Source organism: Pinus tabuliformis, chromosome X (assembly GCF_031772625.1).
Source record: "Pinus tabuliformis cultivar Carrire ecotype Pingquan chromosome X, CPIR1, whole genome shotgun sequence".
Lineage (NCBI taxonomy): Eukaryota > Viridiplantae > Streptophyta > Pinopsida > Pinales > Pinaceae > Pinus > Pinus tabuliformis.
The window spans coordinates 1664271266-1664343354 of record NC_142308.1 but is presented as its reverse complement, the minus strand read 5'-3'; the positions used below and the strand labels follow the sequence as shown (position 1 = coordinate 1664343354).

The window sequence follows — 72089 nt, the reverse complement described above, 5'->3', positions numbered from 1 at the left end:
TAGATGTATGCAAAGAGGATGAGTCAGCTTATGATTTGACTTGTGGCTTCTCTCTGTCAGTTCTTGCTTCCACTTGGAGACTGAGAGCCTCTTACTCATCCTTGGTCGAACTCAGTGAGGCAAGTGTCATTGGGGAAGATTCTGGAAGCTTCCATTGTCTGTCCACCTCGCAGAATGACACTGCCATTTGTCATTTCCCGCTCAGCGCACCCTGGTAGTGCATTGCAACGCACCTAGCTAGTGTACTGGGGTGCTATGCAACGCAGATAGCTAGTGGAGCAGCTGAAATGATCCTGATTTGACTAATTCTGAGTAGTTTCTGGTGGAGAACTTCTGGGAGAAGCTGTAATTGGTTGACCTTGTTCCTTTAGGGGCAGGAACAACACTTTTAGGGACTTAGGATCCCTTGGTTTATGGAAATTTCATGCTTAGAGCTGTAAGGCACAAAAATTTCTATAACAGTTGCCCCCTAAAGTATGAGGCCGTTTATCAGGTGAAATGCTTTATTAGGAGGATCCGAAGTTCTTTCAATGCTGGGAGGAGACCTGTAATAAGATACAATACAATACATTATCTTCATACTGTTTTCATGATCTAGCTGAGGTGGGCATTCCCATGCTCAGCTTTATAAATTCATTTTTATGTACATAGGACAGACAATCGTCTGATGGTAGACTGATGATTCTGATGAAGTCATCATCCTTTTGGTAGGATGATTATCTGTGCTGCAAAGCTGTACATGTGAATGTTTTTATTTTTCCTGAATATATATCGCAGCCCGGATGGATGAAACTAGATCCGGGGTCTTCAATCTCGTCCGATCTTTACTCCAAGTACAAATCGATCCATGTGAGAAATGTTTTGAAGTCGAACATGGAAAGATATCGCTTGATTACCAGTCGATGATGTAAACTGTTAACAAGCGCGAGAGGAATCACCGATAAGGATGATGACCCTCAAGGTACTGCAGTACAATTCACGTGGTGTGAATAAAGGACTTGGCATCAAACACCACGCAAAATCTTTCGGTCGTAGGTCATTGATGTATACCTGTCGCCGAAAGTGAGAAACTTGCCATTGAGGCATGCAAGCTTCAAAGTACTGAATGGGGTGTTCCTAGATCAACTTCTCGGATAATGAGCTGATGTCGACAAGAAGTGATCCATCAAAGGAGGGCCTTGATGAATCCCACATCAATGACACAGAATGGAGGAAATGATTTTGATGGAGGTGAAAACGATATGATGATATATGGTTCAGGATGGCGGTCATGAAGGAATGAAGTATAATGTATGGTAGTGGATGGAACACGGGCGACTTCTCTGGATGACTTCTCTTGAACATGTCGGCGACACTTATGTGATGGATTGGTAGCATTTACCCCAAATGTGGATGGTATGGTGTGACCATGGTGATGTGACCGGTGAATGAAACAACCCAACCCGACTCAGGCATGGAGTGGAAGTGTCATGTTCAAGAGCGACTTGCTACCAATAAAGATTCTTTGAGTTTCTTCCCAATTTTTCCCCAGTCATTGCTGACCAGTACCTGTTTATTTTTGTCAAGCTTGAGGAGGATAACATATGCTTGTTCTATAATTTTCCCTTCCGGCAAACCCATCGCTATGTTTTAACGAGCCTAGCGATAGTGAAATTCGTTCTCGTCTAAAGAAAAGTTTGTCGCTATTAATGTTTTTAACGAGTTTAACGACAAAGATAACTCGGTCCTTTTCATTTTTAGATAGTCTGAAAAGGTACGTCAAGTTAACTCCGGAATTCCTTTTTCGTCATATAATCCCTTAAGTCCGAAAAAGTATAAAATAATACAAAAGGGATGAATTTTCGATAGTTTTAACGAGTCGAACAACACAAGCGCTCAATTTTTATGTGCAATAATCCCTCTAGTCCAAAAAGATTAAAATCTAGAGGAGGGATAGCACTTCGGGTCGCTTTAACGAGCTGGAAGGCCAAAACTCGGCAATCTTTTCATGTTTTACGAGTCAGATGAAAAGAGCTTAAAGAAGACTCTGTTGTTGGGAAAAGTGTCTACTCAGAACACCCCTATCCCACTAAGGTATGACAGTGCCTTAGCAACAAACAAGGAAAACTAATTTCGTATTCTTCTTTATGAAATGTAAACGAAGAGGAATATGATGAACTAACCCGTATCTTGCACTAGTCCGTTGATCAAATCGCTCTCCTCTTTGACGGCTTCCAGCTACCTGCTCCCTTACTTGCCCAGCTTCACCAAGTTCCTGCAAGATCACAGAAGAGGAAAACTACCAAAAGACATAGATTTACATTCATAAATAGCTTAGGATCAGATTTAAGCTAAACATGCAAATATAACAAAGCATCATTGATACACAAGCATGTAGGAGAAACTCAAATAGTTTTATTGATATAACAAGAAGATCCAGGAGGAGATACAACCAAGTGAGTCCCAATCCAGCATCTACCTCCCAGCAAAGGAATCCCTTCTTCACCTCCAACAAAGCATAAATCACCCAATGCACTAATCTCAATCTCAAAACCAACAACAATTCTCTGCAAAGTACAAAATTCCAGCCTCTGGATCTCTGGGATGAGGGATCCATATATATATGTATGCAAAGAGGATGAGTCGGCTTATGATTTGACTTGTGGCTTCTCTCTATCAGTTCTTACTTCCACTTGGAGACTGAGAGCCTCTTACTCATCCTTGGTCGAACTCAGTGAGGCAAGTGTCATTGGGGAAGATTCTGGAAGCTTCCATTGTCTGTCCACCTCGCGGAATGACACTGCCATTTGCCATTTCCCGCTCAGCGCACCATGGTAGTGCATTTAGGTGTGTTGCAACGCACCTAGCTAGTGTACTGGGGTGCTATGCAACGCAGGTAGCTAGTGGAGCAGCTGAAATGATCCTGATTTGACTGATTCTGAGTAGTTTCTGGTGGAGAACTTCTGGGAGAAGCTGTAATTGGTTGACCTTGTTCCTTTAGGGGCAGGAAAAACACATTTAGGGACTTAGGATCCCTTGGTTTATGGACATTTCATGCTTAGAGCTGTAAGGCACAAAAATGTCTATAACAGTTGCCCACTAAAGTATGAGGCCGTTTATCGGGTGAAATGCTTTACTAGGAGGATCCGAAGTTCTTTCAATGTTGGGAGGAGACCTGTAATAAGATACAATACAATACATTATCTTCATACTGTTTTCATGATCTAGCTGAGGCGGGCATTCCCATGCTCAGCTTTATAAATTCATTTTTATGTACATAGGACAGACAATCGTCTGATGGTAGACTGATGATTCTGATGTAGTCATCATCCTTTTGGTAGGATGATTATCTGTGCTGCAATGTTGTACATGTCAATGTTTTTATTTTTCCTAAATATATATCGCAGCCCAGATGGATGAAACTAGATCGGGGGTCTTCAATCTCGTCCGATATTCACTCGAAGTACAAGTCGATCCATGTGAGAAATGTTTTGAAGTCAAACATGGAAAGACATCGCTTGATTACCAGTCGATGATGTAAACTGTTAACAAGCACGAGAGGAATCATCGATAAGGATGATGACCCACAAGGTACTGCAGTACATTTCACGTGGTGTGAATAAAGGACTTGGCGTCGAACACCACGCAAAATCTTTCGGTCGAAGGTCATTGATGTATACCTGTCGTCGGAAGTGAGAAACTTGCCATTGAGGGATGCAAGCTTCAAAGTACTGAATGGGGTGTTCCTAGATCAACTTCTCGGATAATGAGCTGATGTCGACAAGAAGCGATCCGTCAAAGGAGGGCCTTGATGTATCCCACATCAATGACATGGAACGGAGCAAATGATTTTGATGGAGGTGAAAACGATCTGATGATATATGGTTCAGGATGGCGGTCATGAAGGAATGAAGTATAATGTATGGTAGTGGATGGAACACGGGTGACTTCTCTGGATGACTTCTCTTGAACATGTCGGCGACACTTGTGTGATGGATTGGTAGCATTTACCCCAAATGTGGATGGTATGGTGTGACCATGGTGATGTGACCGGTGAATGAAACAACCCAACCCGACTCAGGCATGGAGTGGAAGTGTCATGTTCAAGAGCGACTTGCTACTAATAAAGATTCTTTGAGTTTCTTCCCAATTTTTCCCCAGTCATTGCTGACCAGTACCTCTTTATTTTTGTCAAGCTTGAGGAGGATAACATATGCTTTTTCTATAATTTTCCCTTCGAGCAAACCCATCACTATGTTTTAACGAGCCTAGCGATAGTGAAACTCGTTCTCGTCTAAAGACATGTTTGTCGCTATTAATGTTTTTTAACGAGTTTAACGACAAAGATAACTCGGTCCTTTTCATTTTTAGAGAGTCTAAAAAGGTACGTAAAGTTAACTCCGGAATTCCTTTTTCGTCATCTAATCCCTTAAGTCCGAAAAAGTATAAAACAATACAAAAGGGATGGATTTTCGATAGTTTTAACAAGCCGAACAATACAAGCGCTCGATATTTTTGTGCAATAATCCCTCAGGTCCAAAAAGATTAAAATCTAGAGGAGGGATAGCACTTCCGGTCGCTTTAACGAGCTGGAAGGCCAAAACTCGGCAATCTTTTCATGTTTTACGAGTCAGATGAAAAGAGCTTAAAGAAGACTCGTCTTTTGAGGAACGAGTGATAAAATGGGTAGCAGCTGATTTCAGGTAAGGGTTGGAATTTTCCAAGCACGGTAGTGTCACAAGGATGGCTAGTGAAATCACTCTTCGCAGCTGTTCCTCAAAATGGGTAAACAATCAAATGGAGGTGAATGATCGGCCAATGAAAAGTGGAGGTGACGGTGCAAACACGACCAAGGCTTTAATGGCTGATAATGCTACATTCACGGTGGTTATTTACCAGAGGATAGTTCATTTTTTAACGAGCTTAAACGCGGATTGAAACACTTGCTCGGTCTTATGTTTATTTTTTAACGAGCTTGAACTATGTGCTAAAACTGCTCGATAATCCAGTCATATGATAAGAATGTCTCATATAAAACGGCAACATTTAGATTTTTGCCCCACATCCTTTCTTTATGCAAGTTAGGAAACGACTAATCCTACGAGTTTAAAGGGTTAGCCTACGGGTTTAAAGGGAGGACCTAAAAATTTAAAAAAATAAATAGCCGCCCCTTGCTTGCACTCCAAAAGGTTTGCATGCCCCCAGGTATAAAATACGATTTCAAGGTTACCCCTCAATTTGCAGACAAAACATTTGTTCTATCAGGAAAGGCCTACCTCTTTCAGGTTACCAAAGATTGTCTCATTCGCGTTACAAACGAAACACTTCCTCGGTGATGTCTACCGAGATAAACAAAGGTGAGTGACAACGAGCGCCACACACATAACTTTGACAAGAGAATCTTATTCTAGAATAACCCCTCTTCCACTGACGGACGGGGTACAGACTAGTCATATTCTCCCGCGGAAACCTACCCTATACCCAAAGTTTTCCTGCCGAAGCAAACCAGGACGGATGCCCCCTCGGTCCCAGTCATATCCCTCCGAGTTACTCGTGCTCATCGGGAGGACGGACCGTGGGTTGAGACATTTCTTGCGTGAAGAGACCATTTAGGGATGGTATATGACTATTTGCGATGCGTGATCCGAGAAATGAAAGCTGGTCCACGAGCTTGACCACTCTTCCTTCGTGCGGAAAACACATTACTCTAAAGAGTAAGGAGACGATGGCTCCCATGCAATAAATATAGTCTCATCCAAGGAGTAGGTTATAATCCAAGGGTCCTTGAACGACCATTACGTTCATTTGAACTATCTTCCCTTTCAATGTTATGGGCACATTGGGGAGGATCCCTAAAGGTCGACTGGTTCCTTTATCAAAGCCTGTCAGATTTCTCATCTCAGGCAAAAGCGATGGCGAACCAAGCGCTTTCCAAGCAGTAGAGGAAAGGATACTCACAGAAGCCCCCTCATCTATGATGGTACCAACCATGATCATTCTATATATTTGGACGATAATTCTGAATGGTATGCTTGCTGGTAAACGGGGTCTGCCTAGTTGATTCCAGTCGAAGAAGACAACTAGGTTGCTTGGAGGTGGGATCGAGTAGACGGCCGGGTACGGCTCTGACAAACTACCTTCCTACGGTAAAGGAATGGGTAGGTTGCCCCCGTGTTCGTCGGAGTCTGTGTTGATGAAGAGAATTTGGACGGTGTCATCCTTGTTCTCTCCAGTGACCGTGTCATTCGAAGATAAAACCTCTGAAGGCAAGACTGGGTCGACTGCCGCCTCGACCTTTTGACTTTCGTCGGGTATGGATTCAGCTGGTCCATCTTCAATGACAGAAGCTTCAGCTGACCACTTGAGCGAGCCAGCTAGATTCTCAACTAACGAAGGACTCGGCAAGAGTTTTTTTATATCCAGGAGGAAGTCGTAACGGTGAAACCGGACGATCATCCAAAACTCTTTTAGCTTCGTCTAATAAGGGACAACGGTGGATGGCGTGATCGCCTTCGCATAGTTTACAGGGAGATCTAGTTCTCCCTTTTTGTCCTGGGGCTTCACTTTCGCTAGTTGACGGTATGCTTTCAACATGGCCATCAGAGGTTGACGACACCAGATTGTGAAAACAGGGAGACCAGTCCCTTAGTATCCGAGGGATACAAGGACAATCTCTGTGAAAGTGGTTTCCCGTGCAAATGACACATGGCGATTTAGGCCTGGTCGGTGCAGTGTGTGGATTTTCATTAGACGACACTCGTTTGCCCCCATTCGCTTTTGGCTCCTTCTTCTTTTTCTCTTTCTTCTTCTTTTCTTTCTTCTCCTTAGGAACTTGACTTTTGGCTTTGCCAGCCCCATCAAGTGAAGAGGAAGGAGGAGAGGAAGAATTAGAGGAAGTATAAGGTTGGTGGGTAACTCTGGACTGGTCTAACTGCTGATTCGATTGTTCAGGAATAGTGGTGTTCTGAACGACATTGGTTGAGAAGAGCCAGACTGGCAAGCCAATTGTCAGTCCTGGAAGCGACAATGTGGCCATATGGGGTGCACCAACATCTCCCCAAGAGGAGAAGGGACTAGGATTCCCACCAAGGGGAATTCCTTGATTGGTAGACTCCATTTTCTCAACCTAAGATCAACGTAGGAAAAAGGGTATAAATGTTCCGTTTAAAATAAATTTTACGACGCTTGGACACAACTTGTTTTTTCAATTTTAAAGAGTCGAGAAAAAACAAAAGATGACTCTAGTCTCCTTCGATTTTTAATGAGCCTGAAGTGACAAGTGCTCAGATGGACCTTTTCCGTTAAGGAGTCTAAAAAGGAATGAAAGAGACTGCTCTGGAGATCTAGGTAGAGGGTGTGCCAAACCAATCACAAAACTGCAGAATACGTTTTACGGTACGGCAGTCAATCTTCCCGAATGCTGTGTTCGGTGCATTGCGATCAGTAGGGTGGCCGACACGGCTTCCTATGGATAAAAGGTTTTAAGCCTATAGGGGTCTCCCAATATATACTTGACGGTACGTGGGAGCACAATCCGTACTGGCACTTATCGTCTCACAGTGGAGGAATCACCCAACCATCAGTGAGGACAACAATTACCAGGTTTTACAACGCCGGAACACGTCTCTAGCCTAGACCTCTATGTTGTGCGTTAAGTTCCAAAGCGTTGTTAGATTCATTCAATTTATTTTAAGTTGATCTTTCTTAGAAGTTTGCCTTTTTGGATCACCACGAGATGTAGATATAATTCCTAAATGCAATCTAAAGATGATAAGCAAGCTTTTATCTCTTTTCAACAATGAAAATCCTAGCTACAAGGGGAAAAGAAAGACACAATCTTTTCTCAAAGAGCAAAGAGCACATTGTAAATGCACTTTTCCTAAATCAAGCCATACAAACTATCAATATGCAAATGCACATATGCATGTATTTGTTTTCACTTTCTTAATATTGATGCCTAAAAAGAAAGTTGATGTACAAATCTGAATTTGCTTTCAAGTGAAAAACATAAACAAGCTTCTTTTCGAAATCAAAAAGGTAGAGAAGATTACGACACTCTATGATTTTGAAATAAACACTTGTTTCGACACTAGAAAGTGACAAATTCAAACCAAAGGCAAAAGTAAAAAGTATAATCAACTGTCAACAGTAAACAAACTTTCTCCTAAGATCAAAATCGACACTTACGACAGATCTAAATCTAAGGACGACAGTATGACTATTTTACTTTTCAATGGAAAACTGTAAATGATGTAACAAACACACAAAGAACATCTACAGTATTTTTGTACAAAGGAGGCAGAATTAAGGCAAAGAAAAGGAGTTTTCAGACAGGTACACAGACTGATAACAGGCTGCAAAAATCAGAGATAAAACTGGACAAAATGAAGCAAAGAACCTCAGCTAAACAGGGCAAAGGATGATCAGCGCACCTGTTGCACAGAGAAACTGAATTGCAGCGCAGGTAGCCCTCTCGGGACCTGTGTTGAAATGCAGAACCTCTTCACAGAGCCTGCGCTGGGGCAGAAACGAGACTTCTATCCGGGTTCTGGGTCACGGTTTGCAGTTTAATCTATGGTTTTTGGCCGAGTAAAAGCAATTAGTAAGGTACAATCAGAGGGATGATTTAAAGGAGGACTAAGAGCTATCACAAAGGGTAATCAAATCATTTGTGGATTAGCTGTTCAAATCATAAACAAATCCTAGTGAGTGGATTGAAGTAGCAACTACTTTGCATTTGATAATGGCAAATGCGGTTCGATTGCTACTTCTGTGTTTATGAAACAAACAACAATCGAAACACAAATAAACTAACTAGACACGATCCCCAGTGGAGTCGCCATTTTGTTGTTGGGAAAAGTGTCTACTCAGAATGCCCCTATCCCACTAAGGTATGATAGTGCCTTAGCAACAAACAAGGAAAACTACTTTCGTATTCTTCTTTATGAAATGTAAACGAAGAGGAATATGATGAACTAACCCTTACCTTGCGCTAGTCCGTTGATCAAATCGCTCTCCTCTTTGACGGCTTCCAGCTACCTGCTCCCTTACTTGCCCAGCTTCACCAAGTTCCTGCAAGATCATAGAAGAGGAAAACTACCAAAAGACATAGATTTACATTCATAAATAGCTTAGGATCATATTTAAGCTAAACATGCAAATATAACAAAACATCATTGATACACAAGCATGTAGGAGAAACTCAAATAGTTTTATTGATATAACAAGAAGATCTAAGAGGAGATACAACCAAGTGAGTCCCGATCCAGCATCTACCTCCCAGCAAAGGAATCCCTTCTTCACCTCCAACAAAGCATAAATCACCCAATGCACTAATCTCAATCTCAAAACCAACAGCAATTCTCTGCAAAGTACAAAATTCCAGCCTCTGGATCTCTGGGATGAGGGATCCATATATAGATGTATGCAAAGAGGATGAGTCAGCTTATGATTTGACTTGTGGCTTCTCTCTGTCAGTTCTTGCTTCCACTTGGAGACTGAGAGCCTCTTACTCATCCTTGGTCGAACTCAGTGAGGCAAGTGTCATTGGGGAAGATTCTAGAAGCTTCCATTGTTTTTCCACCTCGCGGAATGACACTGCCATTTGTCATTTCCCGCTCAGCGCACCCTAGTAGTGCATTTAGGTGCGTTGCAACGCACCTAGCTAGTGTACTAGGGTGCTATGCAACGCAGGTAGCTAGTGGAGCAGCTAAAATGATCCTAATTTGACTGATTATGAGTAGTTTCTGGTGGAGAACTTCTGGGAGAAGCTGTAATTGGTTGACCTTGTTCCTTTAGGGGCAGGAACAACACTTTTAGGGACTTAGGATCCCTTGGTTTATGGACATTTCATGCTTAGAGCTTTAAGGCACAAAAATTTCTATAACAGACTCGTCTTTTGAGGAACGAATGATAAAATGGGTAGCAGCTGATTCCAGGTAAGGGTTGGAATTTTCCAAGCACGACAGTGTCACAAGGATGGCTAGTGAAATCACTCTTCGCAGTTGTTCTTCAAAATGGGTAAACAATCAAATGGAGGTGAATGATCGGCCAATGAAAAGTGGAGGTGACGGTGCAAACACGACCAAGGCTTTAATGGCTGATAATGCTACATTCACGGTGGTTATTTACCGAAGGATAGTTCATTTTTTAACGAGCTTAAACGCGGATTGAAACACTTGCTCGGTCTTATGTTTATTTTTTAACTAGCTTGAACTATGTGCTAAAACTGCTCGATAAGATGGTCTTACTTTGATTTTTACCATAAATAGCTTCGTCTTTTCAAAGATAGTACTGTATTTTCAATTGCTTCATCAAACTAGTTAGAAATGAATAACATTTGCTTGAAAATGAGATTAAAACGCTAATATTTTACTTTGAACTACGTAAAAAGCAATTAAAAAGTGTTTTTACCTCTCATTTTACCATTTCATTTGAACTTGGTTTGTTGGAGCTGTTATCACTTAGAACTATTTAAAAAAAAAAATTGATGCATATATTCCTCTGTCCTAAGTCCGATGACAAGGGTCTGTGTTAAGTTGATTTCATTTTGTTTTTCGTCACTTAGGATTTGGAGTTTTAAAGTTTTAAACTCAAACCATACTCGACTCCTATTGGTTCTCCTCCACCCATCATTGTTCCATAGCCATGTCTTGTCTCATCCAAGTCACCGTGTCTTTTAGTGATTTCGCAGCGTAATCCCATTGGCCAGTTTCGTAGCGCAATTATGGTTAAGCAATTTCGCAGCGCGTCATGATTAGGCCGTTTCGCAGCGCATCATTAGAATTTAAAACTAACAGCGCTGCGAAATCGTGGATTCGTGCATTTCGCAGCGAATCTTTCCCGAAATGTCAAGTCCGTAGGTGAGTCACCAATTGTGTCCACTCATGTCAGTTTATGTACCCCTCGTTTCACGTTTGAACGCTCATTTGCCACTACCCCACCAATAGATCTGTTAATATGCACAGAAATATCATTCCCAAGAGATTTTGCCGTGCATAGACCTTAATGATGGTCGTAAGTGTTGCATGAGTGACAAGTCTGCCTGATTATGTATTGAAGTGTTTCAATGAAACAATTTGAATTTCAAGCGAGGCTGATTTCAAGCGAGCCTGATTACAAGCGAGGCTGATTTAAAAAAAAAAAATGAATCACCATTTCATCCAGAGCTGTTAGACTTTGTGTGTGAAGATCTTAAAGGGAAAAATGGAGAGGAAAGAACACAGATCCGGTAAATGCCAGAGGACTGAACCTGAGGGCCTGGATATAGCGTTGAGGGATGAAGGCGTGAAGAAAGCGTTCAAAGATGCCGGGTGCTGGAACTTTTGCAAAAAGCTTCAAGGAGGACATGCGCAGGTAACCAAAGAATTTGCGCTAAACTTCACTGGTTTAAATTCAAAGATAGCTATGCTAGAAGTCCAAGTTTCTCCAGAAGCCATAGCTGTTGTGACAGAGATCCCAAGAGGACGGGAAGAATGGTTTAAAAATTTTAAGTTTGATATGAACCCTTGTAAAGAGTTTTTAAAGGAGGCATATGTAAACGAAGACTTAACAAAAGCAGTGCCCAGAAATTATGTCAAGGAACATTATGCTCTTCTTCTTACCTGCATACAGAAATACTTGACCTGTGAAGGAAGGTACAATAAGGTTTATTCTTATCATTTCAAACTACTTTTGCATTTCACTGGGAAAGTCTCCATAGACATTCCTTTTTATTTATTTCGCAGTTTGAGTAAGATGTGTGACAAGGTGCAGTTAAGGAAAGAGGAATGTGAAACCTCTTTGTTTCATCATGGTTTAATCAAGTTGCTAGTTTTGGATGGCCTCCAAAAGATAGGCAGAGACTGGAATTCGTTTATTTTCATCGCTGGATTCCAAAGCAAGACTGGCCTTACTCCACAACCAGCCAAAGAATTCACAATAACTGAGCTCCAAAAAGAAGCAAGAGCTAAAAAGCAAATCAAGTCACAGCAAAGGAAACCAGTGAAGCCACTGATCATTCAAGAACAACCTCAGCAATCAACAAAGGAAAAAACTCAGGATAAGAAGACTGCACCTAAAACAAGCAGATCTGAAACAGTCTCAAGGGTAAGGACAAGAAGCCAAATAAATAAGGAAAAAGGTAAGGCCATAGCTGTTGAAGAGAGCCCAGTGTCTAAGGCAAGCTTGAAAGATCTATTACAGGCCATTGAATTCGAGCAATCTGAACCAGTCCATATTGATTTAACACAGTCATCACCAGAAGGTGCCAAGAAGTCTAAAGCCTCAAAAAGGCTTAAATTCGATGAGCCAGGTGAAGAATTTATTTTTAAACCCAGAAGACCTATTACAAGGAAGCAAGTAAAGGAAGCGCTGCCCAGAACAGAGGAGACCGAGAAGGTTAGGCAAAAGGGTACAAGCAGAACAGTCATCACATCTCAAGGAGATAATATAGCAGTCATAAAGAGCCAATTAGAAGCAGCTAAATATGAGATTGCCAAATTGAAGCAAGCAGTTAGAAAACATGCAGATGTGTATACAAATTATCGTAAAGCTCTGTGGAAAGGGACTGAAACCTTTCAAAACCAGTTGAATTCAGTAGTTGATGGCCATGCACAATTTCACACATGGACAGTACCAGCCATCAAAGAGGCCCAGTTCATTAGAAAAATAAATATGCAATTAAGAGCTGAAAATAAAGCTCTGAAGAAGAAGATTGAAGACCTTAAGGTACAGCTGGGCCAGTTAGCTGCCAAATGAATTTTCTCTTCAAAGAAAGGTTTTGTTCCAAATTTTTGTCAAATTTGCTTAGTCTTATTGTTTTTGAAGACATGTAAATCCCTGCTATATATATGAAAAGTCGAAGGGAGTTTTTGGCAATCAAATGTTTCAGTGATAAAGGTCTCGGGTTAAAGGCAAGCTGTTTTAAATAATTAAGCAGTTTCGTAGCGCGCTGCGAAACTGCTGTAGGTGATGATTTTAACACAGACAGGCAGTTTGGTATTATGAGTGGGAATTTTGAAAAGAAGACACCTAAAGGATATGTAAGACATCAGATGGAGCTACAATAGCCATTCAGATCAAGACAGGTGTACGTTTAAAAGGTGGAATATTTTAACCCAAGTTCAAATTTCTGTTGTAAAGCCCCTTTATCACCGTTCAAAGGGTATTTAATGATTTGCATACAAGGAACTTTTGCCTGTACACCTGCTCATCGATGCAGCCTACAACACATCAAAAACGTGGCAGTGTTCCATATTTTGGGTCATTAAAGGCTAGAAGACATGCTGCTGTACATTCGAGCAATTTGAGGAAAACTGGGACCGAGAAGCAAGGGATATCTCCTAACACCACTGAGCAGTTAAAGATTCAGCGTTCAAGGTCGATATGGAGTATTAAACATCCAGCTCAGCCAAATTGAAAAAGAGACCAGGTGTCAAAGAACGAGGAGAAGTCATTATGCATAGAAAATAGAGTTAGAGTCATAGTTAATTTAGAACTCTTTAAAACTCCAGTCAGCACTTTATGGTATTTAATAGTTAGTTGCATAGCTGATAGGTGTCAGTAGAGGTAGTTATCGACTCCCCTCATGCTGGAGGAGGAAGCTCGAATTAGTTAGAATAAGGATTCTATATATAGCTGAAACAGCAATGTAACAAGGGTTGGAAATTTGATAAACAAAGCATTGTTTTGGCTTATGTAAAGACAGATTTCAGTAATATAATTTGGGCTTCTTTACTTCTCAGGATTCATGAGGGATTTCTATGTTCAGAATGTATGATGTTATCTTTTCCTTTATGTCTTTTTTACAGTTGCATAGGTGTACAATCACTTAGAATTCACTGATTGTGCTCTGACTTCCTGTGTGCACCTATGAGCTGTGGTTCCATATGTGTGTTGTGTTCTGAACATCTAAATGCTAAGTGCCCTGACTTCTATGTAAAGGCAGTATCATTATTTACTGAGTTTTTGTTGACTCCATAGGCCCAATGGAAACTTGTTTAATGTTTTTCCAGCATTCATATTTGTCACTGTTATTTCACAAGAGTTAGTCATCTTATTCTTAATTAAAATCAATAACCCTTTGAGAGAGCCCTCTCAGGCTAAGGAGGCTAAGCCTTAGTCAAAAGATTGGTTTGAAACAGTTACTTGAAGTCTTCCTGGTCTGCAGCCTTCCAGGGCTTGATTTTGAGATAACAGGAGCTTTGGAGGTGCCTCTTCCCCCTTGATTTTCATCAGCTGATTTCGGGAGATTCTGTGGACGATTCTCGGCGCCGTCTGGACCATATCACTGTTTACCATTTTTATTTATAATGTCCTTGTGCTTTATTCTATCAAGACTTTAATCAAACTCATGTGTACATGCATATGTTGGTCCTGTTCGTCGAGTAGTTCGCCTGAGAGTGCCAACCGTTGCCCCAGCAGGGGAGACTGCCGGGAGGGTTATTCTTCGTGACCTTGATGTGGCTGAGACTCTCACAGCTGTGCAGGAGCAGGTTGAGAGCCTTACTCTCGGTATTCCAGATGTGAGGATCGACGAGCTACCTTTGCAGTTACAGCGGCATACTACTGGTGTGCCTAGACGATGGACTCGTCTCTTACGCATGATCACACAGGCTGTGACTTGCTATCACGAGCATTATTAGACTAGGGTGCCCCTAGCATTTTGATTTTTTGGGTCATGTGACCGATTTTGTCTTGGTTACAGAACATTATATGTAAACCATAAACAGCTATATATATTTTTGATTTTCGGAGTTTCATTCTGGTTGAGTTATATGATCCACATGTAGAACATTGATGATGTGTTTCTTTTTATAAATGTTGCAAATGTATATCTAACACATAGTTTGCTAATGAGTCGGTTAATGTGTTTAAGTTTCTGGAAATATGTTGGTATTGAATAAGATCAAATTGTCTTTCCAAAATCTTAACCCTTAGGAACATGCGATAAATAGCTGGGTTTCGGACGGAATATATACCATTGAGTTGTAGTATTATGAGTTGTGAGTCTAGCCTGACGATTAGTCGGCGTATACCATGGGTGATGGCATCAGAGAGAAGTTCTATCAACGCGCTATACTCAGCGATGTTATTCGTTGATTGACCAATACATACACCTCTGAAACTTACTAACTCGCTGCTTGGATCAAAAATGGCCCAGGCTGCGGAGGACAGGTTCCGCGAACTACGACTCGCTCCGTCGGCATATCCAACACATGTCTCCAAAAGGTTTGACATCTGCAATAAATGTAAAAATGTGGATTACTCGACCAAAACGAACACTTTAGCGAAAACAAAATATAACAAAAGCATGTTGGTTACTATTTAAGCATAGTAACGCTTGAGGTACAACCCATTACGAGGTTGCGCCAGTGGAATTCCGTCATAATCCATTAAATCGTAGGCTCCTTTTGCTAACACCCATTTAACAATATAGGGGCCCATCCATAAAGACTTAAATTTACCTGCTCCCAATTTGTTGGATTCTTGGTCGTAAAGCAAGACCAAGTCACCTTCTGAGAAGACACGGGGTTTGACATTTTTGTCGAACTGCGCCTTGACTCGTTTCTTATGGGCTTCGTTAGCCAAAGCGGCATCATGACGAGTTTCATCCAATTGGATTAATTCTAAGAAACGGGCCTCTTCTTCTGAAGTTCCGGGGAGGAGATCGATTGCGAGTTTAAGAGACGAGATTTCGCATTGGACTGGTAAGACTGCTTCCAGGCCATATACCAGTTGGATGGGTGTGAACCCGGTTGCATTCCTTACTGATGTTCAGTAAGCCCACAAGGCTGAGTACAGGATTAGGTGCCACCTTCTGTTGTGAACTCCGATCATCCTTTGCAACATGCGCTTCAGGACCTTATTGATCGCTTCAACTTGTCCGTTGGCTTGCGGATAATACGGAGTAGAGCTGTCGTGAGACAATCCTAGTTTGGTAGCTAATTCGAGCATCATGTGATTGCGAAAATGCGATCCATGATCTGTGACTATAGCCTGTGGTACGCCGAATCTGGCGACTACATGATTGAAAAATAAAAGGGCAGATGTTTCACCAGTATTATCTAATGTAGGCATCGCCTCGGCCCATTTGGTAAAATAGTCAACTGCGACTATGATATACCCATGCCCCCGGTCGAGGTGGGGTTACATGTCATGAAATCGATGCCCCACTTGGCGAACGGCCCAACAGCAACTATTGGCTGTAGAGGTGCGGGTGGTCTTCTGGTTTTGCTATCAAAAATTTGACAAGCATGGCAACTTCTGACTGTGGTTATGCAATCTTTGAACATTGTTGGCCAGAAGTATCCTGCTCGTAAGATTTTTTGTGCTATAGCATATCCAAATTGATGCCCCCCACAAGCTCCTGAATGACACTCATTCAGGGCTTTCTCGGCCTCCTCATGGGTGAGGCACCTTCTCAGAACTGTATCGATACCACGACGGTATAGTGTATCACCGACGATCATGTAGTCTTTTGCTTGGTATCGAATCCGTTTTTGTTCAGAGTGAGAGGTGTTAGGCCTAAACTTTTGGGTTTGGAGATAAATTATTATATCTCCATACCACTCATTGCTTGTGGATATCAGAAACAAATTCTCGTCCACGATTGATTCTTCAGATGTTTCATCGTTGGACGACGATGGGAGATCGCATAATAATTCTGCAAAAACTAGAGCTTTCTTTGATTTGGATTTTACGAATTCCAGATCAAACTCTTGAAGGATTGCTATCCATTTTGAATATTTTCCCCCCAGCAACTGTCGCGATAATATATAAGTCATGGGGTTGCAATCTGACAGAATGGTAGTTTTCCGGAAGAGGACATAGTGTCGAAATCTTTGTATCACTTGAACAGCTGCAAGCACTAGTTTTTCAACATAAGAATATTTGCTTTCTGTATCATTTAAGTTTTTACTTAAATAATATATAGGGTGTTCAATTCCATCGACTTCTTGAACTAAAACCATTGCGATGGTTGTATCTGTTGCAGCCAGATACAGGTTAAAATCTCTTTGATAATCGGGGGCGTACATTAATGATGCTTTCATTAAGGAATCTTTTAAAGCATCAAAGGAAGCTTGCGCAACCTGATCCCAGACGAAGGGTACCTCCTTTTTCAAAAGACGTGTATAACCTTTAGCAAGTTCGGCGTAATTTGGAATGAACCTCCTCAGAAAATTTTCTTTCCCTTGGAGTTTCTGAACCTGAAGCAAATTTGAAGGTGGAGGCAAATTTATGATTGCCTGGACCTTGCACGGGTCGAGATGAATCCCATCCTTGGAGACTACAAAGCCAAGTAAATGACCAGAACTGATGCAAAATACACATTTGTGTGGATTGAGTCGTATTTTGTAGTGTCGACAACGTAGAAATATCGCTCTTAAATGCTGCGGATGATCAGTCTGCTTTCGCGAATGAGCCGGAAGGTCGTCGAGGTATGGTTGAACGATGTTTTTGATGTCGTGGAAGGCATAATTCATTGCCCTCTGAAACGTCGCCCCTGCGTTCTTTAAACCAAAGGGTAATTTTCGATATGCGAATGTGCCCCACGGACAAATGAATGCAGTCTTTGACTGGTCCTGTGGGCGGATATTTATTTGATTATACCCAGAAAATCCATCCATGAATGAAAAGATTTCGCATCCAATGCATTCATCAATTATCTGGTCGATGAAGGGTGTAGGGTAGTTGTCTTTTGGACAAGCTTGATTTACATCCCTATAATCGACACACACTCTAATTGTCCCTTGTTTTTTCATAACAGGGACAATATTCGATACCCAATCAGTTAGAGGAACCGGGTAGATGAAACCGGCATGGAGAAGTTTTTCAACTTCTGCCTTAATGGCAGTGGCTTTCTTACGGTGTACCTGCCTGAGCCGTTGTCGTACCAGTTTGACATCTGGATACATCTTAATTTCGTGTTCAATGATACTCGAGTCGATGCCTGGAATTTCACTGTATGACCAAGCAAAGACATCTCTGAATTCGCGAAAAAGAGCGTTGTATATTTCCAGTTCTGAAGGAGAACAACATTTGCCGACATAAATATTCTCTACAACATCCGTTTTAGTCGAGATATTTATGGCTATAGTCTCTTCAATGTTGGATAAGTTTCGCTCGGAATCCACCGTATTTACAGTATTTGGTAGGAATTCAAAAACTGAAGGATGATAAAGGTCATCTTGAGTATCTTCTTCATAATCCGGAAGAAGGGAACGATGGTGGCAATCACTCCATGGTACCCCTTCAATCAACATTGATTGTACAATTCCTTCGTCGGTTCCATGCACTCACGACCAAGGATCTAAAGGGGTACCATATTCTCTAGACCTATCTACCAAAACGCTTGATGAGCGTTGATTCGGGTTTGCCTCCCATGCTAGAAACATTGATTGCTATAATATTTCTATTGGGCTTGGGGGCAAAACCATTGCATGATCCATGCTGATATCGTTTTCTGAGATCTTTGTGGAAGATATCATATTGCAGGTTCCTATCGACGCTACTTCCGCCAGATTGATTGGAGGTGGAAGAGCGAAAGTTCCCATTAGTATAGGATCTTTTAGTAGGCCTACTCCGATATTCTGAAGCAAATGGGGGCTTCCATGGATCATGGGAATGCTTCCTGTAACTTGAGAACCATTGGGGAGGAAGTTTTGCTGATCGAAGATTGTAATCCCTCCTTGAAATGGAAATGCAATCTTTCTAAAATAGGTCGACACAACAGCGGCCATGGCATATATCCATGGTCTTCCTAGTAGGATGTTGTAATCAAGATTCCCATCGATGACTTCAACATCTATTTCTATTGTTTTTCGCCCTAGTTCAACTTTCAAGTTATTTAGGATACCATATGGGGTATATGTCCTTCCATCGAATTCTTTTAATGTTGTTGAGGACCGCGACAAGGTTGGAGATCCTAAAGTTTTCCAGCAACTCATCGACATAATACATGTAGATGCCCCCTCATCAATAATTGTTCGATGAACAGTTTTGTTGAGGGCTTTCACTTGAACAAGGAAAGCTAGTTGAGCTGGTAACTGAGGATCGTATCCTTTGTGGTCGAAGGATACAAGATTGGAATCCTTAGGATCTATCCCACCAATGGCTGATAACAAAGCCTGCTTTTGGGATGGGCAATTTTGTAGTACTTCAAGAGTCGACATAGCGGATGGTGATTGAGCCAAATCTTCCACTATGTTATAATGCTGCGCTGCTCTAGCGCGAGGATTAAATGTCGACTTGTGTACTACTCCCTTCGGCGGTTTTATTGTTAATTCAGGAATGATGGGTGGTACAACTTCTGTCGAAGTTGTTGTCGAACTACTTGGTTGATCTTTATCCTTGTCGTTCGACAATTGCGGATTTCCGTAATCTTTGTTCCTTGTCGAAATCAAAGCATCATTCTGCTGTTTCGAAATCGACAACATTAGCACTTGAGATGGGGAAGCATTTCCACTATCAACCAGATTTGTTCCTGGATTTGGAAACGGATCAGTTAACACTGCTGAAGTTTTCGAACTCTTAAAGAATTTCTTAAGTTCAGCTTTGTATGGACATTCTTTCGTCCAATGATCCTCATCACATATCTGACACCCTGAAGGGGGTTTCCTATTTCCAGGAGGGTTTGAAGAAGGTTTTTTGGGAGATGACTCACCCTGTTTCTTCTTCTTCCCTTTGCCTTGTTTTTTCTTGCTTCCTGGTTGTTTGGTTTCTTTGCCCTTATCTGTCGATACGGCATTTACTTCCGAAGCAAGAAGTTCGTCTTTTGCATTTTGATCTGAAATCTTACGGGCCTTCTTAGATGTAGCCTTTGTCGATTTCATGTCTGTTTTGCCAATCACGCCATCACCGGCGTGAGAGTCATTGTTCGATTTAGGAGGAGGAGGAATTGAGAATTCCGGTCTAGGGGCGTCAGGTATTTTGTCGTAGAGCGTGTCGGACTGAGTATAGATCAAGTTCAGATATTGCGCACGAGCTATAACTTGCTCTTCCGTTACGACTCCCCCCTTTGCCACATCTTCCGTGATGGAAGGTAATAATGACTTGATAAACCATTCAACTAAGAGCTGATCGGGAACGTACGTTTTTACCATCCTACGACGATGTCGCCACTCATGTATATGATCAGATATGTGAGTGGCCGTTGTCTGTTTGAAGCTGGTAGGGAGTTCTGTTCCCGTTTCATACCTTATTGGTAATTGAAAATGGGTTAAAAAAGTTGTGGCTAAGGTACTGAAGTTGTCGAACGAAGCTCTAGGAAATTCAATATACCATTTTGCCGCTGGACCCGTTAACGTCCTCTGAAAGAGGGGAAGTCTTATCGAATCATCATTTAGGGTGTTTGATGAACACCATAGATGAAACGTCATCACGTGATTCGATGGATCTTCACCCGGATTTCCATTAAATTTAGGAATATCTGATGGAAGTTTATGCGGAATCGCTGGCCACCAAGGGGCGTAAGCAATTGGATCGTTTGTTAACCGGTGTAAATCAGGTAACTCTAAAGTTGCCACGAATGGTAACTGTTGATTCAGGTTAGGTGAAGCATACCCAGGGTACGATGGAATCGCCTGAGCAGTTGGCCTTTGCATACCAACATAATGCAGTTGATGCTGGTATGACTGATAAGGTTGGTGGACATGACCATTGTAAAATGGTTGATTTTGACCGTTTTGAATTTACGGTTGTCCACTGTTCGCAAAGATCTGCTGCTCAGAACCCTGGTATACTTGTTGGAATTGTGGTTGTTGGTATTGCACCAGCCATGGTTGTGAAGCCATGTTCTGTTGCGTTATACTAACCGTTGGACCAAGGTGTGGGGTAATTGTACCCGTCTGGGCCTGTGTCGCCCCACCAGTTGGCGATTGTGGTTGAGTCACAGGGTCAAGGGGCTGTTGCATTACAACTTGAGAAATATGAGGTTGACATACAACAGGCAGCGTTTGAACTTGTGACACCGTCACAATAGCTGGTGTAGTTGGGTTATTCGACATAGGTACACATTGTTGCATCGAATACACAACCCTTGGTTGTTGAGGTAGTATAGGTACCCAACCACTTGAGGTAATTCCAGTATAACCTGAATATTGCTGTGAACTCCCGTATGGATATCCTCCCAGAGGGGATAATGATAGGGCATACTGCCCCCCATACGGTGGTAATCTGGAACTCAAGGGGATTGTTTGCCCTTGGGGACCAAACTGCCCAAATTGACCTCCAGATGGATCAATTTGTTGAGACTCAACATAAGAGTTGCCGGATATTATTCCGGAGGAACAAACAGGAACGGACCATACTGTCGAAATAGCTCCTGAGTGGGCTCTTTCTAGCGGTTGAGAGCTAGTTGGGACAGATGGTATGCCGGTGAACATTGTCGGAGTGACGGCAGGGAGTTCTGTTGTCACTGTGTCAGAAGACACAGTCCTAGATGTTGACGGTTGTTCAGACATTTGGAGTCTATCCAAAAGATTAACTAGCGATTCTACAAGAACTTCCACAGGTGGTAGACCAACTTCTGATGAAGGAGGAAATAGAGTGACCCCGACTCCAAAGTGCGTTGGAGTACTTGTTTGAGGATCTTCTACAATTTCTTCAATCGCAATCAAACCAGGTGGAAGGGGAAGACCGTCAGGTCCGTAAAATATTTCTGGTGCCGAAGAAGGGGTTGAATCGACAGCGACAGATGTTTGAAGAGCAAGACTCTCTGAACCGGTTGTAGATGGAACTGGTTCAGTAACACAAGTGTTTACTCTCAGACTAGGATCAGTATCACTGTCCCTCTGTGGCTGTTGAACTTCTTCTGTAGAGGCAAGGTTTCCAGAAATGTTTGGAGTAATCGGAATCTCGGATGTTGTTGGAACACTTGCTTTAACTTTAATAGGAGATTTGGAACCGGTTAAACGAGTTCGCTTTGTCCGTACTGGTTTCGATTCTGGAGACAAAGACGGTTGACTTGTAAGCCTCCGCGAACGACGGGGTTTCAATTGACTTTCTTCCACGATTGCAGATTACTCGATCAACTAAAATACAAAAAGGGAAGTATGTTTCCGAATTAAATGAATTTTAGACGCTTTAGACACAACTTGTTTTTTCAATTTTAAAGAGTCGAGAAAAAACAAAAGATGACTCTAGTCCCCTTCGATTTTTAATGAGCTTGAAGTGACAAGTGCTCAGATGGACCTTTTCCGTTAAGGAGTCTGAAAAGGAACGAAAGGGACTGCTCTGGAGATCTAGGTAGAGGGTGTGCCAAACCAATCAGAAAACTGCAGAATACTTTTTACGGTACGGCAGTCAATCTTCCCGAATGCTGTGTTCGGTGCATTGTGATCAGTAGGGCGGCCAACACGGCTTCCTATGGATAAAAGGTTTTAAGCCTATAGGGGTCTCCGAATATATACTCGACGGTACGTGGGAGCACAATCTGTACTGGCACTTATCGTCTCACAGTGGAGGAATCACCCAACCATCAGTGAGGACAACAGTTACCAGGTTTTACGACGCCGGAACACGTCTCTAGCCTAGACCTCTATGTTGTGCGTTAAGTTCCAAAGCGTTGTTAGATTCATTCAATTTATTTTAAGTTGATCTTTCTTAGAAGTTTGCCTTTTTGGATCACCACGAGATGTAGATATAATTCCTAAATGCAATCTAAAGATGATAAGCAAGCTTTTATCTCTTTTCAACAATGAAAATCCTAGCTACAAGGGGAAAAGAAAGACACAATCTTTTCTCAAAGAGCAAAGAGCACACTGTAAATGCACTTTTCCTAAATCAAGCCATACAAACTATCAATATGAAAATGCACATATGCATGTATTTGTTTTCACTTTCTTAATATTGATGCCTAAAAAGAAAGTTGATGTACAAATCTGAATTTGCTTTCAAGTGAAAAACATAAAGAAGCTTCTTTTCGAAATCAAAAAGGTAGAGAAGATTACGACACTCTATGATTTTGAAATAAACACTTGTTTCGACACTAGAAAGTGACAAATTCAAACCAAAGGCAAAAGTAAAAAGTATAATCAATTGTCAACAGTAAACAAAATTTCTCCTAAGATCAAAATCGACACTTACGACAAATATAAATCTAAGGACGATAGTATGACTATTTTAGTTTTCAATGGAAAAATGTAAATGATGTAACAAACACACAAAGAACATCTACAGTATTTTTGTACAAAGGAGGCGGAATTAAGGCAAAGAAAAGGAGTTTTCAGACAGGTACACACACCGATAACAGGCTGCAAAAATCAGAGATAAAACTGGACAAAATGAAGCTAAGAACCTCAGCTGCACAGGGCAAAGGCTGATCAGCGCACCTGTTGCACAGAGAAACTGAATTGCAGCGCAGGTAGCCCTCTCGGGACCTGCGTTGAAATGCAGAACCTCTTCACAGAGCCTGCGCTAGGGCAGAAACGAGACTTCTATCCGGGTTCTGGGTCACGGTTTGCAGTTTAATCTATGGTTTTTGGCCAAGTAAAAGCAATCAGTAAGGTACAATCAGAGGGATGATTTAAAGGAGGACTAAGAGCTATCACAAAGGGTAATCAGATCATTTGTGGATCAACTGTTCAAATCATAAACAAATCCTAGTGAGTGGATTGAAATAGCAGCTACTTTGCATTTGATAATGGCAAATGCAGTTCAATTGCTACTTCTGTGTTTATGAAACAAACAACAAGAGAAACACAAATAAACTAACTAGACACGATCCCCAGCGGAGTCGCCATTTTGTTGTTGGGAAAAGTGTCTACTCAGAACGCCCCTATCCCACTAAGTTGTGACAGTGCCTTAGCAACAAACAAGGAAAACTACTTTCGTATTCTTCTTTATGAAATGTAAACGAAGAGGAATAGGATGAACTAACCCGTATCTTGCACTAGCCCATTGATCCAATCGCTCTCCTCTTTGACAGCTTCCAACTACCTGCTCCCTTACTTACCCAGCTTCACCAAGTTCCTGCAAGATCACAGAAGAGGAAAACTACACAAAGACATAGATTTACATTCATAAATAGCTTAGGATCAGATTTAAGCTAAACATGCAAATATAACAAAACATCATTGATACACAAGCATGTAGGAGAAACTCAAATAGTTTTATTGATATAACAAGAAGATCCAGGAGGAGATACAACCAAGTGAGTCCCGATCCAGCATCTACCTCCCAGCAAAGGAATCCCTTCTTCACCTCCAACAAAGCATAAATCACCTAATGCACTAATCTCAATCTCAAAACCAACAACAATTCTCTGCAAAGTACAAAATTCCAGCCTCTGGATCTCTGGGATGAGGGATCCATATATAGATGTATACAAAGAGGATGAGTCAGCTTATGATTTTACTTGTGGCTTCTCTCTGTCAGTTCTTGCTTCCACTTGGAGACTGAGAGCCGCTTACTCATCCTTGGTCGAACTCAGTGAGGCAAGTGTCATTGGGGAAGATTCTGGAAGCTTCCATTGTCTGTCCACCTCGCGGAATGACACTGCCATTTGTCATTTCCCACTCAGCGCACCCTGGTAGTGCATTTAGGTGCGTTACAACGCACCTAGCTAGTGTATTGAGGTGCTATGCAACGTAGGTAGCTAGTGGAGCAGCTGAAATGATCCTGATTTGACTGATTCTGAGTAGTTTCTGGTGGAGAACTTCTGGGAGAAGCTGTAATTGGTGACCTTGTTCCTTTAGGGGCAGGAACAACACTTTTAGGGACTTAGGATCCCTTGGTTTATGGACATTTCATGCTTAGAGCTGTAAGGCACAAAAAAGTCTATAACACCTGGGATTGTTGAAAGTGTAGACACTCTAGGTCAGAGTTTTGGTACTCTCTCAAAGAAAAAGGAACAAATTATGCTACCATATCCAAAATTCTTCATTTTCCCTCATCTCACTGAAGACAGGTGCTTCTTCATACAGGTGAAGAGCCTTGTACACCAATCAAAGACTTTCATACGAAGGCACTCTACCACCAAGAACATGGTAGGTTGAGAGGCCTGATGTAGAGTTATCGAGCCTGCCACTCTAACAATGGTAAAGAGGATAAGTTTAATTAGCAGGCTTCTCAAATTCTTGATCAGAATTTGAGATCCTACCTTGTATGTCCCTGGTGCGCAGTACATATCTATATAATTAGAGACATTTAGGCCTCCCTGGCCCTCTCTTTCAGGTCAACTACATCCCCTTTTCAGGAAAGTCCTGTAATTAAGTAAATATCTTCTACATCAATATGTAAAGGCATTTGATCTATCATGAAAACCTCCTACTGTGGATCCCAGTAATGGACAAGCTAGAAAATGAGTTTGGGTTTTCATGTTTGACATCATGAAAAAGTTGAGCAATCCACATCTTCTTAATGCATCCAATGCTATTGGATCCTCTAAAACTTCATTTTCAACTTCGCTATGCTCCTTCTCCTTCCAAACAATTGCCATCCTACAAGTTTAAGAAGATTCATCCATTAAAAATCATAATTTTCAAATTTTTATGCACGTATGTGACTTCTTTAAACTACAGTCACGTGTACACGCATATTTACCTTTGAAAACCCACATGTAGGGATTTCTAGACACAACTTTCAAAGGGACGACCCTCATACATGTAGAGACAAATTCAAATTTGAAATTCCTACGAAGAAAAATAGTTTGAATCTATTTAAAATGCGTAAATTAGATGACATTATGGGTTTAGAATTACCTGGAAGCCTTTGGTTGACAAATTGGTTGAGGAAATTGTTAGATGGAGTTGCCCAAATTTTTCTCCCAAGCTCTCAACACTTGCAAGCTAAAATGAATTTTGGTGGGTTGAAATGTATTTTTATATTGAAACTTTAAAAACCCACTTTTATAAAGTTCATAATTTTTATATTCTATTATTTCATGAAGTTTTTAACTTTTGGCTTAAAGTGTTGGAGGAGGTTGTATTCCAAGGTAAATGAATACTTTGTGACATTTTTCAACACTTCGACTCCATGATCGTAGACCTATCATGGAAGGCTTCATTTTTGTCACTAGTATATAGGTTAGGACATATCACCTTTTCCGCTGCAATATGCATCTTAACCTCATATTGCGATATTTTTCCATAGGGTCGACCCCATTATGTTGTGGTTTTCAAACCACTTTCACTTGTTGTCTTATAAAATCGTAACATAATGGTAGAGCCATTCCTTACATGGGCTTCCTAGTTAGATCCTCGCTAGCATATGTTGCCCATACTACAACAATTTCTTAGGCTTGGGAGTCCTCTTTAGCCCCACCATGACTTTGTGATGAAGCCTCATTTCTCTTCTTCTTCATTATTATTCTGGATTTATACCCTAGAGGCTCCCATGTGTTAATTTGCACTGCTACATTTCATATTGACTACTTGTACCCTTTTGGCCTTAAGTCGGCTTCATTTGGACTCATGTATAAGCCATTTTTTACCATGACCTTTCTGCAAGTTCAAACCATGCATTCATTAGCCGTTGCAACTTGGCACCTCTTATCTATGGAAAGAACATTCCTTTGAGTGTTGATGACTAGTTTTCGCCACCTTGCATTGATCATAGGAACATTCTGGTCCCATGAATTAGTGCACCTATCTTTAACACTCGTTCTTTCCACTTTACTATAGGCATTCTTTTATTCTTTTTCAATCTTTAAATATGAAAAAGACAAAAAAAAATTATATATTCCAAAATGAGTGGGAACATGACATTTACTTCTATATTTGATGGCAGCAAGAGTCAGTTATGTCGCCCTTGAAAAAGGTAATCAAAATAATTATTTCCTCCATTGGTATGCGACTTAGTTCAACTTTAGGAGAGTCATAACCTTTTTCTTGAGTCATTCCTCCTCCAGTTGATTATCTCTTCTAATCATATGGAGAGTTTCTTAATGCCTCATGCATTGCCACAAGGGCTTCACTGATGGAGCAATATCATACCACGTGGGTTCATATTGGGGGATATATATTGAGGAAAAAATGACAAAATATATTGGGGAATATATAGGGGGTAAAGGTTTTTTATATTGGCAAGTATAAAAAATGAAGCTTAAAGTTAATGAAAAAATATAAAGGGGTATAAAAAATGTTAATAAAAAAATGGATACCTACAATATCTAGTGAAAGTAGGGGTTTTTAAAATTGGGAAGTTATATTGGGTTCATATTGATAGGGGGTTAGATAATGTGATTTTTAGAAGGATTTTCCAATATGTAGTCAAATTAAGGATATTGTTTAATATGCCATGAGCGCATGTGATATGTCATAGGTTCAATGAGTGAATCCCCCATGTGCATTGCAAACTTATACAAATTTATTTTATGCTGCCATAGAGTCACATATAAGTCGTGCTTTTTTTCAAGAGAAGTCAACCTCTGTCAACCATTTTGCGGTGTCTCTTGACTCATTTTCAGTCGATCATACTTGGTCTATCAAGTTATCTTCAGTATCACATCATTTATTTGGTCCTTGCTCTTGCTAGTTAAGAAGGTCTCCATTGAATTCTTTCTGGCGGGTCTTCTCTTATCAACTTCGACAAATTTCTCTGAGAGTAGGCCTAGAGCCACACCCTAGCCCTATTCACATCATTGATAGGTGACCTTGTGCTCAGCATCGATAAGTATCATGGGTCTTTGAATGAGAGGTTTCCCTTGTGTTCGACGTCATCTTACATTATCACACATTGGGATTCGTGCAGTACTTTGGTTTCCATTTGACCTTATTGGTGAATTCCACACCTCTGTGTTAGCTCTCATTATTGGTTGGATAAGAGGGTTTCTGTCATGTGCTAGCCACATCTTGTGTACGTCAGAAACATACCTCGGAATGGTTACTTCATCTCTTTTCGTCTGAGTTCTTCCAAATTATTGGCCTATGGGTTACACTCGCACTGGTTGATGTGGGATGCCTTAATGCCTTCCTTCCAAAAGATCTTTTCCCGTCAACTCCATATCATTGCTCTGGGAACAAGATCTAGATTCCTTTTTCAGTACCTTAGGGTTTTCAGTCATCAGTGGCAGACTCCTTCACTATCGATAGTGAGAATACATCAATGTCTCTTGATTGATAGATTATCTCAAGTGTTCAACTTCAACACATTTATTCACACTTTTTAGATTGTACTGGGGTACCTTGACTCTCATCATCATTATCGGTGATTTGTCTCACATTTGTTAAGAGTATATATCAATGAGCGATAATTAAACAATTTCTCACATGGTCGAAATCAGCTCATTTATCCCCATAGTGTAGAAATGTACCATCTGCGGTCGGTGAAGACCTCGGGTTGTGTCAACATCTTGGTTCTCTTGTCAGCTCCTTCAGTTTTTGCCAGTGCTACCAGCCACCCTTATATGTTGCAGTTCATCTCAGCAACATTCTATATGTTGATACCTGAGTTTATGCAATACCATTATTCCACCTATATGACATGGTACTATTATGATGATCATTTATCCAGCATCAGTGATCACACATTCTTCGAGCATCATTGATCAAATTTTTTTCTATATGTGGAATTGAGACATAGCTCCATTGTGTTCCTTTATAGCTATGATCAAATGATCCAATATGTATTCTTTAGTCTTCTTTGTACACTTATGTATACATGATGGATATGTGTTAGGCCCCTATACTACTAGTGTAACCCCTTAATGTTATTAGTACAACCCACTTATTATATCATTGTACCCATGTAGTGCCCATATTGTTACTATTGTGCCCCATACAAGCCCACTATTGTTATTATTGTGCCCTTACATTATTATTGTTATGTCGGCTTTGATTATGTTATGACCCCTTAGACTCCTATATCTAGAAAGGAAGTCTTTTCATTTGTATCATCCAAGAATTGTTTATTTATGTAATGTAAAGGAGGTTGCCCCCTCGAAGAGGCTAAATTCTAAGGCACTGATCTATCTTTTCTATCTTTTCTTGAGCTGGTTTCATAACATTTGGTATCAGAGCTTTGGATTCTAGGGTTTCACCGCTCCAAACAAGTCATCGTGGAATTTTCACTATAACTTTTTTTCTGCAACGTTTTAGAAGTTGCAAAAAAAACCCATTTGAGAAGAAATCATGCTGAACCTTGAATACGAATTTCAGATCTTTTTGCACTATATTTGTGGAGATATGATCTGAGGAAGTTGGTCTTTTTGCAGACTCCTGAATTACATTCCAAACAGGTGACCTGGGGAAAATCGTCATAACTTTGTCTCTGGGCATTGGATTGAAAATTAGTAAGAAGGTATAGAAATAGGACAGACTTTGGTTTCTTGTATATATTTTTCAGAGCCAAAGGTCGAAACAGTAACACGTGGCACGTCGTACAAGTTCGTTCTACTGAACTAGTCTATTATCAGGTCACTATGGGAGATTTGGCATAACTCTTCCTTGGAGAATCCAATTTGGGTCAGACTTATGGCATTGGAAAGAGGATGCAGAGGGCTAATGCAGGTCACAATTTCAAAACTTAAAGATCCAAAAGTACAGAGTTACAATCGTTTCAAGATCAAGCTCCTAAAATCAAGAAAAAGCAAGATGAGGAAGTTTGATGGCAAGGATCCGGTAAATTGGATACTTCAGTTGGAGAAATATTTTGATCTACATGGTGTACCACTATTACAAAAGGTATGTATTTCATCTTCATATTTAGAACCGGATCAATTTTTATGGTATAAAGGGCTTTGTTCTCGTAAACAACTTGTTACGTGGTCAATTTTCCCGGAGGAAATGATAGCACATTATGAGGATACAAAGAGCAACACCTTCTTTAGAGCAACACCACAACAATTGGAAATAGTAAAAGGGCTTTGTTACATAATGGAAAGTAAAATTATGGCAGCAAGGAAGTCTACCCCTTGCAACTATAAAGATGGAAGTGTTGTTTCTCCTAGCCTTCCACAACCTACAAGGGTTACACCACAACAATTGGAAGGAAAAAGAGAAAAAGGGCTTTTTTACAATTGTGATAGAAAATGCACTAAAGGTCATAAGTGTACTGAGAAGAAATTATTTTACATAGAGTATGAAGAGGAGGAAGAAAAGGATCAAGAAACATCAAAAGAAGAGGATATACACCAGGACCCAACCCCAAAGAAAGAAGAAATGAACCAGGCCATATCTTGTAAAGCATTGGCAAGAATTACCACTCCTCAAACTCTCAAGATAGAAGGACATATCAAGAATAAAAAGGTGCAAGAAGTGAAAGATCGCATCGAGAAAGAAGAAATGAATCCAACCATATCTTGTAATTCATTGGTCGGAATTACCACCCCTCAAACTATCAAGATAAAAGGACATATCAAGAAGAAAAATGTTCAAGAAGTGAAAGATCACATCGAGCATCACGAAATGAATCCGACCATATCTTGTAAAGGATTGGAAGAAACTACCACTCCTCAAACTCTAAAGATAGAATGACATATCAAGGAGAAAAGGTTCAAGCAGTGAAAGATCACATCGAGCATCAACAACAAGTTCTCCAACTTTTAAAGGATAACGCCATTTCAGTGCAAAATCAAACGAAACAACAGGTAGATCAACATCGTAGTGAAAAATGTTTTGATGTAGGTGATTGGGTATTTTTACTACTACATCTCAAGCAAGCTATTTATGAGAAGGAAATGTTGGCAACACTACATGCACTTAAAAAATGGCGACCTTATCGAATGGGAAGACTCTTCAAGGATGAGGATGTGGAAGCATTGTTTTGTGCTATTTCTATTATCCAACCAGATTGGATAAATGAAGCAAGGAATGAATGGAAGAAGGACGAAGAAGTATGGCCACTTATTCAAAAGTTGCAAAAGATCCCAATTCAAACAATATTGCTATAAATTGAAGAGGAAGGAAAAATCATATTGGAACCTGGAGCAGTCACAGAAAAAAGAACCCGACAGCTACAAAATCGACCAATTTCAGAGTATCTCATCAAGTGGAAGAACTTACCCACTGAAGATTCCACATGGGAGGACAAGAATTTTATACAGAAGCATCAAGAACTACTCAAGCGTTGAAGACAACGCTTTTTGAAGGAGAGGGGCATGTTAGGCCCCTATACTACTTGTGTAACCCCTTATTGTTATTAGTACAACCCACTTATTATATCATTGTACCCATGTAGTGCCCATATTGTTACTATTGTGCCCCATACAAGCCCACTATTGTTATTATTGTGCCCTTACATTATTATTGTTATGTCGGCTTTGATTATGTTATGACCCCTTAGACTCCTATATATAGAAAGGAGGTCTTTTTATTTGTATCATCCAAGAATTGTTCATTTATGTAATATAAAGGAGGTTGCCCCCTCGAAGAGGCTAAATTCTAAGGCATTGATCTATCTTTTCTATCTTTTCTTGAGCTGGTTTCATAACATTTTACTTGATCAGCATACATGCTTTACTATTTCTTAGCATGGGTATGCTCGCCTCAGACATGAGTCTTCTTTCTAGTTCCTTCTACAAGGATTCAGTGGGCTAGAATCTAGTGATCTCCTCTCAGGTCCTCAAATGATCTCTCTTTATACTTAATACACTTCGGTCATCATGTACCCCTTCTGACCTCATATATTAGGGGGAATTTGTTATAGCATCATTCAACGCTTCTATAGTTTTGATGCTCTGATATGGCCTTACGTGGCCCTTCCCCATTCAGACTTGATCATTTATTTAAAAATAATATTTTCAATTCCATACGCAACTCTACCCTTTAAAAAGAGCATACACACACGGGTACCATAATACAAAACTTGTGTACATAATTTAAAATATGAAAAAATAAAAATATTTCCTATTTCTTGGGTAGGGTTTACGAGTTTCACCGAAAGCCCACCTACAGGAGCCTGTGGCCTAACTGAATCAACTGATTTCTGGTGGTATTTATACACCTCATGGGAAGGCCTAAATCATAGAAGGAGATAGGATATCGACATTATAATCCTTTTTGTCCCAAAATCAAGTCTGATCTTCCCTCTGCCTTCTGCACTCCCAATCATAGGAAACCCTTGTTTCCTTGTAGATATGTTCATCTTCCATTATATGACATCCTTTTGCACATGTTTGAGAGGTGATCTTTGAGGCTTGGGCTAGAAGGATCCAGAGGAAGGTTTCATTAGCGTCGTGGTCAGATTAGGTTGTATTCTTCCACTACTATTTGCTAATATCAATAAAAAAGCTATGTCTTGTTCCTAATATGTTATGATCTCGTGTTTTTTATGATTTATGTCTAATATATCATGATTTATATGTTTATGCTTGATGATCTAACATGTTTATTGTGCACACACTTTGATCCAGGTGGATATTGGTGGCCACCCGCTAATTCCACTTGGATCCCCTCTAGTGCTTCTTACAGTTTTTTTATGTTTCCTTAATTATAGCACAGTTTACTATTTCTAGCATTTTTTCGGGTCCTAAACTTCCGGAGCCGTTTTGAGGCCCTAAACGACGTTTTTTGGGAAATCTACCGCCAGGGATTTTTTTGATAAAAATGGTCTTTTCTGTCGTAGTCCTCGGAGAGATCTTTCCAACGGGCTATCATGCACGTCAAACGGAGATAGTACGACCAATTCACGACCCCGGGAAGTTGATGTACCAACTTACCCAAAAACGGGGCCCACAATTTGGCGTTTCATCTTCTAGGGTTAGGTTTTGGAATGTGAAGGGTTTTCCATTGTTTCTCAACAATAAATAGGCCTCCGAGCCTCATTATAAGACAGTTGAGAGGCATGTAGCCACCACATCTCTTCTCAAAGATAAGCTACCATCGCCCTAGCTGGTTTATTTCCATTTCTGTTTGTAAGCATATTTCAGTATTTTACAGTAATGAATTGAGGTATTATTTCTGCTATATACCTGTCTTTATGGTTATCTCTGTATTTTATTGCGTTCCTGTTTAAATCTGGATCAATGGTATCAGAGCGGTCTGCTTTTCTTCTCTGTTTTTCTTTGCATGTCCCCAATGAGGTCGGGATATAAGGAGTTAGGGCTTGAACTGGTCGAACCTTTGCAAGACCAGCCTCGCAAATCCCGACGGCCTCCCATGGCAGATGAAAAGAAAGACGAGGGGGCAGGAGATCCTATCAAAATCTTGCTCGAAGAAGCCCTCAAGAAACAAAGGAACGCGATGATGGAAAAATTTGCCCAAATCCTTCAGCGGCTACCCAAGGGCGACGCATCGGCTTCCAACAGCAACTCTGGAAATGCCACACCATTTAAGGTACAAGTTAATTTTGAAATCCCCATATTCGAGGGTCAGATAAACGCAGATGCCGTCGATAAATGGTTAAATGTGCTAGAGGGTTATTTTTCTGTTCATGATTTTTCCAGTCGGGAAAATATTATTTTCGCTCTTCTCAAAGCAGCCCCCCACGTCAAGGATTGGTGGGAAACCTACTGTGAGCAGAAGGATGAAAGTACAGACTCACTATTTTCAATCGCACCGACTTGGGATTCATTCCGAGATGCCATCAAGGAGCAGTACTACCCTGTCGGAAGCTATGAGGATCAATACATAAAGTGGACCACGCTACGGCAGGGAAGGGACCAAGACGTACCAGAGTTTACCAATATTTTCCATACCCTTCGCACAAAGTTGGGTATCAAGGATACAGAGCAGCATTTGGTACTCAAATATCATGGCTGCCTGCACAAGTACATCCAAGAAGAAATAGAATTCCTGAACATCTCCTCGCTTGGCACGGCATACCGATATGCCGTCAAGGTCGAGCAAAAGTTTAAACAGAAGAAGCGAGACTTTGGGTCTGCGAATCCAAAACAAGGGAAAGGTGCCCCAAACTGCAGAACAAAGGACAAAGCCAAGGCGGGGCGGCCCAAGACAACCCGCCAAAGCTGCAAGAAAAGAACAGCGCCGCAAGGCCGAAAAAGGACACCGGAAAGTGGTGTGAGTTCCATAAGAGCTCCACTCACAACACAAGTGAGTGTCGGTGTTATAGACATTTTTGTGCCTTACAGCTCCAAGCATGAAATGTCCATAAACTAAAGGCTCCTAAGTCCTTAAAAGTGTTGTTACAACTCCTAAAGGAACAAGGTCAACAAATTACAGCTTCTCCCAGAAGTTCTCCACCAGAAACTACTCAAAATTGGTCAAAACTGGATCAGCGCACCTTGTACACATGGGAATTGCATTTCAGCGCACCTTGTACACACGGGAATTGCGTTTCAGCGCACCTAAATACACTGTGAGGGTGCGATGGACGGAAAAAGACAAGTGGCGGAGACAGTTTGCGAGGTGGATGATCATGGAATCTTCTAGAAACTTCTCATGGGACACTTGCCTCTCAAAATCGCCCAAGGATGAGTAAGAGATCAATGAGATCTCCAAGTGGCATCAAGAACTATCAGAGAGAAGACACTAATCAAAAACCCAGAGCTGACTCACACCTCTACAAATATCTATATATAGATCTCTCATCCCAGAGATCCAGAGGTTGGAGGCTGGAATTTTGTTATTGCAAAGAATTGTTGTTGGTTTGAGATTGGAATCATTGGGTGCTTAATGCTTTGAAGGGAGGTGAAGAAAGGATTTCATTCGCTGGGAGGTAGATGCTGGATTGGAACTCTCTTGGTTGTATCTCCTCCTGAACCTTGTTATTCATCAATAAAGCTATCTTGGTTTCTCCTATATACTGATGTATCTTTGATGTATGATTGCATTAGTATGTTTAGTTTATTTCTAATCCTGAACTAGTTATGAATATGAATCTATGTCTTTGTGTAGTGTTCCCTTCTTGTGATCTTGTAGGAACCTGTTGAAGCTGGGCGAGCGAGAAGGAAAGTAGCTGGGAATTCTCAAAGAGAGGAGAAACCAGATCGAGGGACAAATGGAAGACACTGGTTAGTCCATCCATCTCTCTTCATTCTTAATTCATAAAGGAAGAATACTAGAATAGCTGTTTCTGTTTGTTGCTAAGGCACTGTCACACCTTAGGTGGATAGGATCGTCCTGCATAGGCATTTTTCCCCACAACAAATTGGCGACTCCACTGGGGAGAGTATCTTGTTGGTTTATTTGTGTTGCTGGTCTTGTTCTTCTCATAAACTCAGAAGTGCTGAATCGAAATGCACTTGCCATTTTCAAGTGCAAAGTAGAGATCTGCCACTCTAGCCCACTCACTGGGCCTATTTTTATGATCTGAACAAACTGATACACAAGTGCTCTAACAGCCCTTTTTGATAGATCATAGTCCTCCTATAAATCATCCCTTTGATTGTACCTTGCTTGTTGCTTTTATTTGGCCTGAAACCGTAGATTAATCAGCAAACCGTGACCCAGAACCTAGAGAAGAACTCTCGTTTCTGCTCCAGCGCAGGCTCTGTGAAGAGACTCTGCATTTCAACGCAGTTCCCATGAAGGCTACCTGCGTTGCAATTCAGTTTCTCTGTTATACAGGTGCGCTGATCCAGTTTAAGTCTTGTGCAGTTGGGGTTCTCTGCTCTGTTTTGCCTTGTTTTGATCTCTGATTTCTACAACCTGTAACCAGCATAGGTACCTGTCTGATAACTCCTTTTCTCTGCTTTAATTCCGCCTCCTTTTGTACAAAAAGACTGTGAGTGTTTTTATGTGTTTGTGGCGTCATTTACAGTTTTCCATTGCAAGAGTGAAATAGTCATCCTGTAGCCCTTGATTCAGATCTGTTGATTGTGATCTTAGGAGAGAGTTCATTGGCTGTTTACAGTTGATTATACGTTTACTTTTGCTTTTTGGTTTGAGTTTGTCTCTTTTAAGTGTCAAAACAAGTGTTCATTTCGAAAGTCATAAAGTGTTGTATTCTCTTCTACCCTTTCTGATTTCGAAAAAGTAAACTTGTTTGTATTAGTCATTTAAAAGAAAATTCAAAGTTGTGCAAAAAGCTTTCTTTTTAGGTATCAATATTAAGAAAGCGGAAAACAAACACTTGCATTGTGCATTTGCATCTTGATAGTTTGCATGCTTGATTTAGGAAAAGTGCATTTAGAGTGTGCTGATTGCTCTTTGAGGAAAGATGGTGTCTTTCTTTTCCCTTTGTAGCTAGGATTTTCATTGTTGAAAAAGAGATAAAATTTGCTTATCATCTTTTAGATTGCATTTAGGAGTTGTATCTACATCTCGTGGTGAACCTCAAAAGGCAAACTTCTAAGAAAGATCAACATAAAATAAACTGAATGAACTTAATAACGCTTCGTAACATAACGCACAACATAGAGGTCTAGGCTAGAGACGTGTTCTGACGTCGTAAAACCTGGTATCTGTTGGCCTCGCTGATGGTTGGGTGATTCCTCCTGAGGGACCAAAAGTGCCAGTACGGATTGTGCTCCCACGTACCGTCGCGTATATATTGGGAGACCCCTATAGGCTTAAAACCTTTATCCTTAGGAAGCCGTGTCGACCGCCCTACTGATCACAATGCACCGAACACAGCATTCGGGAAGATTGACTGTCGTACCGTAAAACGTATTCTGCAGTTTTGTGATTGGTTTGGCACACCCTCTACCTAGATCTCCAGAGCAGTTCCTTTTGGCCTTTTTCAGACTCTATAACGGAAAAAGTCCATCTGAGCATTTGTCACTTCGGGCTCGTTAAAACATCGAAAGAGACTAGAGTCATCTTTAGCTTTTTCTCGACTCTTTAAAATTGAAAAAGCAAGTTGTGTCCAAGCATCGTTAAAATTTATTTTAAACAGAATAATCATCACCATTCCCTCGTTGATCTTCGAAGTTAGTCTCTTTTCATCGTAAGTTCTTGTAGAATCGCTAGAAAATCTTTTGGATAGACTAAATATGTCTGAACAACCGTCGACATCCAGGACTGTGTCATCCGATGCAATAGCGGCAGAGCCTCCCGCTGCTACTCCAACGATGTTCGATGGTATACCATCTGTCCCGGCAAATTGTCAACAACAAGCTGGAGTCCAACCAGAGATTGTTTCGACGACATGGTTAGTTCCTATTTCTTCATCTGGATTATCATCTGGTATTTCTTATGTTGAAACTCAACAAATTGATCCAATGTGTCTTCAAAGGCCAATCTACCCTTTAAGTACTGGATTGCCACCGTATGGAGGGCAGTATGCCTTTTCATTGTTCCCTCCTGGAGAACAACCATATGGGAGTTTACAACAAAGTTCAGGTCAAACTGGAATTACATCCAGCGGTTGGGTACCAATACTGCCTCAACAACCAAGGGTTGTATATTCAATGCAACCAGTCCACACTGTGTCGAATACTCCCACTATACCTGCTATGGTGATTGCATCGCAAGTACAAGCGTTACCTGTTGTATGTCAACCCCAAGTTTCTCAGGTTGCAATACAACAGCCTCTTGTCTCAATGACTCAATCGCAACCTCAAGTTAGTGCCTCCTTATCTGGAGCAACTCAGGATCAAACAAGTACTGTGACTCCTCATCTTGGTCAATCATCCAGTATTGGTCAACAGCAAATGGTTCAACAACCAGAGCTGGTTCAAAATCAACACCCCCCATTCCAGCAATCATATCAAGGACCTGAGCAACAAGTCTTTGTAAGTAATGGGCAATCGCATTTCCAAAGTGGTTATCAACAACCATATTATAATGGTTATGCCCATCAACCTTGTCAAAGTTGCCAGCATCAAATACATTATGCTGGTATGCAAAGACCCACTGCTCAGGCGATTCCATCTTATCCTGGGTATGCTTCGCCTAACCTGAATCAACAGTTGCCCTTTGTAGCAACTCTAGAATTACCAGATCTAAATCGGCTGACGAATGATCCAATTGCTTATGCCCCTTGGTGGCCAGCGATTCCGCATAAACTTTCGTCAGATATTCCTAAATTTAATGGAAATCCAGGTGAATATCCGTCGAATCATGTGATGACATTTCATCTATGGTGTTCATCAAACACCCTAAACGATGATTCGATAAGACTTCGCCTTTTTCAGAGGACGTTAACGGGTCCAGCGGCAAAATGGTATATTGAATTGCATAGAGCTTCGTTCGACAACTTCAGTACCTTAGCCACAACCTTTTTAACCCATTTTCAATTACCGATAAGGTATGAAACGGGAACAAAACTCCTTACCAACTTCAAACAGACAACGGCCACTCACATATCTGATCATATACATGAGTGGCGACGTCGCCGCAGGATGGTAAAAACGTACATTCCCGATCAGCTATTAGCTGAATGGTTTATCAAGTCTTTGCTTCCTAGAATCACGGAAGATGTGGCAAAGGGGGGAGTCATAACGGAAGAGCAAGTCATCGCTCGTGCGCAATATCTGGACTTGGTCTATACTCAGTCCGGCACGCTCTACGACAAAATACCTGACGCCCCTAGACCGGAATTCTCAATTCCTCCTCCTCCTAAATCAAACAATGACTCTCATGCCATCGATGGCGTGATTGGCGCGACAGACACGAAATCGACAAAGGCTACATCTAAAAAGGCCCGTAAGATTTCCAGTCAAAATGCAAATGAGGAACTTCTTGCCTCGGAAGTAAATGCCGTGTCGACCGACAAGGGCAAACAACTGAAGCAACCAGGGGCAAGAAGAAAAAGAAAGGGAGAAAAAGGAAACCCCCTGCGGGGTGTCATATATGTAATGAGGATCATTAGACGAGAGATTGTCCACATATAGCTGAAGTTAAGAAACTCTTTAAGAGTTCAAAAACCTCAGCAGTATTGACTGATCCGTTTCCAAGCCCGGGTACCAAACTGGTTGCTAATCAAAATGATTCCCGATCCCAAGTGCTTATGTTGTCTATCTCAAAGTAGCAAAATGATGCTTTGACAAGGAATAAAGATTACGGGAATCCACAGGTGTCGAATAACAAGGCTAATGAACAACCTAGTAGTTCGACAACAACTTTGACCAAAGTTGTGCCACCCATCATTCCTGAACAAATGATAAAGTCGCCAAAGGGAGTAGTACACAAGTCGACATTTAATCCTCGTGCAAAAATAGCACAGAATTATAATATAATAGAGGACCTGGCCCAATCGCAATCCGCTATGTCGACGCTTGAGGTACCGCAAAATTGCCTCTCCCAAGAGCAAGCTTTATTATCAGCAATAGGTGGGATTGACCCAATGGATTCCAATATTGTGGCCTTTAATCATAAAGGATATGACCCTCAGTTACCGGCTCAACTAGCTTTCCTTATTCAAGTGAAAGCCCTCAACAAAACTGTTCATCGAACAATTATTGATGAGGGGGCATCTACATGCATTATGTCGATGAGTTGCTGGAAAACTTTAGGATCTCCAACCTTGTCGCAATCTTCGACGACATTAAAAGCATTTGATGGACGGACATATACCCCATATGGTATTCTAAATAACTTGAAAGTTGAACTAGGAGGGAAAACAGTAGAAATTGATGTTGAAGTAATCGACGGAAACCTTGATTACAACATCCTATTGGGAAGACCCTGGATATATGCCATGGCCGCAGTTGTGTCGACCTACTTCAGGAAGATTGCATTTCCCTTCCAAGGAGGAATTACAATCGTTGACCAACAAACATTTCTCCCCAACAGTTCACAAGTTACGGGAAGCATTCCAATGATCCATGGAAGCAATCATTCGCTCCAAAATATCGGAGTAGGTCTCCTAAAAGACCCTGCCTTAATGGGTACTTTTTCCCTACCGCCTCCGAGTAATCCGGCGGAAGTGGCCACAGTGGAATATGAAACCTTCTATATCTAATGGATTTGGACACCGAGGACGGTTCTTATCTCATGTCAACCTCGTTAAAAAATGAAACAAGGAGTCATGAGGATAGTTATTTTACTGTGTCAACCTCATTAAAAATTGAAACAAATCCCCTTTCCAAGTCTCAAAGGTAAACCTTCATTCCAACCACCGAGTTGAATGCAATGAAGCTTGGGGGCATGCACCTTGATTTGCGTTATTATGCTGGGGGCATACAAACTTATCATCGAGCAGTTTTAGCGCATAGTTCATGCTCGTTGAAAAATAAACATAAGATTGAGCAGTTTTAGCACATAGTTCATGCTCGTTAAAAAATAAACATAAGACTGAGCAGTGTTTTTCCGTGTTTAAGCTCGTTAAAAAATGAACTATCTTCCAGTAAATAACCACCGTGAATGTAACATTATCAGCCATTAAAGCCTTGGTCGTGTTTGCACCGTCACTTCCACTTTTCCATTGGCCGACCGTTCACCTCCATATCATTGTTTACCCATTTTGAAGAACAGCTGCGAAGAGTGATTTCACTAGCGATCCTTGTAACACTGCCGTGCTTGGAAAATTCCAACCGTTACCTGGAATCAGCTGCTAACCCGTTTTATCACTCGTTCCTCAAAAGACGAGTCTTCTTTAAGCTCTTTTCATCTGACTCATAAAATATGAAAAGATTGCCGAGTTTTGGCCTTCCAGCTCGTTAAAGCGACCAGAAGTGCTATTCCTCCTCTAGATTTTAATCTTTTTGGACCTGAGGGATTATTGCACAAAAATATCGAGCGCTTGTTTTGTTCGGCTCGTTAAAACTATCGAAAACTCATCCCTTCTGTATTGTTTTACACTTTTTCGGACTTAAGGGATTAGATGACGAAAAAGGACTTTCGGAGTTGACTTTACGTACCTTTTCAGACTCTCTAAAAATGAAAAGGACCGAGTTATCTTTGTCGTTAGACTCGTTAAAAGCATTAAATAGCGACAAACTTGTCTTTAGACGAGAACGAGTTTCACTATCGCTAGGCTCGTTAAAACATAGCGATGGGTTTGCCCGAAGGGCAAATTATAGAACAAGCATATGTTATCCTCCTTAAGCTTGACAAAAATAAAGAGGTACTGGTCAGAAATGACTGGGGAAAAATTGGGAAGAAACTTAAAGAACTTTTATTGGTAGCAAGTCGCTCTTGAACATGACACTTCCACTCCGTGCCTGAGTCGGGTTGGGTTGTTTCATTCACCGGTCACATCACCATGGTCTTGCCAATACCATCCATCTTTGGGGTAAATGCTACCAATCCATCACACAAGTGTCGCCGATATGTTCAAGAGAAGTCATCCAGAGAAGTCAACCGTGTCCCATCCACTACCATACATTATCCTTCATTCTTTCATGACCGCCACCCTAAACCATATATCATCATATCGTTTTCACCTCCATCAAAATCATTTGCTCCGTTCCATGTCACTGATGTGGGATACATTAAGGCCCTCCTTTGACGGATCGCTTCTTGTCGACATCAGCTCATCATCCAAGAAGTTGATCTAGGGACACCCCCTTCAGTACTTTGAAGCTTGCATGCCTCAATGGCAAGTTTCTCACTTCCGGCGACAGGTATACATCAATGACCTTCGACCGAAAGATTTTGCGTGGTGTTCGACGCCAAGTCCTTTATTCACACCACGTGAATTGTACTGCAGTACCTTGAGGGTCATTATCATTATCGGTGATTCCTCTCACGCTTGTTAACAGTTTACATCATTGACTGGTAATCAAGCGATGTCTTTCCATGTTCGACTTCAGAACATTTCTCACATGGATCGACTTGTACTTAGAGTGAAGATCGAACGAGATTGAAGACCTCGGATCTAGTTTCATCCATCCGGGCTGCGATATATATTCAGGAAAGATAAAGACATTGACATGTATAGCATTGCAGCACAGATAATCATCCTACCAAAAGGATGATGATTTCATCAAAATCATCAGTCTACCATCAGACGATTGTCTGTTCTATGTACAAAAAAATGAATTTATAAAACTGAGCATGGGAATGCCTGCCTCAGCTAGATCATGAAAGCAGTATGAAAAATAATGTATTGTATTGTATCTTATTACAGGTCTCCTCCCAGCATTGGAAGAACTTCGGATCCTCCTAATAAAGCATTTCACCCGATAAACGGCCTCATACTTTAGGGGGAAACTGTTATAAACATTTTTGTGCCTTAGAGCTCCAAGCATGAAATTTCCATAAACTAAAGGCTCCTAAGTCATTAAAATTGTTGTTACAACTCCTAAAGGAACAAGGTCAACAAATTACAGCTTCTCCCAGAAGTTCTCCACCAGAAACTACTCAAAATTGGTCAAAACTGGATCAGCGCACCTTGTACACATGGTAATTGCATTTCAGCGCACCTTGTACACACGGGAATTGAATTTCAGCGGACCTAAATACACTGTGAGGGTGCGATGGACGGAAAAAGATAAGTGGCGGAGACAGTTTGCGAGGTGGATGATCATGGAATCTTCTAGAAACTTCTCATGGGACACTTGCCTCTCAAAATCGCCCAAGGATGAGTAAGAGATCAATGAGATCTCCAAGTGGCATCAAGAACTATCAGAGAGAAGACACTAATCAAAAACCCAGAGCTGACTCACACCTCTACAAATATCTATATATAGATCTCTCATCCCAGAGATCCAGAGGTTGGAGGCTGGAATTTTGTTATTGCAAAGAATTGCTGTTGGTTTGAGATTGGAATCATTGGGTGCTTAATGCTTTGAAGGGAGGTGAAGAAAGGATTTCATTCGCTGGGAGGTAGATGTTGGATTGGAACTCTCTTGGTTGTATCTCCTCCTGAACCTTGTTATTCATCAATAAAGCTATCTTGGTTTCTCCTATATACTGATGTATCTTTGATGTATGATTGCATTAGTATGTTTAGTTTATTTCTAATCCTGAACTAGTTATGAATATGAATCTATGTCTTTGTGTAGTGTTCCCTTCTTGTGATCTTGCAGGAACCTGTTGAAGCTGGGCGAGCGAGAAGGCAAGTAGCTGGGAATTCTCAAAGAGAAGAGAAACCGGATCGAGGGACAAACGGAAGACACCGGTTAGTCCATCCATCTCTCTTCATTCTTAATTCATAAAGGAACAATACTAGAATAGTTGTTTCTATTTGTTGCTAAGGCACTGTCACACCTTAGGTGGATAGGATCGTCCTGCATAGGCATTTTTCCCCACAACAGTCGGGCCAAGCAGTCACTGGTGGCCGAGCTAAAGGTTTCAGAATCAAATGCATGTTCTGACTCTGAGTCAGAACCCGATAAGGGGAATGACAAAGGGAAGCAGATTATCGATGCGGAGCCCAACGCCACCGTTGCCACCACGAAGATCCAGAAGGAGGAACCTGAAGATCCAGAGGAGGAGGAGCGTCTCTTCCACTCCCAGATGTGGATAAAGGGCTCCCCGCTACAGTTCATTGTCGACAGCGGGAGCCAAAAGAACCTCATTTCGGCAGAGGTCATGAGACGGCTGGGCTTACCGACCACAACACATCCACAACCATACACCATTGGGTGGCTACACCAAGTACGGGATCTTCGCGTGAGCCAACAGTGTCGCCTTCCATACAACATCAAGCCCTTCACGGATGAGGTATTGTGTGACATTGCTCCCCTTGAAGTTTGTGATGTGTTATTAGGACAACCATACTTGTGGAAGCGACATGCTGTGTATGAGTCAAGGCCCCATGCTGTTATTGTTACTTTGGGAAATAAGTTGTACAGGATACCAGAGGTCGCACCGCCTACCGCCATCTCTTTGGTTACTGCAAAACAATGCAGTAAGCTCATTTCCAAAACCGGGAAGTTTGTTTTCCTGATGATACGCCCTCAAGAAAAGAAGAAGATGGTGGCCACGACCTCCAGACAGGGCCCCTCCGCACGACAACTACAGATGGACAAGGTCGTGGAGGAGTATGAGGACATCTTCACCTCCCCCGTAGGGGTTCCTCTGCACTGTCAGGTCAAGCACTCCATTGATCTGACCCCAGGTTCACCGCTGCCCAATGGACCAATCTATCGGCGCTCTGTTCTGGAGAACGATGAAATCAAGAGGAAGATTCAGGAGCTGCTGCAAAAAGGTCACATCCATCCGAGTTCATCGCCCTGTGGGAGCCCAATCGTACTGGTACAAAAGAAGGATGGGACTTGGAGACTCTTTATTGACTATCGGGTGCTGAACAAGATCACTGTCCGTAATAGGTACCCAATCCCACGGATTGATGACCTCCTGGACCAACTAAAGGGGGCAAAATATTTCAGCAAGATCGATTTGAAGTCAGGATATCGCCAGGTACCAATCGAACCCTCTTATGTGTGGAAGACTATCTTCAAAGCCAAGGAGGGCCTTTTCGAATGGTTGGTTATGCCTTTCGGATTGACGAATGCTCCTGCAACCTTCATGAGGCTAATGGACGACATCTTGTGACCATTCACCAACTCATTTGTAGTGGTATACTTGGATGACATCTTGATCTTTAGCAAGACCTGGGAAGAGCACCTCCACCACATCCGACAGGTTCTCCAAACACTGCGACAACACAAGTTATGTGCCAATTTGGAGAAATTCACTTTTGGCATGACCCAGGTTCGGTATCTGGGATACATTATTGATGAACGGGGGGTGCATGTGGATCCAGCCAAGATCCAAGTCATTCAGGATTGGCCATCTCCAACCACTCTGACAGAGCTTCGCAGCTTTCTAGGCCTTGCCAACTTCTACCGCAGGTTTGTGTTGGGATTTTCTCATATCACTTGGCCCTTGAGTCAGGTCACCAAGGGAGGAGCGAAAGCAAAAAAAATTTGGTCTGAATCTCAACAGAAGGCATTCACAGAGCTGAAAGATCGACTCTGCACAGCACCAGTTCTTGCATTACCAGACTTGCAACAACCATTTGAGGTCGAGACAGATGCCTCTAACTATGCTATTGGGTCAGTCCTTACTCAACACGGGCATCCAGTGGCATATCACAGTGAGACACTTTCAGACACAGTCCGGAAGTATCCCACTTATGACAAAGAGATGTATTCCATTGTGCAGGCTTGCCGACAATGGAAGCATTACATTTTGGGGAAGGAAATGGTCATCCACATAGACCACCGACCCCTGCAGTTCATACAGACCCAAGGGAAATTGCAGAATGATCACCATCAGAAGTGGTCCACATACCTGCAACAGTTCCATTTGAATATCAAGTATAAGAAGGGCAGCACCAATAATGTTGCAGATTGCCTCAGTCGACCACCGATCATGGCGTTAACCATCGTGCTCAACTCTTGTGGGCACGAGACTTCTGATTGACCACTGCTCTACAAAAGTGACCCGGAATTCGGCCACACATACCAGACACTCTTGGAGGGTCAGCATGTTCCAGATTTTCACCTCCAGGACGACCTGTTATGCCACCTGGGTCACTTTGTGTTCCTTCAAGCGAGCGTGCCAAGATGATCTGGGAAGCACACTACAGTCGGGCCGTTGGGCATTTTGGGGTCGAAAAAACCGTGGCAGTGCTGCAGACATATTTCTATTGGCCGAATCTTCGACAGGATGTCGGGAAGTACATTAGATCATGCACTGCTTGCGCCATTGCCAAACCGACCATCAAGAAGCAAGGCCTCTATACCCCGCTGCCTACCCCTAGTCGACCTTGGGAATCCATCTCCATGGATTACATGTTAGGCCTCCCTTCCACTAGGCATGGAAATGACTGTGTTTTTGTGGTCGTCGACAGGTTCTCGAAGATGGCCATTATGGCGGCCTGCAAGAAGAATATCACAGCAGAAGCCATTGCTAAACTCTTCTTTGAACGAGTATGGGTACACTTTGGGATCCCACAGTCTATCATTTCAGATCGGGAGAGCAGGTTCCTCAGTACATTTTGGTCTAGCCTCTGGTCGATGCTGGACACCAAACTCACTAAGTCCACAGCCTTCCATCCTCAAACTGATGACCAGACTGAGGTCGTCAACAGGATGATCATTCACATTCTGCGCATGTACAACTCAAAGCATCCACGAACATGGGACGAGAGCCTCCCCTATGTTCAGCACAGCTACAACCGGTCTCTCCACAACTCGACTGGCCACAGCCCTTTCCAGGTGGGATTGGGATTCCAGCCACTATGTCCCATCGATGTGGCCATGCCATTTGCAGCTACTCACGCAGATTCTGCTCATGTCCAGTCCGAAACAGATAAGGCAAACAGATTCATTGAGCACATCCAACATATTCGCCAGCAGGTCCATGACATTCTGGAGAAATCAAATGCCAAGTACAAGCAGCGACATGATCAACATCGGGTGCCACACAAGTTTCAAGTGGGCGACAAAGTCTGGTTGCATTTGCAAAAGGAACGCCTTACCAGAACCTATCAGAAACTCGGACCACTCTGATATGGCCCTTACACCATTACCAAGGTTGTGTGAGACAATGCATTTGAGCTCAGCATTCCCCCATTCCTTGGCCTGCACCCGGTGTTCAATGTCGACCGCCTTCGGCCATACTTTCCACCATTACTAGACACGTCCGACATTGCAGAACAACTCACACCCACAAAGTTAAATCCAGCTTGCATGGAACAAGTTGCAACTGATCGGATCATGGACACACAGATCAAGCACACTCGCCAGCAGAATATCCAACTGTATCGAGTTGTCAAAGCAGGACAACTCCTTCACCAGGGCAAGTGGCTCACCAGGGACCAAGTGCAGCAGAAGTTCCCTCATCTCATGGAGGAACTCAACACAATGGGGACCATTGCTTCCTAAGGGGGGAGGAATGATCCAGGTGGATATTGGTGGCCACCCGCTAATTCCACTTGGATCCCCTCTAGTGCTTCTTACAGTTTTTTTCTATTTCCTTAATTATAGCACAGTTTACTATTTTTAGCAGTTTTCCGGGTCCTAAACTTCCGGAGCCATTTTGAGGCCCTAAACGACGTTTTTTGGGAAATCTACCGCCAACGATTTTTCTGATAAAAATCATCTTTTCCGTCGTAGTCCTCGAAGAGATCTTTCCAACGGGCTATCATGCACGTCAAACGGAGATAGTACGACCGATTCGCGACCTCGGGAAGTTGATGTACCAACTTACCCAAAAAAGGGGCCCACAATTTGGCGTTTCATCTTCTAGGGTTAGGTTTTGGAATGTGAAGGGTTTTCCATTGTTTCTCAACAATAAATAGGCCTCCGAGCCTCATTGTAAGACAATTGAGAGCCATGTAACCACCACATCTCTTCTCAGAGATAAGCTACCATCGCCCTAGCTGGTTTATTTCCATTTCTGTTTGTAAGCATATTTCAGTATTTTACAGTAATGAATTGAGGTATTATTTCTGCTGTATACCTGTCTTTATGGTTATCTCTGTATTTATTGCGTTCCTGTTTAAATCCGGATCACACTTTGAACTACTTCCTATGTATATGCTTCTCTGAATTGTGTTGCAGGTCTGATCACTTTGGAGGAAGTAGAAGGTTTGCACCCTATAGGATCGACATCAAACGTAGGACCTACGGGTACTCCTCTCAAACCCAACTTTAGTAGTTTACATAATTTTCTTGCTTGAATGTATGCTTCTTGTTGATGGTCCGCCTTCGATCTATTGAGGTTGTCAGCTCTTACTTTAAGGAAATTTCTCCCACGAATAATAAATAATGAAAAAATCATAATTATAATATTATTTTTATTACTAATTTATATTTCTATATAATTATGTAATATATTTTTATTAAAAACATTTTAATTAAATAAATAAATATTATAAATAATATTAAATTACTTAAAAAAACATTTAATAACATTAAATAAAAAAATCCAAAATGGTTAATGTCCATAATCTAAATGATAAATGTCGTTGAATAAATCTTATTATTAATATCAATAGCCTCTTCCCACCCAAATGAAAATATTGTTTTTTTATTTTCCAGTATCAAAGTTTTAATAACACAAAAATCTATGAAAAACATATTTAAAAAATACATTATACCCTCTAATCCTATCATGATGATCTGGGCCAAACATTAACCCTAATAATGTCTCATGTCTCATTTATTTCTCACACTATGAGTGAAATTATGTTGGTCTTTCCATTATAATAAAATTTACAATAAGCGATCTTATTTTATTAACATAGACTATATGAGACAAGCAAGGAATATTATTACAACAAAGCTTCAAGAAAACAATTATTTCATGTAATGGGATTGTGTCCTTGGGTGAGATCACATGTCACAAAAGCATATGATCTGTTACACCTTCATTTAGTTTCACCAAATTCATATAAAATTACTATAATTAGTTATGAGAAAACAATTACTTATAATAACATTATTTCCATATATAACCACTGAAGAAAACAATTATTTCTTATAATGGGATTGTGCCATTAGTGAGATCACATGCATATGATATGTGACAACATCATTTATTTTTACTTAATTTATATAAAATATTATAATTAGTTATTAGAAAATAAGTATTCATAATTAGTTATTAGAAAATAATTATTCATATAGTAACATTATTTCCATGTATAACCACTTACTTTGTTTAGTGCGGACAAGATGACAAAAGCATATCACATATTTGCCTGCTTTTATTTTTTTAATTAATTTATATATATATATATATATATATATTAATTAGTTTCATAATTTATAAACGTCACCAGAAATTTGTATTTTTCTGGACATTTAAAACGTTATAACTTATTTTTTAAAAGATAATGGATATGATGGTGTTTCCAATAATGTAATGTCTAAATCTTTGAATAGTGTTATTACCAGGACACAACGTAAAGTTGTGGATGTAGGTATGACCAAACTAGCTTCCAAACACTGGAGTATGTAACATCTAACATATGGTCATGTATTTGGTGATTCCAATATTTAATTTATATTTATTTATATTCATTAAAATGGGTATTTTCTAAATAGGTTATATTTTGGAATTTTGATAAGAATTTATAAAAAAAATAGTTGAATATTAATTTTTGTTTGTCGCATATATAGATTCAATATCTTGGAAAATGCTTAGAGTATTTGAATTCTTGAAAATTTACAACTTAAACTTCTGATTTCAAAAAAATTTATTCTAAACAATTTAAACTATGTGGAAAACCCTCCAAAATGTAGAATACAGAGACTATATCTTTTTTATATTAATTTTGAGTTATATTTTTTATTTCTAATTATTTGTGAATTATATTTAAATACTGAATTTAAATTTAAATATAAAATTCAAGAATATATATTTTTTATTTGTTAAATATTTATATTTATTTCTAAATAATTAAATTTGAATTATTTATTTATTTTGTAATATTTTTCAATGAAAATTTTGTATTATTTTTTTTTTAATTTTGAAATATTCATATGAAGGTCCTTGATATATGTAGATGGAATAACAATTTATAACGTAGAGTATTTAATGTAACTCAAATCTATCATATTAGAACCGAGGCCCCATGAAAACCTTTCCTTGAAACATACCACTTAAAAATATTTAGATGAAAATCCATGATATATTTAGGTGGAATAACAATTTATAATGTAGAGTATTTTTTTTTTTTTCTGAATTTGACTAATTCTATTATCTTACAAAGCAAGTATACAAAATAGAGTACAAAGGGCAAGGCTTAAGAAGATTTGCTTGTGCGCCCTGGCCTTGCCCATTTTCCAGCACCCAAATTGAAGAGATTCAAAATTGGGTATGTTGCTGTACCACTGCTGACACTGTTACATAACATTGATAGACTGAACATAGCTGGACTGAACATTTGATGGACACCAAAACACCAGGGCCGTAGGCTGACCCGGACAAAGACACAGACAACTGGACAAAGACACTTGACACTTGGACAATTACATGTGACACTTGAACAATATAGCCGACACATTGACAATATAGCCGAATTGCACCTGAAAATCCCAACCAAAACAGAAATTACCAGGACGATTTCATTCTTCATCTGTAGACTGGAGCGCCTCTGCAATTTGGCACCCGAAGTGGAGCGTATTCTCCGAATCAGAGAGCTGAATGATCTTATTTGGGCTGTCTTTTTGGGCTGGCTTGCTCGGACCAGCCAGAGTAGCAGCCGCACGCACCGAGGGGCCAACATCAGGATCCAGATTGGGGGCAGGGCGTTCCAGGCCCAGCCCATAAGCATGACGAGGTTCCGACCATCCCGGCCCCGGAATACGCTCAGGCTGAGCCCAACCAATCCCTGCTCCAACCGGAAGGCAAGCAACTGGGGAGTCTTCTCTACTGGAGCGTTGCCCTTCCGGCAGAGGCTCGATACCAGGTTCAACAGTAATGGATACAATCAAAGAGGAATTGACTTGCGGGCAGGGGAGACGATACCTGAGCATGGGTAGCTCCCTTTGGCTTTCTTCAGCAATTGGGCTGCTTTCCTTTTGCCCTCCCACCTCATCGTTGCTGTCCTGAAACCATTGAGGCTGCGAGGTAACCTCTATGGAGGAAGAGGGGGAGTAATGGTCATCTCTCGGTGGAGCTCGGCCCTGAATACCACCCCTCCGGCTGCCCATTCTTGGCCTATCCCTCGGCATCCTTATTCTCCGTCCAATTCCAATACTCTGCGCTTCAACAAGGGCAAAAGCAACCCCCAGTGTCAGTAACGAACTCCACCACCAGGCCCTGACTCCGGCCTCGAGAACCAACTTCCGCAATACGAACCAGCTCCAAGAACCGATCCCTGCAACACGGACCAGCTCCAAGAACCAGCCCCAGCAACCAGAATCCGCCCCTCGAGCCAAAAGACTCAGCAAATCCGCTTCTCGAGCAACAAGAATCAGCAACAAGAATTCCAGCATAAAGAACCAGCACCCACTCCAGCGATGAACAGCAGTCTCACAAACAGCAGTCTCACGAGCAGCCTTCTCGCAATCCCAACTCCTGGAGCTTACACCCCTCAGCTCTGCAATCGCATTGCTGTTTGCGCGGAGAAGGGTCTCCTTACCAGGCTCACGATACTCCCTCCGTCGCGCCATCCTCCACAGTTTAACCTCCCTCTCCACCCTGTCTCCCAACTGCCTCCCTCGAGCCGAGAAGACAGGCATTAATGCCTTCTCCTCGTCGCCTTCAACTGTATTAATTCCGCCTAACGCGTGGTACCACCAGGCCTTGTGATCTTGACACCCGGCCACGTGATGGCGCGTGCCCTTCCCGCTTCCCTTATGCACCCGCATCCGGGATGATGAGATCCTTCTTCGCCAGAGAGATACAGTCATTATTGAGCTTGTCATCTTCGGAATTGTCCAGAGAGCCAGCGAAGTAGGAAATGCACTGAGAGGCACCTTGGTTGGCTAATCTATCAGCCACCTTGTTCGCTGTTCTTCTAACATGCTTGAACTCTATACTCTGGGGAGTTTGAAGCTTCTCCTCCATGGATTCTAGCCTGCTTAGTAGTCTCCAACTCGTGGCTACCTTGACCGCCGGCGTGCCTGCTTGGAGTCTTTGGGCAGCGTTGATTAGGATTAGTGAGTCGCCCTCTATTTCCAAAGGGAAGTAGTTATGTTGTTCTGCAATACATAATCCTCTCCATAAACCTTCTAATTCAGCCACATTATTAGTATCTTTGCCCAAAGAGCCATAGAAAATTTGGATTATTTCCCCTGTGTGATTTCGGAAGAGTCCCCCATAACCTGCAAGCCCCGGATTTCCTTTGGCCGCCCCATCGAAATTTAACTTGTAGGTTGCATACTCAGGAGGGGACCAACTAGAAGGAGAGGAGCTGCTGATAGGGGGTCTGGTGCCTTCTTTCTGGAGCATTGAGAGGTTTATGTTCCAAGCCTTCAGGATCCTGCATTCTAATGGAGAGTCTGGCATATCCGTGTCTGACCATGATTTGAGGGCCAAAGTTTCTTGCAGCTGATTGGTGAGAATGAGCCATAAGGCTTCAATGGGCCGGGAAGAGTTATTGAAAATTCTGTGATTTCTTTCTTTCCAAAGAATCCAGTATATGAATCCTGGTAGGAGTCTCCACAAGTGGTTGAGAAGCTGACTTTTGTAGGGGGAGGGAGCCCATTTCCTTAAGTTTTCAGCTATGTCTTCTGTCCTGGCTTCTGATCTCATGTTGCAGCTCTCTGCTTTCCTCCATATTTGCTTTGCTAACGAGCAGGATTCCATGAGATGTCCTATCGTTTCAGAGTCAATGTTGCAGTTCGGGCATCTTGATGGCCCCACGAATCCACGCTTGATCAGGTTGTCCCAAGTTAGTATTCTTCGTTTGCTGAGCAGCCATAGGAAGGTGGATATTTTGGGCCAAATTCCTGGTCGCCAGATCTTTTCCCAAATCGGGTCCTTGATTGGTTGGTTTCCATTATGTCTGAGCTGATGGGCTTCTTGAGTAGTGAATGTGCCTTTGTGTTTATGGCCCCATCTGAGGCGATCCTGTAGAGTGGAGTACCGGATTTTCCTATATGATAGTTCTTCCTCTATGTCCTCATAAGTCTCACTTTGCCAATTATTTTGCCAGAGACTGGCCTTCTTCCAGGTTCTGAAGTCGGTGCTTACAGAGTGCTGCCAAAATTGATTGACTTGAGTGAGTCGTGCTTGTTGCATCTGCTCTTGCCAGAGAGGCTTGTGAAAAACTGTTGCCAGTCTGGGGAGCTGCTGCCACGAATCCTCCCAAAATCTGGCTGTGTTACCGGAGTGTATCTCCCAAAAACTATGCTCTTGAATGAATTTACTGTGGGGTTTGGCTGCGTTCCATATGGGAGATCCCTGTGTTGTGGAATTGATTCTAATTAGATCATTCCAATGGCTGCCTGGTGCATATTTGGCCTGCCACAATTTGGCCCATGGTGCGTTTGGCTTAGTGATCCAATTCCACCACATGCGAGCCCCCATATTGTCATTGCTATGTAAAGGGTCGCGAAGTCCCAGACCTCCCTCGGATTTGGGCTTGCAGACATCTGACCATTTTACTAGTGCCCACTTTCTGTTGAGGCCAGACGATCCCCAGAGAAAGTTTCGCTGTAGATTGCGGATAGATTTAAGGACCCATTTAGGTGCGGCCAACAGTGAAAAGAGATACAATGGCATGGCTTGGAGTACCGATTTGATCAGGACAAGCCTGCTGGCAATATTAAGAGCTCGGAAGGTCCAGAGGGAGAGTTTAGATTCAAGCTTATCTAGAAGAGACTGCCAGGATGTATGTTTGATTGCAGCAGCAGCGAGGGGGGCCCCTAGGTAGGTCGACGGGAGTTTAGAAATGGTAAACTGCAAAATTCTAGCTATGTTCCTTTGAGAGGAAAGGGGGGTATTGAAGAAATATAGCTGGGATTTCGAAGAGTTTATGGAGGTTCCTGAAGCTTTTGAAAAAATGGATAACAGGGATTTAAAGACCGAGGCTTCCTGCGAGGATGGGTGGCCAAAGAGCATAGTGTCGTCAACAAATTGTTGGTGGGTTTGAGGAGGAGAGCCATGTACGGAGAGTCCTTTGAGCATTTGAGTGGAGATAGCTGCCTTCAGTAATCTGCCTAGCCCTTCTGCCATGAGTACAAAGAGGAAAGGCGATAATGGGTCCCCTTGCCTGATGCCCCTTGAAGGCCTAAAAGGCTGTGAAGGAGAGCCATTTAACAGTACAGAGAAGCTTGGGGAGGAAATCAAACTATAGACCCATCTTGTCCAAGTATGACTGAAACCGAAAGCAATAAGCATTTTTTGTATATAGTTCCAACTGAGCTTGTCAAAAGCTTTTGATAAATCTAGTTTGAGAAGCATACCTGGCTTTTTGAGAATCTTGAGGGAGTGAATCACTTCATTTGATAGAATGATCCCGTCCATAATTTGCCTTCCTTCGACGTAACCGGTTTGTTCCGGAGAAATGAGCAAGGGCAGTAGAGGTTTGAGTCGGTTTGCAATGACTTTAGAGATAAGCTTATATATGACATTGCATAGAGCAATGGGTCTAAAGCTTTCAGGCTTGCTTGGTTCAGCACATTTTGGAACTAGCGCTATGAAGGTAGTGTTGAGAGCTGGGAGGATCCAGTGCATGCTTCTTGATTCTTCCACCAGCTCCCAAACTTCTACTTTGATTAATTCCCAGAATTCGTGGTAGAAATTGGCCGTGAAGCCGTCCGGCCCCGGGGCTTTGCCGTCCTTGAGCTGGTTCATTGCTTCCTCAATTTCTTTCAAGGATGTTGGCTGTAGTAATTTGTTGTTGTGCTCATCAGTTATGATTCTGGGAATGTGCTGTGTGATGGCTCTGATTTCAGCGTCTCTGTTTCCTTCCGGCTCTTTAAGGATGTCTTGAAAGTAATGAGTTAATTCTTTTTCCATGTCTTCATGGGTTTCTACTCTCTCACCTTGCTGATTGTTGATGAAGGTGATGTTATTGTACATGCGCCTCTGTATAGCTGTTCTATGAAAAAAATTTGTGTTCTTTTCGCCCTCTTTTAGCCAATTGATTCGAGATTTCTGCTGCCAGAGTATTTCTTCTTGCTTTCTCCGTTCTTCTAATCGATGCCAAAGGATCTGCTCTTGCTGTAACTGCTCCTCAGTGCGGCCTTCTTTAATGATGTTTTGCTGAAGTGCTTCCATTTGTTTTTCCAACCTTCGTCGGTCCTCCTGAATGTTGCCGAAATGGGTTTTGTTCCAAATTTTAAGAACCTGCTTTAGGTTTTTCAACTTTTGTTGAAATTGAAACATTTTGGCTCCTTCTGGAGGCCTGTAGGCTTTCCAGGCCTCCTCGACAATCTGCCTGAATTTTGCATTGGTGAACCAAAAAGCTTCGAAGCGGAAGGGCCGGTTGCATCTTACACCAGGCCGCGACCAGTGAAGCACGATGGGCCAATGGTCTGATCCTCCGTGTGGCAAAATTGAAGCATTGAAATCTCCGCCTAAATGGATTGCATTGTCTGAAAGGAGGAACCTGTCAAGCCGAGAGGCGATATGATTGACTCCACTGCGCTTGTTGGTCCAGGTGAAGATCCCATTGGTAGTTGGAATATCCATTAAGTGATTGTCCTGAATAAAGTCTCTGAGCCCTTTGCTGTCACTTTCTAATCTTGATCTTCCCCCTGTTTTCTCCTCCAGCGATTGAATGATATTGAAATCGCCACCGCTGATCCAGAGCGGGAACTGTCTGTTCTCATTCAGACTGGAAAGCGTATTTAACAGATCCAGTTTGTGCTGATTACTTTGTGGAAAGTAGACATTGGTCAAATGTCCGTGGATATTAGTTCCTATAAGATGAAAGGAAGCTTGTATGAGAAAGTGCGCGGCATGGAAGTCGTAAAGATTGAGGATCTGCGGATTCCATAATATTGCTAATCCACCTGAGGCCCCTGAAGCGCCGACTGACATTAAGTTACTGCCAGCCCAGATCTTATTTCGTACCTTGTCCATGGCTATTGTGCTTTTTTTGGTTTCTTGAAGAAAAACTATAGAAGGTTTTTCTTGCTGTATCAAGTTCTTGATCATCCTAATTTTTGAGGGGCTGTTGAGTCCTCTCACATTCCATGAGACGAGCTTCATGGTTAATGGGATGCAGGTTTGTAGAACTTAGTCAGCTTAGGGAATCTCCCTGATTCCATAAGCATTTCCCCTACTGCAATGGTCCTTTGCAGGTCCGTCTTGCGCCCTCTCTTCTTGTTTTCTTTGAGAATCTTTTTTGCATCCCATGGACTTCCTCCTTGTATGCCTAAATGTTTATTGTGTTGAACCTTGGTTAGGACTCCTTCCAGCCTCTCTATTTGCCATGGAGGAATAGAATTGTATTCCTTTTGCTTGCAAGCTGTTTCAAGTTTTAAGATGTCTATTCCTTCTAGGATAATGTTCTCCGGATCCTGTTCCATGCTGCTGGGAGTATTCTGGTCCTCCTCCTCTGTGGTGGTATGTAGGCTCAGTGCTATTGCTGCGTCCATGTCCATGTCAGATGCCAGTTGCTTGGGATCCATTCTAGCTTTCCCCTTTCCTACAGAAGGGGCGCTAGGATCAGTGTCCTCCTTGGGGTTATCTTCAGGGGGAGATTGAGAAGAATGCACAGAGCTGGGTTTAACCGCAGGCTTATCAGCATGGGGAGCAAGGGAAGAAGAGGGCTGAGAGTTAGAGTCCAGAGGCTCTCCGCTGGGAGGATCTTGGTTGGCAAGAGGCGAGAACTTGTTCTTTGCATCAAATCTGATAGGGATCTCAGGGGCTCCCTGATTCTTTTTGGAATGCCTACGGCGGTTGGGGATTATGGTGAAGCCTTCTGAGTCCGTATGAGTTTCTGAAGAATGGGCTTTGGATTGCTGATTAAGAGGGCAGTCCCTAAACAGGTGCCCATGAGCATGACACTTACGGCAACGAAAAGGGATATGTTCATAATCAAGAGTTTGTTCCCATTCAAAATCTTCGTGAAGGAGACTTACCGAGTCTGCCAGAGTCTTGGCAAGGTGCATTTTAACGCAGATTCGGGCATAGGAAGTATATTTGCGCTTCTTTGTCTCCTCCGCTACCTTGATGAAGGTTCCTAATCTGTTTCCAATGTCTGCTAGCGTTTCCTCCTTCCAATATTCCACTGGGAGTCCGTACATTCTGATCCACACCGGAGCCCAGCTGAAATCTTCTTTGTTCGGGTCAAATCGAGGCTTCCATTCTGTAAGGTATAGTCCAGAAGAGTTGAAAAAATAAGGGCCGCCTTCGAATACCCTGGTTTTGTCTTCCAGGCAATTAAATATGGCTGTGAAGAAGCCCTTTGGTCCTAGTTGCAGTGTTACTTGTCCCTTTGGTTTCCATTTGGATTCTATCCAGCCATTCAGGGCTCGTTCTGTCGGCCAGAAGCCCAAGAATTTGCCTATCAGTGCATGGTCCTGCATGTACTGTATTTCTTCATTGATTCGGTGACTAGGCAGTTCTATCTTGATGCGCTCTGTCGACTTGGGAATACATGTAGCCGAGGTCGCCTTTGGCTGTGACGAAGAGGCGTTTGGGTCCTGTTCCGTTTCAGAGTCCGTGGCTGCAGTCTTATCTGCAGGGATCTCGTGATCACTGGCTTTCTGTCGTTCTTTCTCTTTGTCGCTATTCGTTTCAGGAGGAGGCGGCGGCATGCGTTTTGTTTTCCCGCTGGTGGAGGAGTCATTCGAAGGAGGGGGGGCCGAGCCCGCCCCTCCTGCAGGTGTGGCCATAAAGGAGTTTCAGCCGAGGACTGGCGGCTTGACGTGCCCTGTCAGGGTCGAGCAGGTAGGGTTCAGAGATGGCGGCAGGTACCTGTGCATTCGTAGGGTTGCAGAGCTCTCTCTAAAATCTTCAACCCAAAACAAATTCATAATGTAGAGTATTTAATGTAACTCGAATCTATCATATTAGAACCAAGGCCCCATGAAAAGCTTTCCTTGAAACATACCACTTATATTGATTGAGCGAACTTACTAGACCCAAAATTTGAAGGACATGGAGTTGTGCTTTGATCCAATTATGTATGTGTGGTGTACCTACAAAGGATAATATGATGTGCCTAGGGAAGTACGTAAGGGGGCTAATGATAAATAGGTTTTTATGTATGGAGGTCATCTCTAGTAAATAAGAGTTAGATAGTAGTGTGAAAACAATAACTAATAAAAAGGCTTTGAATATGCATTGTGGGAAGTTGCAATCTTATAGCCAAGTTACTATTGATGAAATTATAACAATAAGCCTTTTGATTTTTGATACATCCATGCATCCTTAATAGGAAAGTTGTGCATGAGAAAAACCCTTTGTTTTCTCTTTACCCTTCTTCCCAACATGATATCACCTATCTAAAATAATTTTTCATATTCTTTATTTGAAAGTGTTGTCACCTTGTCATGCTTAAGAAAACTTGGCCTTTATGATTGTATCATTATTTAAATTGATATGAAACAAATTTTACAAAAAGAATACCAAGAGAATTTTGTTTCTTTTGTGTACTATTCACTACTAGGACCATCATCTTTTCCTATAAAATACATCTTGCTTGGAAGAAGATCTTTAAAAAAATTAAGGTTTATAAAAAACACTTATTTTTCAATATGACTAATTTAAAATGATCATAACTTGCACACCACTTCCTTGATTAGCTATTATTGACACAATTATGTAATGTCATCACCAAGTTGCATCAACTAGTACTAGTTTAAAATCTAGGCACTTTATGAAAATACATCGAATTTGCAAGTTGCATAATCATCACTAGAAAACCCCAAAAATAATTGAGTTTAAATCAATAGTAATTCATGTTCTTGAACTTTGATTTAGGTTTTTTTTTCTGAACTTGGACATTTTTCAAGAGGAATTCAAATATATCACTAGTATCTTCTAATTTTGCATAAAAAAATTCAAAATTCAATCTAAAGATATTGTCCTCCTTTTCCTTTGACAAAATTGCAAAAAAAGAAAAAAACCGTCTTCCTTTTTTGTCCCAAGAAAGGGCTTAGACACCAAGTTTAGTGAAAATCAATAAATCTAAAAATACAAGACATATGTTAACATGAAAATAACATATTTACACAGTAAATGACACCAAGAATTGCAGAGAAAACCCTTAAGGTAGGGTAACACTATTATTATCTCTTATGGAAGGAACCAATCAATAAGCCATGCTTGTTACAATTATAATAATCTTGCCCATATATTTCATTGCATCATTTTGTTCTTTTATATAATTCTATATAATGTCCCAGGAATTTTATAGTGAAGTAATTTGGATGAAAAGTGTTAATTTTGAATGAAAGATTAATGTAGTAAAATATTATTATAAAAATATAGTTTATAACACTATAGAGAAAATCACAAGTCAAAGACACACCATAAGACATGACATTGCAATTATTGGTGATTTTAGTACTAGACTAAGGCAAGGAAAATTTTAGGGGCTAATATTTCTAGATAGATTAAATTTATGTGTTTAAAAAAATTGCTAATTTCTTTTTTTTGTCCGAAAAAAATTCACCCAAATTTTATAAGTTAAAATTAATTTACCTTAAAAATTGCCAAAATTTTATAGAAACAATATAAATTTATTAGAAATATGGGTTTTTTACATAAATATCACCCCACAGTTTACAATTTACATGTCAAAATCTAATAAAATGCTCTAAAGTTTCTTAACTTGAAGATAAATTTAACTCCCTAAAATTTTCCATAAAACAAGGACTTTTTCACATCAATTTAAAATTCTATATTCCACAACTTTGAAAATTACATATATTATATAACTATGACTTTACAAACATAATTTGTCACATAAAATTATTTACAATAAACACATACCCAATAACCATATTTATATAAAAAACAAAATTTTAAAAAAAAAATATCAATATAAAATAAAATCCCAACATATAAACATTATCATATTTTAGATAAAAGGAAAAATATATTTCTGCTTCAATTACTAGTACTAGTAAATTCAAATACATGAAAAAAATAATCAATCATGTATTAATACATTTACCTATGATACAACATTGTAAATATTAATTCGTCATTTTAATGCATATGGAAGGGAGAGAGAAAGTTACACATAATGGAGACAAATAACATAATGGTGTTATAAACTTTCTAACCACGCAATGTTTATTAGATTTATTTATATAAAGCAACAAGGAAAATAGTGACAAACTTGGTTTTAATAATCCATTCAATGTTAACTAATTTGGTTGGTCCAATTAACATGAACGACAATGACAAACATGTATGTGTTAATGTTCAAGTATAGCACATGGTCAACGTTGGAATTTATATTTAAGTTAGTTCATAAGCAAATTTAATATCAGCGTTTGGTTTCTAGTTGGTGTTGTAATATCAGTGTTTGGTTTGTAATATCAGTGTTTGGTTTCTAGTTGAAGTTGGTAAACAACAAGGGTTGATGTCAATTGTAATGTATCAATTTTGATACCTTTAAAATAATATATAATAATCAAGTATTATTGTGTGACTTGATTTATGTTATGGAAATCAAGTTATGGAAGTTTAAAGATAAAGATTTCATGTTGTAAAATGTAAAATACATTGTAAATATTTATAACTATTTTCGTAGACGTATGTTAGGACCACTATGGGTTTTACTCATTTTCAGTTAGTTTACGGTTTGGAATCAATCTTCCCTATGGAATGTGAGATCTCGTCTCTTAAATTAGCAGTTGAACTTCTTCTAGACACATCTAGTCTTGAAGAATGCTTTATTCATTTGGAACATCTCGATAAGCAGCGTCGGGATGCAACCACAATGAATGAGGCTCATAAAAAGAGAGTAAAGATCCAATATGACAAGAATGTGCATCCTATGGTTTTCTCTAAAGGTGGCCTTGTCCTGGTCTATGACCAAGATAAGGACATCTTGGGGGCAGACAAGTTCAAATCCATCTGGTATGATCCTTTTATCGTTAAAAAATCCTTGGAAAAAGGTACATATGAGTTGGTTGACTTCGATGGAAATGTGTTGTCGAAGCCCATAAATGCACTTTATCTTAAGAAGTACTATGACTAGGTTGTTTCCTAGCATTTTTTTATTTTGTAAATATTGTACTTAGTTGTTTATTTCTGTCTATGGGTATCGTAGTGATGTTGGTATTTTTTATCAGCTTTGGCAGGCTTTGATGGGTGATTTGGTGTATCTAGAATTCGTCGATGGTGCTAATAAACATACTCAGAACTTAGCTTCTGTCACTTGGGTAATATATTATCCATCTGGCTAGTTGTTAGTCTCAAGAGTCATATGTATCGATCCTGCATCCAACAATATGGTTGAATACAGTGCTTTCATCAATTTACTATCTGAAGCAATATCTTTTGGTATTCAATCATTAGTAGTTTATTTGGATCCACAATTGGTGGTGTCTCAATTAAATAACATATATTGTGTAAGAGATCCTTTATTACATCGCCAATTTCTGAGAGTGATATTATTACAAAGATCATTTAATTTGATTACTTGTATTCATATTCCACGATCAGAAAATTCATTTAGTGATTCTATTGGCATATTAATCATTCATCATAGTAAAATAAGAAATACTTTAAAATCATCTGTATATATGATCAAGCCATAGTGAAACCATTTGTATATAAATGGGAATAATATATTCAAAATATTACAAAATGTGGACAAATGTCATACAAAATTAGGGCTTAAGCCCGATCATGTCCATAAAAGATTAGTCATCTAAATCTAAGTTCATGGGCCCTACCTTGGATGAGCATCATGGAAGAAGACGATGGCATTTTCCACCCGTTAGAAGAGCTACACCCACTCTCGTGGTACTCTTACCACTCACCTCTGAATAGCCTCATGGAGATCCTCTATGGCTACCATGGGAACCTAGCGAGTCAAACTCTCCAATTTCCTCTAAACCGTATGAAGGAATCACTCAGTCTCAACTGCTACTCTCTCTACATCTCTTCCATGACGCCTATGCATAGGTAGACGCTCAAGTCTCACTGGTCTAACATCTGCATCATGATCAAATAATCTTGTAAGATTTTTGTTTCACGAAAAAAGAATTTTAACTTCTTAAGATCATATTCAAAATCCAAAAAAATCAAATAATATAAAAATCTAAATTTGTTTTTCCCATCTCGCCCCATGCAGCGCCCTTGGGAAGGGCTAGATATGGGTCCTCTTGGTAGTCTATGTATGTATATGAGTAGTCATATATATCTATCACTTGTTCCTCCCACCAAAGGAACAAATCATCATCAAATGTTGCTCGTGTGACTTCGCCCCCACCTAGTCGCTTAATCAGGTCTGCCCATCTGTGATCAAGATCTTGGGGGGAGGCCCCCAAGATCTAAAAAATTGAAATGGATCTTGGGGGGAGAGACCCCAAGATCTGAAAACTTGAATTGCCAGAAGAAAAAGAGGAGAATTGCAAATAAACAAAACCACAAAGAAACTTTTTATTAAAACTGCTAATAATTATAAAGGCTACATTGTGGCGGACCATCTGTCCTTTTACAAAATGTGACTTGTTACTTATAGTATTTCTCAGCTACAATACCATGGGTCAATTCCATGGGTGAATGAATACCATGGGTGGATGTCACAATACCATGGATCAATTCCATGGGTGAATGAATACCATGGGTGGATGTTACAATACCACAGGTCAATTCCATGGGTGAATGAATACCATGGGTGGATGTCACAATACCATGGGCAAATACCATGGATGAATGAATACCATGGGTGGATGTCACAATACCATGGGAAAATACCATGGGTAGATGTCACTTACAATACCATGGGTGGATGCCACTTACAATACCATGGGTAAATTCCATGGGTGGATGAATGCCATGGGTTGATGCTATTTTCCATTCAAATCATTCCTCCCTCCTTAAGAAGCAGTGGTGCCCATTGCGTGAAGTTCTCTCCTATGAAGCCTTTGTTGAATATGAAGATCCACTGAAGAGAAGGGTTTTATGTGGTTAACCCATAACCATGATGAACGAAGATCTGAGGATAGAGATACCCTGTAATGCTTGTGACCAATTGTGATACTCATAGTGTGCGGCCTAGAAAATTGACTTCGATGAAGTGTGGGTTTGTGGATGACCCATAACCATGATGAACGAAGTTCTGAGGATAGAGATACTCTGTATTGCTTGTGACCAACTGTGATACTGACAGTGTGCAGCCTAGCAAATGGACTTCATGAAGTGTGGGTTTGTGGATGACCCATAACCATGACAAACGAAGATCTGAGGATAGAGATACCCTGTGATGCTTGTGACCAATTATGATACTAATAGTGTGTGGCCTAGCAAATGGACTTTGATGACAAGGATATTGTGCGGTTGACCCATAACTATGATGTTGGTTGTTGATGAAGTAGCAGGTGCCTAAATAGCCTGGGGTGGGAGGGCACGTCTCCAAATAACCCAAGTCGAATGCTACTATGCTGAAACTGATGAATGTGAAGCAGGTGCCTACTAAAGTGGGTTGCGAGGGCACGTCTCCAAAGGGAACCTGCTCTGAATGCTGCTCCATAATTAAAATGGACATAACTCGGTCAATATAACTTAGAATATTTATTATAACCTATTTTTGGAAGCAGAAGGACCATTTTGCATCTTCCCATGTGTTGGAAATCCTTATCTGAACACTCTAGAATCTCAGATTCCTGCTGCAATTTTTCCGCCGCAACAAAAATTCTAAAAAAATAGTTGATTTTTAATCAACGATATCTCCCACATCTGAACTCCAATTCGACCCATTTGTTTTTTGAAATTGGGTGATTTTTCAAGAGGAGCTCAGATCTACAATATTTTTTCTGAAATTCTACACAAAAAACTTCAAAAAATGATAAGATATTCGTCGTCCACTAGTTGTCGTCAAAAAAAAAAATCTACCATATAGCTGATTTTAAATCAGCGATATCTCCCTCATCTAGACTTTGATTTGTCAATTTTTTTTTTTGAATTTTGGTATTTTTTTCGCAAGGAATCTAGATATGTTATTTTGTTTTGTAAATATTGCACCAAAATTTTCAGATCTGATCTGAAAACTCTCCGCCCAAAAAAAATTCCTGCAAAAAATGAAAAAAAAGAAAAATTCTTCCTACTTGGCCCAAGAAAGTGCTTTGTGGAGGTTGGCTTGAAGTTTGTTGAATATTGCTGCAAAAATTTGAAACTGAAACATGCATGAAACCCTCATTCCCAAGGAATCGTAACCTGCTCTGATACCACTGATCCAGATCTTCGGGGGAGGCCCCCAAGATCTAAAAGATGGAAATGGATCTTGTGGGTGAGGCCCCCAAGATCTGAAGAATTTCAATGCTAGAAAGAAAAAGAAAGAACACGCAGTAAATAAAACCACAAAGAATTTTTTATTAAAACCGATAATAACTATAAAGGCTACATTGTGGTGGACCATCTGTCCTTTTTACAAAATGTGACTTGTTACTTATAGTATTTCTCAGATACAATTCCATGGGTCAATTCCATGGTTGAATGAATACCATGGGTGGATGTCACAATACCACGGATCAATTCCATGGGTGAATGAATACCATGGGTGGATGTCACAATACCATGGATGAATGAATACCATGGGTGGATGTCACTTACAATACCATGGGTGGATGCCACTTACAATACCATGGGTTGATGCTATTTTCCATTCATATCAATATGACCATCCTTGGATCCATGGGACTATTGATGGTGGTAGACACTTTAGGTTGAAGTGTTGGTACTCTCTCAAAGAAAATGGAACACAGTATGCTACCATAGCCGAAATTCTTCGTTTTCCCTTGTCTCACTAAAGACAGTTGATTCTTCATATAGGTCAAGAGCCCTATACACCAATCAAAGGATTTCATACGAAGGCACTCTACCACGAAGAAGATGCTAGGTCAAGAGGCCTGATGTAGAGCTATCGAGCCTGCCACTCTGACAATGGTAAAGAGGATAATTTTAATTGGTAGGATTCTCACATTCTTGATCGGAATTTGAGATCCGACCTTGTTTGTCCCTGGTGTGCAGGAGATATCTATATAATCAGAGACGTTTAGGCCTCCACAGGCCCTCTCTTTCAGATCAACTACATCCCCTTTTTGAGAAAGTCCTGTAATGAATTAAATATCTTATACATCAATCTGTAAAGGAATTTGATCTATCATGAAGACCTGCTAATCTCGATCCCAGTAATGGACAAGCATATCTAGCAATCGAGTTTGGATTTTCATGTTTGACATCATGAAAAATTTGAGCAATCCACATCTTCTTAATGTGTCCAATGCCATTAGATCCTCTAAAACTTCATTTTCAACTTCACTATGCTCCCTCTCCTTTCAAACAATTTCCATCCTGCAAATTTAAGAAGATTCATCCATTAAAAATCAGAATTTTCAAATTTTGTTGTGCATACATGACTTCTTTAGATGACAGTCGTGTGTACACGTGTCTTTACCTTTGAAAACCCGAGTGTATGGATTTATAGATACGACTTTCAATGGGACAACCTGCGTACACGCAAAGACAAATTCAAATTTAAAATTCCTACGGTGAAAAATTGATTGAATGTATTTAAAATGCATAAATTAGATGACATTATCGATTTAGAATTACCTAGAATCCTTTAGTTGACGAACTGGTTGAGGAAATCGTGGGATGGAGTTTCCCAAATTTTTCTCCCAAGCTCTCAAGCTCTCAACACTTGCAAGTTAGAATAAATTTTGATCAATTGAATTGTTTTTTTATATCAAAACTTTAAAAACCCACTTTTATAAAGTTCATAATTTTTAAATTCTATTATTTCATTAACTTTTTAACTTTTGGCTTGAAGTGTTGGAGGAGGATGTTTTCCAGGGTAAATGATTACTTTGTGATATTTTTCAACACTTCGACTCCACAATTGTAGACTTATCATGGCAGGTATCATTTTTTTCACTGCCATATAGGTTAGGACATATCACTTTTTTTGCTGCATTATGCATCTTAACCTCATATTGCGATATTTTTCCATAGGGTCGACCCCATTATGTTGCAGTTTTCAAACCACTTTCACTCGTCATCTTATAAAATCGTAACATAATGGTAGAGCCATTCCTTACATGGGCTTCCTAGTTAGATCCTCACTAGCATATGTTTCCCATACTACAAGAATTTCTTAGGCTCAGGAGTCCTCTTTAGTCCCACCATGACTTTGTGATGAAGCCTCATTTCATTTCTTCTTCGCTATTATTCTAGCTTTATACCCTAGAGGTTCCCATGTGTTAATTTGTACCGCTACATTGCATATTGACTACTTGTACCCTTTTGGCCTTAAGCCAGATTCATTTGGACTCATGTATAAGCCATTTTTTACCATGACCTTTATGCAAGTTCAAACCATGCATTCATTAGCTGCTACAACTTGACACCTCTTATATGTGGAAAGAACATTCCTTTGGGTGTTGACAACTGGTTTTCACCACCTTGCATTGAGCATAGGAATGTTCTAGTCCCATGAATTAGTGCACCTACTTTTAACACTCGTTCTTTGCACTATACTATAGGAATATTTTTATTCTTTTTCAATATTTAAAATATGAAAAAGACAGAAAAATTATATATTCCAAAAATAGCGGGAACAAGACATTCACTTATATATTTGATGGCAACAAGATTCGTTTATGTCGCCCTTGAGCAAAGCACTCAAAATAATTCTTCCCACCATTGGGATGGGACTTAGTTCGACTTTAGAAGAGTCATAACCTTGTAACGAAATTTTTCGTTGTAACCTTAAGGAAATTTTTCGCACTAATAATAAGTAACGAAAAATTTATAATTACAATGTTATTTTTATTACTATTTTATATTTCTCTATAATTATGTAATATGTTTATATTAAAAATATTTTAATTAAATAAATAAATATTATAAATAATATTAAATTACTTTTAAAAAGCATTTAATAACATTAAATAAATAATCCAAAATGGTGAATTTCAATAATCTAAATGATAAATGTCGTTGAATAAATCTTATTATTAATATCAATAGATTCTTCCCACCCAAATGAAAATATCGTATCGTTATTTTCTAGTATAAAAGTTTTAATAACACAAAAATCTATGAAAAGCATATTTAAAAAATACGTTATACCCTCTAATCGTATCATGATCAGGGGCCAAAAATTAACCACAATGATGCCTCATGTCTCATTTATTTCTCACACTATGAGTGAAATCATGTTGTTCTTTCCATTAGAATAAAACTTACAATAAGCGATCTTATTGGATTAACATAGACTATATGAGACAAACAAGGAATATTATTATAATGAAGCCTCAAGAAAAACCATGATTGGATAAAGCACTATAGTGAGTTACAAGAAAACAATTATTTCATATAATGGGATTGTGTCCTTGGGTGAGATCACATGTCACAAAAGCATATGATCTGTTACACCTTCATTTAGTTTTACCAAATTCATATAAAATTACTATAATTAGTTATGAGAACACAATTACTTATAATAACATTATTTCCATATATATTACCATTAAAGAAAACAATTATTTATTATAAAGGGATTGTACCTTAGTGAGATCACATAAGCATATGACCTGTGACACCATCATTCATTTTTACTTAATTTATATAAAATATTATAATTGGTTATTAGAAAATAAGTATTCATATAATAACATTATTTCCATATATAACCACTTACTTTGGTTAGTGCAGATAAGATGATAAAAGCATATCACATATTTGCCTGCTCTTAATTTTTTTTAAAGATAATGGATAGGATGGTGTTTCCAATAAGGTAATGTTTAAATCTTTGAATAGTGTTATTATCAGGACACAACGTAAAGTTTTGGATGTAGGTATGACCAAACTAGCTTCCAAACACTGGAGTATGTACATCTAACATATGGTGCTGTATTAGCTCATTCCAATATTTAATTTTATATCTATTTATATCTATTAAAATGGGTATTTTCTAAATAAGTTATATTTTGGAATTTTGGTAGCAATTTATAAAAAAAAATAGTCGAATCTTAATTTTTGTTCGCTGCATATATAGATTCAATATTTTGAAAAATGCTGAAAGTATTTTAATTATTGAGAATTTACAACTTTAACTTTTGATTTCAAGAAATCTTATCAAATTGTAAACAATTTAAACTAGGTCAGAAAACCATCCAAAATGTAGAATAGAGAGACTATGACTTTTTTATATTAAATGGTAAACAATTTAAACTATGTCAGAAAACCCTCCAAAATGTAGAATAGAGAGACTATGACTTTTTTATATTAGTTTTGAGTTATATTTTTTATTTCTAATTATTTGTGAATTATATTTAAATACTGAATTTAAATTTAAATATAAAATTAAAAAATGAATATTTTTATTTGTTAAATATTTATATTTATTTCTAAAGAATTAAATTTGAATTATTTATTTATTTATTTTATAATATTTTTCAATGAAAATTTTATACTATTTTTTTCTTAAAATTTTGAAATATTCATATGAATATCCTTGATAAATTTAGATGGAATAAGAATTTATAATGTATAGTATTTAATGTAACTCGAATCTATCATATTAGAACTAAGGCCCCATGAAAAGCTTTCCTTGAAACATACCACTTAAAAGTATTAGACGAAAATCCTTGATATATTTAGATGGAATAACAATTTATAATGTAGAGTATTTAATGTAACTCGAACCTATCATCTTGGAACCAAGGCCCCATGAAAAGCTTTCCTTGAAACATACCACTTACATTGATTGAGCTAACTTACTAGACACAAAATTTGAAGGACATGGGGTTGTGCTTTGATCCAATTATGTATGTGTGGAGTACCTATAAAGGATAATATGAGTTGCCTAGGGAAGTACGTAAGGGGGCTAATGATAAATAGTTTTTTATGTATGGAGGTCATCTCTAATAAATACGAGTTAGATAGTAGTGTGAAAACAATAACTAATAAAAAGGCTTTGAATATGCATTGTAGGAAGTTGCAATCTTTTAGCCAAGTTACTATTGATGAAATTGTAACAATAACCCTTTTCTTTTTTAATACATCCATGCATCCTTAATAGGAAGGTTATGCATGAAAAAAACCCTTTGTTTTCTCTTTACCCTTCTTCCCAACATGATACCACCTATCTAAAATACTTTTTCAAATTCTTTATTTGAAAGTGTTGTCGCGTTGTCATGCTTAAGAAAACTTGACCTGTATGATTGTATCATTATTTAAATTAATATGAAACAAAATTTACAAAAAGAATTCCAAGAGAATTGTGTTTCTTGTGTGTACTATTCACTACTAGGAACATCATTTTTTCCTATAAAATACATCTTTCTTGGAAGAAGATGTTAAAAAAAAATAAGGTTTATAAAAAACACTTATTTTTCAATATGACTGATTTAAAATGATCATAACTTGCACAACACTATTTTGACTAACTATTCTTAACACAATTATGTAATGTCATCACCAATTTGCATTAACTAGTACTAGTTTGATTAAAATCTAGGCACTTTATGAAAATACATCAAATTTGCAAGTTGCATAATCATCACTGGAAAACCCCAAAAATAACTGAGTTTAAATCAATGGTAAATCAATGGTAAATCCAATTCTTGAACTTTGATTTAGGTATTTTTATTTTTTGAACTTGGATATTTTTCAAGAGGGATTCAAATATATAACTAGTATCTTCTAGTTTTGCATAGAAAAATTCAAAAATCAATCTAAAGATGTTGTCCTCCTTTTCCTTTGAAAAAATTGTAAAAAATAAGAAATGTATTTCCTTTTTTGTCCCCAGAAGGGGCATAGACACCAAGTTTAGTGAAAATCAATCAATCTAAAAATATAAGACATATGTTAACTTGAAAATAACATATTTTCACAATAAATGACACAAGAATTGCAAAGAAAACCCTCAAGGTAGGGTAACATTATTTATTATCCCTTATGGAAGGAACCACTCCATAAGCCATGCTCGTTACAATTTTAATAACCTTGCCAATACATTTCATTGCATCATTTTGTTCTTTTATATAATTCTATATAATGTCCTAAAGAATTTTATACTGAAGTAATTTGGATGAAAAGTATTAATTTTGAATGAAAGATTGATGTAGGAAAATGTTATTATAAAAATATAGTTTATAACACTATAGAGAAAATCAGAAGTCAAGGACACACCATAAGACATGACATTGCAATTATTGGTGCTTTTAGTACTAGACTAAGGCAAGGAAAATTTTAGGGGCTAATATTCTTAGATGGATTAAACGTATGTGTTTAAAAAAAAAATGCTAATTTCTTCTTTTTTTTGTCTGAAAAAAAATTCACCTTAAAAAAACTGCCAAAATTTTATAGAAACAATATAAATTTATTAGAAATTTGGGGTTTTTACAAAAAAAATCACTAACAAGTTTACAATTTACATGTCAAGAACTAATAAAATACCCTAAAATTTCTAAACTTAAAAATAAATTTACGTCCGTAAAACTTTCCATGAAACAAAAACCTTATCACATCAACTTGGAGACCTATATCTCAATATCAACTTTAAAAATTACATAAATTATATAGCTATAACCTTACAAACATATTTTGTTACATAAAATTATTTACCATAAACACATACCCAATAACAATATTTATACACACAAACAAAATAAAAAATAAAAAATTATTAATATGAAATAAAATCCCAACATATAAACATTATCATATTTTAGATAAGGGGGAAAAATATATTTCGGCTTCAATTACTAGTACTAATAAATTCAAATACATGAAAAAAATAATCCATCATGTATTAATACATTTACCCAGGATACAACATTGTAAATATTAATTCGTCATTTTAATGCATAGGGAAGGGAGAGAGAAAGTTACATATAATGGAAACCAATAACATAATGGTGTTATACTATCTAACAATACCCTATAAACTTTCTAACCATGCAATGTTTATTAGATTGATTTATATAAAGCAACAAGGAAAATAGTGACAAACTTGGTTTTAATAATCCATTCAATGTTAACTAATTTGGTTGGTCCAATTAACATGAACGACAATGACCAACATGTATGTGTTAATGTTAAAGTGTAACAGATGGTCAATGTTGGAATTTATATTTAAGTTAGTTCATAAGCAAATTTAATATCGGCCTTTGGTTTCTAGTTGATGTTGTAATATCAGTGTTTGGTTTCTAGTTGACGTTGGTAAACAACCAGGGTTGATGTCAATTGTAATATTTCAATTTTGATCTCTTCAATATAATATATAATAATTAAAGATTATTGTGTGAATTGATTTATGTGATGAAAATCAAGCTATGCAAATTGAAAGATAAAGATTTCATGTTGTAAAATGTAAAATACATTATAAATATTTATAGTATGGGATTTAAGGTTTATATTCAACCAGGGAATTCATAGGAGTTTTAATGGTGGGATATGTTTACAATGTGGTGGGCATATTTTATATGACATGTTTATGTGTAGAAGGAAATTACATAATCAATAATATGCACTTGTGAAATGGTTATTTGAGGGAGCAACAAGGGAATGATAATACCTCAGGTGGGAAAGAGGAATGGAGGTTGTGGATTGATTTGAACTTATAATTATCTCTTGGATCTAACCTTTCTTGTCCATGTTTTCTTACATTTTGTCTCATCAATCTTGGACTTGTGAGTATGTACTAAGAAAAAAAATTCATATCCTAGGCGAGAGATAGATCTTAAGCAAGAAAATATCTTCTTTTTTCGTTTCCATGTATTCTAGTATGATTATGAGACATTTAGGGTAATGTTTTCTCCTTGTTTTTCATGATTATTATGACTATTATGACAAGAGTTTCCCATGTTCTTGTGGATACTAAGAACCCATGGAAGTTCATGAAGCTTACAACTGAAAACATGGAAGGAAATGGGATGATTAAAGAAAGAATCCATGCCTAGAATGTCCATAGTAGTTGAGGTAATAACTTTATACCTACAATCTTGTTATGGCTACTCATTAAATATCTTAGGGCCAAGCTTTTTTTGCACACATTATAGAGAATTGGAAGGGAAGTGTTTTCTAAGGGACTACTGAGTAGAGAAAGAGTGGGTCTTCACTGTGATAAGTAGGGAAATGGAAGAGTGTCAGATGGTTGGATGAGAGCTTAGAGAGACCTATAGTGAGTACATGGCTCACTATGAGAATAATGGATTGGGTTGAGAGAGCTTAAAACCCCATAAAAGTCTCATTCAATTTAATGCTATAATGCTTTAACTTAGTGGTGGAAGTTAATTCCTATTGTGGGTGGAAAATTTCTCCTCAACAACCAATTTGGTGGGCATGGATTTATTCACATACAAGTCCTAATGGCTGTCCATTTTTGGAATTTTTTTATGTTTTTTTAATTTGTGGAGTTTAATGAATAATCAAACAATTCATAATTGTATTATAATTTCCATTGCTATTTTATATATCTATGTTAATTCTATAATATATTGAAATTATATGTTAAATTTGGTCTCGCAAATGTTTTAATTAAATAAATAAATCTTTTGGGTGATGGAATTGTTGTCATTGATGGAAAAAAGAGCAGTAAAGGAAAATGAACAAAAAAAGAGTAGAAAAGGCAAATAAACAATAAAGGAGCAATAGCAAGAGATATGGCATTGTAGGTATTGTTTGATTGCTTGGAAAAGGAGAAACAGCAAGAGCTATGACATTGTAGGTGTTGTTTGATGGTTTGGAAAATTAGCAACAACAAGAGAACTAAGATATAGCATTAGGAAAGGAGTAGCTAAGCAGAAACATGAGTGGTGGGATGTTATGGTTATACTATTTGTGATGGTAGGCCTGCTATGACTGTGAGTAGCAAGGCATGTTTGATACTTGTGGTGCTTGATGCTTATGGTTTTGTGAGATGCATTATGCAGCAGAGATCAATGTTGAAGATGTACAATG

The 72089-nt window shown here is 39.7% G+C and overlaps 1 protein-coding gene across 1 annotated transcript; it reads right to left on the bottom strand.

The window, feature by feature from the left end:
- Positions 1 to 50888: 50888 nt before the first annotated feature.
- On the bottom strand, positions 50889 to 55067 carry LOC149146393 (uncharacterized). Its single transcript, XM_089452743.1, has one exon. The coding sequence runs from the start codon at positions 55065 to 55067 to the stop codon at positions 50889 to 50891; it is 4179 nt and encodes a 1392-aa protein (XP_089308869.1).
- Positions 55068 to 72089: the final 17022 nt, after the last annotated feature.

What these genes read in the sequence shown, in the direction of transcription:
- LOC149146393 (XM_089452743.1), bottom strand. Translation starts at nt 55,067, where the DNA reads ATGGACAAGGTACGAAATAAGATCTGGGCTGGCAGTAACTTAATGTCA.